This window comes from Archocentrus centrarchus, chromosome 14 (genome assembly GCF_007364275.1).
Source record: "Archocentrus centrarchus isolate MPI-CPG fArcCen1 chromosome 14, fArcCen1, whole genome shotgun sequence".
NCBI classification, from domain to species: Eukaryota; Metazoa; Chordata; class Actinopteri; order Cichliformes; family Cichlidae; genus Archocentrus; species Archocentrus centrarchus.
The window spans coordinates 20713417-20784590 of record NC_044359.1 but is presented as its reverse complement, the minus strand read 5'-3'; the positions used below and the strand labels follow the sequence as shown (position 1 = coordinate 20784590).

The window sequence follows — 71174 nt, the reverse complement described above, 5'->3', positions numbered from 1 at the left end:
ACGATATTATAATGAGCTTCCTTATGGAGGTAACATTGGCCAAGGGTACTTTCCTTACTGATTAACCAAATTGTTGAACAAAATATGAAAAAGGGAACAACACAATAAAACAGGCGCACGGCACATTTGGAGACACTCAAAACTGAACACTTAGCTTTCCGGTGTTATGTTCCCCTTAATTAATAGATTAAGAAATTAACCAAGTTAGTTGAAATTCGTTTCTTTTTTGGTAGTCCATTAGTCAATTCGTTTTTATAGTCCTAAAGTCAAATTCTAATCTGTACAGTCTTGCAGCTCTAGTAGATATTACTGTAGGCCTTAATGGTAGCCTGTGTTCGGCACACCCTGCCCTTTGTTTTTATAAAGTTTGCTGACGTTTTCCTTTTCTATATTTCGTTCTAATATTTTTAGCTTGTTTTTTAAATCCTTTAAAGCAAAAAAACCCCATATATAATTATATATAATATAAAAAATATATAATATATAATTAATTGTGCAATCCTAAAGTGAATCGCCAACATTTACCCTGAATGTTTGTGTAGATTCTCAGCCATCCATGTCACAGTAGTCTCTGGAGCTTGAAAAAAGGCGACTGGGCTTCTTGTTGTTTCTTGAAGACGTTTCACCTCTGATCCAAAAGTCTTCTTCAGTTCTCAAACCAAATGGTGGAGAGATCCAGGTATTTAAACCCCCATGGGTGTAGTCCCCTGGAGATGGTTATGACCCTCTGTTGTTCATGTGCATAATCACATGTGCCAAGGTGTGAGAGGAGGAGTGGGTCGTTATAATCAGTGGTTTCAGATGAAAACAAATTAGGACTTCGCTCCATTGTTTCACGTGACCTATTGATGTTACTGGAACAAAGGTGTGAATGGGGGTTGAGATGTCTGGGAAGGGAGCTCAGGACAGCACTGTAAGCTGGGGGAAAGTTGGTGATGTAATCCACCTCCTCTGTTCAATGATGGTTTTTCACAGTGGACATAGATAGCTTCTTTTACTCCAATTTCAAACCATCTGTCTTCCCTGTCCAAAATGTGACCATAGGGCACTCCTTCGAGGATGCCATTCTCCTTCAGATGCAGATGTACAGCTGAGAAAACTCCACAGATTTTACGAACAAGGTCCATAATCTTGTAATGAATCCAGATGAAACCATGGTGTCTTTTTATGTGGTTTCACTTTTCACTTGCACACCCACAACTGAGGCAGTGGAGACCGTCAGAAACGACTACAGGAAGACAACTCCTTACAAAACAGAACCAGCTTTACCCCAGATCAGATTTGTGCACTTTTAGACCTTTGCTTTACCACAACATATTTCAAATACAATGATGGATTCTACAGACAGATACATGGATGTGCCATGGGTGCCCCAGTGTCACCCACTGTAGCCAACCTTTACATGGAGGAAGTGGAAAGTAAAGCTCTTGGTTCTTTTGAAGGGATGGCACCTAGCCACTGGTACAGATATGTGGATGACACCTGGGTCAAAATCAAAACCCAAGAAGTAGAAGCCTTCACTCGCCACATCAACTCAGTGGATAAATACATAAGTTTTACCAGGGGGGACACCAGGGATAACAAGTTACCATTTCTAGACTGTGGTGCTTATTGAGGAAGATGGAAGCCTCAACTGAGGCGTCCATCTTCCTCAATAAGCAACTTTGGAGTTTACAGGAATCCCACACACACAGACCAGTATCTCCTCTTTGACTCCCACCACCCTCTGAAACACAAACTTGGGGTGATCAGGACCCTGCAACACCGGGCAGAAAGCCCTCCCTCTAAGTCTAAGGCTTTCATCAAATAAACCAGGTTGCACAGGAAAGAAGATCAGGCACAAACTAAGGAGAATAAGAATGACAAGAGGAACAACATTGTCATCCCTTATGTGGCTGGCTTGTCAGAAACTCAGAAGAATTTTCTCCAAGCATGACATCCCAGTGTACTTCAAAACAAGTCGCACCCTAAGGCAATAGCTGGTTCATCCCATGAAAGAGGAGTAAAAGAAGCTATCTATGTCCACTGCGAACAACCATCATTGAACAGAGGAGGTGGATTACATCACCAACTTTCCCCCAGCTTACAGTGCTGTCCTGAGCTCCCTTCCCAGACATCTCAACCCCAATTCACACCTTTGTTTCAGTGACCTCAATAGGTCACATGAAACAATGGAGCAAAGTCCTAAATTGTTTTCATCTGAAACCACTGATTGTAATGACCCACTCCTCTTCTCACACATTGGCACATGAGATTATGCACATGAACAACAGAGGGTCATAACCACCTCCAGGGGACTACACCCATGGCGGTTTAAATACTCGGGTCTCTCCACCAGAGGTGAAACGTCTTCAAGAAACAAAAAGAAGTCCAGTTGACTTTTCCCAGAGATTATACCCTGAATTTTTTTCAGTTTGGTTCACTGTGTTACAAATTAAATGAAATGTAAATATGGTACAATGAAGACACGTCATTCAGCAATGCCTGTAAACACGTTTTCCCCTCTGCAGAGAATGATCGATAAATAATATAATGGCATGTGCACTATATATTTATGCATAAACTCGTGATCTAGACCAATTTATTTACAAAATTTCAGATTCAGAAATGTAACTACATCTTAAAATATGAAAGGATTGTTCACTGTTAACTCTTAACCCAAAAAAAACTTTTTACAGCCCTTACTTCTCTGTCTCCTAAGGAAACTTGTGTCCCCCTCTAAATAAAGAAGTACCGGTACTAATTCAGAAGTTAGAATTAGTAAGTAGAAATTTTGAGATACACAACCCAAAATTAATTACCTGACTTATGGGTTGCAGAAAAGCTTTTTTTCAGTGGCAGTAAAAAAAAAGCTTCCATAGTCTCCCAGTCTTATGTCTTTTGTACCTTAGAATAAGAGCTGGGGTGCTGGTGGTGGTGCTATAGCATTAGGGATTTACTGGAGATGCTGTCCTTTAATTAGCCAGAAGGTGGAGACAAAACACGACCTTAATACTATGGCTGTTCTGCACACTGTGGGCAGCATTTGTACTTGCAGAAATGCACCTTGGTAGTGTTTCATTTCACTCTGTGCATCTTTTCTCTTGGTTTTTCTTGTGGCCTTATGCATGGTAGTAACTGTTGTTGTTCTGCAGCGATTTGAAACCTAAAACTTTAGCACTTTATCTTTTATCAATTAGCTTATTTGGGAATGAAATAGATTAAGGAAGACATTTCTTTTGAGAAGGTAATTTTGTAGTCATGAGAAATTCTCAGGTTGTGGTTGGTATGACTAATGAGTGCAAACAACAGAGCGGCCTCGTTTCAGCCAGAGAGAGGCCCCGGCACTGCAATCTGCTGCTGTGGCAACTTGTGCTTTTAGGTAAAACATGCCTCCAGTGAAACATTGGGAAACACTAGCGTCTCTCAAGAAATCTGTGAATGTTTGATTTTGTAAGATATTTTTGCTGTCTCTTCACTAATAGCATAGCTCAGAATTTTTGTCGTACCAGGTTTCTCCAGGTTATCAGGGGCTTTAATGATAACTCTGAACTGAGATGCAGACCCAGAAACATTTTGGAAAGCTGCTGTCAAAGCAGATGCAACAATTATAAATGTTTAGGCATAAATATAAGCTCCTCTGCAAGCTTTAACTGTAGCCTTTTCCTCTAAAAACCTGGCATTATTTTTTTTTCTCTTAGCAACGAGAAAACTAAGATGTTATTTACATTAAATCAAAGATTTTTATGCATTAAAATAGTTTAGTGACATTTGTGATACATGTGTATAAAACTGTATTTTGTTTAGCTAATATACATCACTCAGAAATTACAGTAGTCTTGGTAGCATTGCAAATCTCTTTAGTTAGATGTTCTGGGAGGCCAATATAGGAATAAAGATGAACTGGGACTCTCCAGTAATGTTAAGAAAATACTGGGTTTTTTTTAATGCAGCTGTAAATAGAAACAGGATCCTCATGCTTGATGTTCTTTGTCATAGAGTTGACAGCATGTTCTTATAACTGGGTTCCAAATCAGTGCCTTAGCCTCTGCTGGGTAATGAGTCACCCCTAGTCTCTAATCTTTATGGAAGGGGAAAACAGAAGAGAGGGTACCTGTTCCCCCGCCTCTGTCTTTCTCTTTTCTAATGCTAATGAGGGTGCGGTCCTCAATCCCGGGCACCATCTGTCCTTCCTCAGGGTCTGGGCCCCAGCACTCCAGACGTGTCCAATTGTTAGTGTGTGTCCAAGCAGAAAGTGGTGACTGCACATGGTACTCGTGGCCCAATAGGCTCCTACATCAAGAGCACGAGCCTTGATGCTTTGTGTTCAGGAGCATCCACTGTTTGTTCTGCGTGTTCAGATTTTATGTGTGATGTCATTGTAAGTAACCGTTAAGCAAGGGATCACTGACAGGTCAGCATGCTATTTAAAGTGTCACTGTCATAAGATATATTAGAAGTATTGTGACTTATCTTTTGACTTAACTAATTCCTATAAATCTGATGCATAAGGCAATCAAGTTTGGTCAAGATCACAATGTGTCAGAAAGATGAGTACAGTTTAGACACTGATGATTCAAACTTTACAAACTGCAATCTGCACAGAATTGTCAGTTATCATTTTTGCTACATTTAATTTAAATTGTGCATTACAAAAATAAAATTGTAGGACCACATGAACAATAAATAAAGACAAAGTACAGTACTGTGCATGAGTATAGAGCCACCCCTGATGTCTTTATATTTTGCGTGGAAAATGGGAAATAGGGGCAGCAATTTATTGAAGCACGTGCAAACAAACATGGAAATACAGTGCATAAGGCAAAAACAGTTTGTACAATTCTAACGAGCTTTAAAGTCAATATTTGTTTTGACCATCTTTATTCTTCAACACAGCCTGAACTCTTTGAGGCAGCTTTCTTGTCATTTCTTTATCCAGGTATGCTTTTACTGCATTGGCAGTGTGTTTGGGATCATTGTCATGCTGAAAAATGAAGCCGTTCCCAATCAGATTTCCAGATAGTATTGCATGGTGGATCAAAATCTGATTTTTAAAGATATACTGCACACCTTGCCCAGATATTGCAAGTTTTCAGCTAATAGCTCTTTGGGAATCATCTTGTTGGTGCAAAAATACTATTTTATGCATGGCAAACTGTGTTATCGTTGGGACAAGTCATAGAGTCAGCATATTTTTGTTGATTTTTGCTTATTTATTTATGCTTATTTATATATTTTATTCTTCAGAGGGACTATTGCTCAAGACCACTTGAAAAATTACAAGGAAAATCTGGCTGCTTGGGAGCAAAATATAAAGAAATGAGGGTGGCTCAAGACTTTTGCACAGTACTGTCTACCAAAATAGGTTCACAGATCTTAGAATATATTCTTCATGCATCCAACCAAAGGAAGTGGATGCAGTGACCTCCTTGAGCTAATTAGTAAAGCTTTGGTGACATGCATCATCCCCACTCAGCTCAGATGAAATTGGGTGTGTGAGATGTGACAGATGGATGAATGAACTGAGGGACCAAACTGCCCTTTCTTAAGTCCATTATTGTAGTGGGAATAATAGAATGACATATCAAAATGTCATTTGAAATTTCAGGAACAATAACTGAATAAGATAACCTTTGCTATAAATAAAACTAATTATTTTCTAGAGTCTGAAAGATTAGAGAACAGATAAATTGCAGATTATTCAAAGTCAAATTAGGTAAAGTGGGTTCAAAATATGCTCCCTAAAACAGCATGCTGTTGAACTTTGAACTAAACGTCTTTGGCTTAAACTTCACAATATCACACAAGGATATTTTGGGGGTAAATGCCCTTCATTTATAAATGTATCTAAATAAAACCCTCACCTTGTATTTCTATTTAGTGTTATGCAACTGTAATGAAGTGTGCATATTAACCCATCTAAGAATCCTCGTGAACTGACAAGCTAGCCTGTCAGTAAACTGACACAACACTGACAAGCAGATTATGACTTTCCACTGGGCCTGCCCTCCTCATTTTCAAAGCTACGTGCTGCTGGCTGCATTGAGATTAGTTATTGAACTGACCAAGCAAAGGGAAACAGGGCCGCTTCAGAGCGACTGCACAAAATAAGCCAGCTGTCAGTGGGTGGAGCTTTTTTTTTTTTTTTTCTTTTTCCAGACCAGTGTTGTCATGGATAGTACTTTTGTGCTGCGTTGCCCTTTGAAAGCTGATAGGTGCTAGTATGCGAAGCTGCCATGCACTGATTAATATTGACACAAGACTTGATGGGGGATAGGCAAATGAGCAGCGTTAAAGTGTGCAGCGGGGTTTATGCAACGCAGAAATGTCAGTAAAGGTGATGTGAACATGGACACCCTGTTTGCACACTCATAGTTTGTGAATAACCATGAGGGGAGACAGCCTGCAAACTCTGTATTTGTCCAAGAAAGTCAAAAAAACAAGACAAGAGGACACTTAATTGTCTGAGACATTTTGATAGACACTGCCAATTGTGGCATTACAGCTGGCCATGGCCAGCTTAGGATACTGGTATTAACAACTGAAAAGTAGCTTGTTTCTAGAAACACATGCACACATGGTCACACTCTAATTCCCAGAGGTCTTTTATTTGCCTCTTCACCCCTGTTTTACATTCAAAGGTGAGTCCCTCCCTGAGCCTCTTCTTGGCAGCATCAGAGCTGATGTCCTTGCTCAGTGTTTTGCTTACGTGTGATTTCACACTGCTATACAGAATATAAATCTGTGCTGTTATGGTGCAAAAACAGTGAAATAATATACACCCGGAGTTGTTTAGTTGTATGATTTTTAAGCCATCATTTACAGCCTTGTATATATTAACACTTACAGCTGGGATTAACGGATTGCCCGCACTGTGTTTCAGTCCAGAGGCTGTAATATCCTGATTGGTAAAAGCTGCATTGTGATACCTAAGCAGAATGAGACTATCCTCTGAGTGCAGACAAGATAGTTAACAGTGTTGTCTCTTTATCATCTTGTTCTGTCAGAACAAATTTCTCAGATTGATTTCATAGGGAGCGAGCTGCGGTTAGTTTACGTTAAACACATCATACAAGTGTTAGCCTCCTCAGAGAGAGCAGGCTACCATACACAAAATGTCAATAAGACCAGCCTCCATTCGCACCAGCACACACACCACCCACATTGTGGATAACTGTGTGGCAGAAACTATCATTCATGGTCCAAAATACGGAGTAGTAGAATACATGATCCCTTTCAACCTTAGCATTATCTTTGAATAAGCAGGTTGGGAAAAAAAATGTAATAGAGTCTGCATTTAAAATCATTGCAAAACAGCTATGTTAAGTGCACAACATTAAACCTTTCTGTAATCTGTAATTACTGTGCTCTGCTCTCAGCGCTAACATTACTGTTGAGCATTTTTCACTCTGAAAAATGAGCAGACTTAATGAGCGCTTTTCGTAACCTATCGATAGGTTAGCCATAATCAGCAAGACAGAGGCCCACTGACCTCAATTATGTTCCTTTGGGGGTAATCTCTGCTGTGCCAGCAAACACAGAAACTTATTCTGATTGTGGTTGTTGGATAGATGAGCGTGAGCCATTGTCTTATACATGATACAGAGCACAGTGGAGGGCTCAGAGGAATTAATATGGTATGGTAAAATTAAGAGTATTTAATACACTTTGCACATCAGAACACTCAGAGGAACAGTTTTTCATGCTGTATGCTATCATCAAAACTGATACTAAACATCTATTTTTGTACAGTGTTTTTGAATAAAGTTAAATAAGTTAATAAATCTACACTACTGCAGTTGTTTTTTTATTCTTCAAGAATTTGGGCTAAATGTCTTTTTTTGTTTTTATTTGTGCTAATATCTTTGTCATAACTTGAACAGAATATAGATTACACCGTGCTGCTTAGTGAATTTAGCATACCCCAAAAACAGGAGCATATTGGACTTTTTTGTATGAAAACAGCAAAACACAAGCTTACTAAGCTTACTTCTTAAACTACCTTAACGTGATTAGCATTAAGAAAAATGACATTTCACGGTTGCTCAAAGATTTCATTGATGCCCACAGAAGGAAGCAAACTTGTCTTTAGTGGGATTTACATTCTTTACATACACCTCTCCTCATATATAATTTCCTGTGAGGCTTGAAAGTCTCTCTGAAGATTCCCTCGACTTATGCTCCCAAGGCGCAGTGAGCTCTACCATAATGTGATAATCTAAACCATAATTTGATATGTTTTATACACTAGTGATTTACCACTGCTGTGATTATTTGATTCAAAACCAAAGAACTCATCATCTCAAATGTCTTCCTTCCATTTTGCACAGTGAAAGGACCGATGAAGAAGAATCCTCAGGAAATGCTGTACACAGGCCGTGATGACAGTTCACATTTATAATGCAGACTGTTATGCTAGCAGAATGTGTGACGTTTTTGTTGACGGCTGGTCTTGCAGAGTTGGTAACGAGAGCGATGCACCGTGAGATCAAAAAGGTGGAGCAGGATTGGTAAGCTTTTTTTTTTGCATTTCCTTTTCCTCAGAAGGCAAAAACGCTAAAACAACCAATAAGAAGTGCACACTTCTTGCAGTTCTTTATAGCAATATGCATAAGATACTAAAAAAACAAGGGCACTCCATTAATCCCACTGCCTGTGTGATGTTTAATGTATACAGCATGCTGCTGTTAACACACGCAATCAAACAGCCTTGTTATCCACAGCGACGCCTCAAGTATGGCTTAAAAGCCAAATGTAATTGATAAGATTATTTCCCATTTTCCTATTAGCTAAGTCTCTTGTTATGACAACAAATGTAATATAGGCTTGTTAGTAATGTGCTGCAGTGATCTAGATGCCACCATATACTGTATATAAAAGATGGACCTATCTTTTGTGGCATCATCCATTAATTTTGGACTCTCCATTCTGAAGCGACAGTGTTAGCGATTTGGTCGCTGCCATGTTGGTGAGAGGTGGCCATATTTGGACAGGAGAGTAGAGTGCTAATTTATTGGCTTAGGCCCTGTCCACACACACAGGGAATTTTGGAAAACCCAACTTTTCCTTTGTGTTTTGGCCTTTCGTTCACACGTATGACATTTTAGGTGACTGAAAAACTTTTGAAAAACTGTTCCATGTTGTATCAGGCTATAATTAAAAAAAAAAAATGTTTTTTAGCTGGGCGTTTTAACATGGGAGTCTATTAGACTGCAGTTTTTGGCACTTCTGCAATATCCTCATTTTTCAGCCCCTGGGGCTGCAGTTTGGATGTTGAATAATGAAGAAAAAAAAAAAATTTAACGTGATACGGGGGGGGGGGGGGGGGCACTGAAGTGAAATAACAAGCCTGCAACATGCTTTAAATTACTGTTAATATTAAACAGCAGAATAAATTACATAATTACTGGATTGTTTTTGTCAGATCCCACTTGATTATCATACTGATTTGTGTGTTTATATTTCAGGCAAGGTTATACATAGATGTATGTGGAAAGCCATTTATCTTTCTCTGCCTACAACACTAGTAAATTTCAGACAGGGCTTATTACAAAATGTCACCACAGAGATGTGCTCTGCTTCCAAGGATATTTATAGGATTCATTATATAAACCTGATCACTGACAGCAGCCTATGGATACTAGTAAATCATGCTCCTCTGAGATTCGGCTGCATCTTGTCCTATCAGCTCCTGATCCTGCCAAGCATTAGGAAATGATCTGTCTTGTGTATTACTGAGTTAAGTTTAAGTAAACAGGAGCACATATTTAGAAGCATATTCTGTGACTCAGTGCAACAGTGAGAATGGGGAATATATTAGCAATGGCAACACGCAAATACAGCACAAGTCTTGATAAAAGCAGAGAAACGTCACGTCATTAGAAATTGTTGTTCTGTTACCATTATCTGATGTGCTGAGCCTAATTAAAGTGTTTCATGCATGTTCAACCATTGTGACCTACAGTGAGGGAGCAAGTATGGGCACAGAACTTATAAAGGGCATGTGGTGGTGAAAGGAGCACACTGGCTTTATTAGAAGGTCTGTGCCCTTTCTAATCATTGTTGCCATCCCAGCCTGTTTTTTTTTGTTGTTACAAAAGGCCTGTTTTTCTCACAGACCACACAAAACACGTGCATCCAGGTGAAAGGTATAATCCTTTATTCATTTCACCTGCTAATTTAACTCAAAACAAAAGAAAAGGAGGGAAGCATTGTTTAAACAAAGGCATATGCGCACATATTTCTTTGTTAGGTGGTAGGTCAACAATCTGGGCAGGGCCTCATAAATGTTGTAAACTTGCAGCCCTTTTTTTTTTTTTTAAATTATTGTGGAGGAGAACTCTGGGTGATTTCATAAGCACAGCTGGCGGAAAGTCCCAGGGAAAAAAATGGGATATTTGAAAACATGAACTGATCATTCCTGACTCCGGCTGTGGCCTGATGGTTGCTCAGTAGTCACCCTCACCTCACAGGAATGAGTTCATGTCAGAGCTTGCATCCATTTGTGTTTAAATAGGTTTCGCTTTAATTGGTGACTTGAAGTAGTTGTAGATTTGGGAGTGTTTTGTCTGTCAGCGTACTGGAACTTTGATGGACAGCTGACCCCATTGTGATGCTGACTATTCATAATTACACTCAGATGTACAGAAGTTTGGATAATTAATGAACTTGTGGATGCTGTTTGCTGTCTTAAAGTCATGGGATAATTAGGTTGGAAATGTGTAAAACTAAAGACTTCAATACAGTAGAGATTAGCAGCCAGTATTATCCAAACATTTTTTTCATTTATTTTAAAGACTGTCGTTTTACTTGTGTTGTCAGATTCAGTGTCATTTTAACACTTTCTGTAAGTGTGCCCATCTGCCTCTTAGTGTATAGTAATGCTTTGTGTCATCAGGAGTCAGACTCTTCAGCTTTAAAATGTTTGTGTGGCACTGCTGAGCTAAATTAGCATTTTGGTTTCTTGTCTATGTTGGCAGGGTTTAATGAGATCTTCCATCTTAAACACTTGCCTGCAAAGAAGAGAAAAGGGTATAGTGTCAAATAACTAAACAGATAAATAATATGCACTAGTTCATTCTTGAATGTAAAATCCCCAAGACATCAAGTGCCTCACGATTGTTACCAAACACTAAAAAATAATATTATTTAAAAAAAAAAAAAAAAAAAAAAATCAAACCAATCGATAATTCAAAGCTGTTTTTTTTTCCTTTTTTTTTTTGTACTAATGCTCCCTGAAAATATATTTGCTGTTTATTTAAAAAAAGAGCTACCTTCAGAAGTGAATGAAAGCACTACATGGAGTATTATCTTCCTGCAATCATCAGGTTCTCCATTTGAGTGAACACACTGTGACCGAACAGCCATATTACTCTCTGACAGGGAATCGACATTACAGGGGTTGTCAGGACAACCAGCCATGATTCAGAGCCACAGATAGGCCTCCACCTTGAGCTAGAAGCACTAGCCATGAGACTGAGCAGATGCTGTGTCAGTCAGCCAATCACAGGTGAGCTAGAGGAAAAAGATGACATCATAGGCAAATTAGGGCAACCGCAGCAACAGTTTTGGTTGCCGTCTCCGCCTGCTTATGAACACAAGAGACTCTGGTTTCACTCTGGAATAAAAGATACCTGTAGGTGTTTTAATACGTATATCTCAAAATTCAACGAGTGTGAAAAAAGAAAAAAATATATGTGTGTGTGTGTGTGTGTGTGTGTGTGTGTGTGTGTGTGTGTGTGTGTGTGTGTGTGTGTGTGTGTGTGTGTGTGTGTGTGTGTGTGTGTTATGTGAGATGGAGACTGCAAATTTGTCACTGAAGCATTTTCTCAATGACATTAAAACTGAAGTAAATTAACAACACTAACTGCAATAGCACGTTTATGTATAAACATTCATATGAAAAATTAAATGTTTATTTCTTCCAATACATTTTTTGGCCTGACAAGCATATCGAGTAGTCACTGGAGTAGTTTCACCCCATGTAGCAACAGCAACTAACTTGTTAAAAAAGTAAAACAAAAAGAAAAAAGTTCAGACTGAAAGTAATAGTAGTAATAATGATTATTATTATTATTATTATTATGATAAAGGTTTGTGTAGTTTGCATGCATTTGTTTTCATTGTGTGGTTAACTGTGTAACATTACCTCTAGTTTTGTAGCAAATAAATTCTTTCTCACAGTGATGCTATTCTAGCAGACGTGTTAAAATGCTGTTCTTGTTAAATCTGCTGTTTTAGGAAGTTTCACCAGCATCAGTGAGGTTAGCACTGAGTCCAGTGCCTTTCATGTTTGCTTTTGAGCCTAACAGGCAGCATAATGCCATCCTCCCGTCCTCCTCTCTCTGCAGCTTTGATCTGTTAATCAGAAAACCAACTCTGTCTGCCCGTTGTCTTTCCCCTCCCCTAGACCAGCTGCCTGCATTAATATTCAACTTATCAGCCAATCAGAAAAGCAGGGTGGATGACATCATGGGCTAGGGAACAGTGAGCAGCCAGTGAAGCATCCAGCCTGCCGAACAAGCTTGCTTTTAGGGTCAGGAACTGGTCTGACAAGAGAATGGCAATCCTGCCTTTAAACTGTCATTAGGACTGTACGGTTGGCGATGAATCTACCACAACTCCAGGCCCAAAGGTGTAACCTGAGCAAGAGAATGTGAAGACATATTTCAGGTAATTCCCTCTATGTGTATGCAATAAGGGATGTGGAAGGGGGAGGCAGAGGAAGGAGGAAAGGAGGAGGAGGGGGCTGTGTATGTAGGGGTGCTTTGTAGCCTTTTTTCTTCCTCCACTCTGCATTCTGCTAAGGAGGCAGCTGTTTCATCAGCAGCCTCTCCGTGAGGGCGAGAAGGAAATAGATGCCTGCATCAGATGAGATGGACATGTTTTATTTCATCATACACCATCCTGTGCATCACATTGTTTCTGAGTACACTCCCTTTTGCCTCACAAATAGCATCTTTATTAAAGGTGGGGTGCAAAAATCAATGGTGGCATTTGTGCAGGCCTTGTGGGTATATGTGTGTGTGTGTGTGTGTTTGTGCGCGCGCATGCGTGTGTGTGTGTGTCAGTCCTGGAGAAATGCAGCAGCTGCAGCGGCAACACTGAAACAAAAAAGAAGCAATGCTATTTTGGGTCTGTAAACCCGGGGCTTATGGAAGGATCTGAGCTGTATATGCTCCAGAGGGTGGGTAGGTGGATGGGGGGGGTGGGGGTGATGGATGGTTAATATGCTGATGGATGCTCTTTTGTTATCTCTGCACCGCCTCACGTATGGCCTCTCTAGAATGGGCTTCAAGAAGAAATTGGTTGTATTTTCATTTCTGCCTTTAAGTGATCTCTCACCCACACAGCAGAGAAGTGCCTCTGTGTCCTCGCTTTAACATGGATTTGAGTAGCAGCTTCATGGCGGCTGTGGTGACAGAGAGATATACAACATCTGGTCACCTGACTTCATTGGGGATCGGAGTGGGGGTGGGGGCCGGTACTGTGAAAGCTGAGCTATTCTACCTCGGATTCTTCCACAGCCCTTGGTGGTAGAGGAAGATGGAAGAATTGGCCACAGTACAAGCCGGATGTGTGCTCTTCATCACCTGTGCCGATTTTAATTATTGTGTCTGAGCCAACGTAGAGGGAATGAGAGATTCCTCTCCCAGGAAGCGCAGTCATCCCTTGAGAAGCAGGGCCTGATGGGAGACCTGTTGTCTGGCTTTAGTGTGAAAAGGGAAGATGGTAGGGTGTCATATCAGTGATTTAGGGAAGGTGAGATGATCATAAAGTGGACTGGGGGAGGGGTTTACGGAAGGTGTTGCTCGCTGTGAACATTGGCCTTTTATACTGACTTATATTCTTACAGGGCCTTCCATTTAACACTAATCCAACTGTCCAAACTTTCACAACTGGGACTACTTTTCAAACAGTTGCATTACATCCATTACTAAATTTTGCATTAAAATATATATAAAGTGGCTAATGCATAAACTCTCCCTCACCACCACCAAAGCAGCCCCCCCCCTCCCAATATTAACATCATAACTTAAACTAATTTAGGCCTAGAACTCACTGGTTGGTGTATAAAATATTTTTTTCCCCCAGTATAGCACATTACCCAGCAAGAAAAGCTGGATATACAGTGGTACAGTAATCTAATGCAGTGTCACAATCGGGTTTGCTATACCATTAGAGTAGAAGTGTTTAATATTTATGCATCCTTCTGTTGAACTGATCTGTGAAACTGTCGTTGGAAAATTTGTCTCCATTGATCTCTTGGCTATGCTTTCACACATGCCGCGCGCATTATATATTCATCACACCGTTATCGACACAGGTCTATTACACACAAATGGGCAATTAATAGCTCTGCATTGTTTGTCTGTGTATTAGTCTACATAGGGCTGCTTACCATCAGCGGAGAGCATTCTCACCTATTTTCTGTGAGTTGGTTACACATTTTTGTAGAGATGTCTCAAAATGTTATAAGTTGACTTTTCTGACAAACACAATGTACGCTCTGCATTAGTAAAAATAAAAGTAAAATTACACACTCAAGCATATCGTTTATTATGTAAACAGGCATTGTGCTGGCAAAATGGAATCTTATTGTGGCTTGGCTTTAAAGCAAATGTTTTCACAACTTGTGACCAACTGAGATAACCTAACTACCATTAATTTATTACTCATATGATTTTACTGAAGATATAATTATGATAGGATTATGTTCCAAACTAAAGAAAGAGAAGCATAGAGAAAAACGCCCAGTAAATTTGAGTATTTTCCTATTACTTATGATGATAATAGAATTGTGATGTTAATAGAATTCCCAGGCCTGAGTAACCAAAATAATGCAGCATTTTTATTTAATCTGATCTTATCAATAACACAATAGAAGCAGCACTTCGTTAGTGTGCTGAAATAATGTAAAAACATTTATTTTAAAAAGAATGTGGCAGCCTGTTTCCATGTATATTATGTGGGCTTCCCCATGTTTTCCATTGCTCAGTGTAACCCAACACACCCAGCTTCTCTTACCTCACCTCAGCTAACAAAAGCAGGAGACACAGAACCTCATCTTGGCCTGTAGCCTGCTAACTGGCCTGCCTGAAATATGATAGGACACACACACACACACACACACACACACACACACAAAACACATACAACTAAGCCTCCATCTGTTGAGGGCTTAGTCTGAATGAGTTATTCTGCTATTGTTAAGTGAAGTTATCGTTTGGGACTCATGCTGACAGTCTACTGGCCTTGTGTGTATACATGCGCGCGTGTGCTTGAGGGTATAGATGTTCAGAGTGGAGCACTAGTCTTATGGTAGGTGTGTCAGAGCTACAGTCTGTGTTGTGGATTAGCATGTTGGATTGGAAGCCATCTGGCCATTTTGTCTCAGAAAGGGGAGGGGAGTAAGCAAGAGAGATGGATGGAGAGAGACAGAGGAAACACTCACACACTGACACATTGACACAGCTCCCTGCGTAATCTCCCTACTTGATGTCTGTTGCTACTTAGAATAGGTTTGCTTGTATGTTTGTCTTTGTGTTTATCTGCTGCATTCATTAAAAAAAGTAGATATTCCCCGCAGCTTACACTATTTCGAATACAAACTGCAAATGTGGCCTCGAGACAGATATTTCAGACATATTTAAGTGTTAAAGCCTTAACAGTGAGATGGATATTCCAGATGGATACCAACTGTGGAGAATATAAGGATCAAATTTTGCAGGGGAGTAAGAGGGTTGGGGGTGGGTTAGAAGATTAAAAAGTTTCACTAGGTCATGGATTTGCAGAGAGTTGGAGAAGGGAGTGAACTTGAATAAGTCTGAAAATGAACAGACTGAAGAATGTAAAATATTGAAGGCCATCAAGGAATAGGCCACAGGAATAGTTTCAAGAGAATGAAAGGACTCTAGATGATCTGCAGATGCTCCCCATAAGATGACTGTTTAATCTTCTCTTCTATTAGAAAAATTCCCTGATTATTTGAAATTCACTTTTCAGGCCTTTTGTTATTATCCTGTTTGTATGTGCTATGTTTCCTTATGAGAGAACTTTATATCTGCTCCATCTGTCAAGATTGTAAACCAAAGATTCTCAGTGTATTTGGAAAAGCTGGAGAACCAAACTGGCTCCTCCACATCGAAAGGAGCCAGTTGAGGTGGCTCAGGCATCTGATTAGGATGCCTCCTGGCCGCCTCCTGGGTGAGGTGTTCCGGGCATGTCCCACCGGGAGGAGGCCCCGTGGTAGACCCAGGACACGCTGGAGAGATTGTGTATCTCGGCTGGCCTGGGAACGCCTTGGGGTCCCTCCGGATGGGCTGGAGGAGGTGGCTGGGGAGAGGGAAGCTTGGGCTTCTCTGCTTAGGCTTCTGCCCCCGCGACCCGGCCCCGGATAAGCGGAAGAAAATGGATGGATGGATGGAGAACCAAAGAAAATCCAGGGCACAGTTTTAATGCAAAAAGGGCAAAAACGTTTTAGTTTAGTTTATATGATCTGAGTTTTGCATCTTCAGGTAAGGCCTTCCATGCTGTTGCTTTGCCTCCAGATGAACTACTAGTGATTCAGTTTCTTTTTTCAGCTGCATGGGGGTGCAGTAAGTGTGTGGCAACATGCTATGTCTCAGCTGATTCACTTGTTGACACAAATTTTAGTCCCATGCTAGTGTTTGCCTATGCAAAAACCGGAGCGTAGCTCTGTGCACTTTGCAGGGGAAAAGGTTATTAATATAGTGCATAGTTGGCTGTGATGAGAGAACAGTAAGGCTATATGATGAGCAAACATGCCACAAAGCCAGGCTTTTTAACATTTCGCACAGTTTTGAGGCAAAATATTTAGTGCCCTTGCATATTTTGCTGGTAGAAGAAGAAAAAAAAAAGTAATTAGGGCGACAAGCTGTTTCCACTCTTTCCTTTATCCATTACAATAGGTGCATCTTAACCCTTTCAATGCTACTCAGAGCAGGTGCACCAGCTGGCTTAAGAGGGAATTCACCCCTTTCTGCCGCCAGCTGGCCCTCAGAAAAGCCCATCCACCCCACAATAATAGATAAAACCCTCTGGTACTTTAAAGCTGACAATAATAATAAAACAAGCACTTACCTGCATTTAGACCTGCTGTTGGTTCCATAGAAAGTCAAGTCAAAGGTAGTAGCATTTGAAGAAGGCAACAAAAGTATAGTTTGGTTCTTCAAGTTAGAAGACAAATTACCTGCCAGTCATGATGGGCTTTACCTATAATATGCGAGTAGATGTGTGAATGCGGCCATGGTAAAGATATATTTTAAACTTAGAGATGTTTACAGTAAAGGAACTGAGAACATGTTAGCCTGAAGGACAGTCAGATAACCTGTTTGGGCCATTTGGTTCTCTACCTTAAAAATTACTTTTAAATATTAGGTTTCATGGGTCTTAACTGATAGTGTACACATATGTATTTGTGTGTTTTATATAACTGTGTCAATACTGTATGCAAGGTAGATGCAAGAACAAAAATTGTTCTATCAGCCCTTCTGGTCTCTAAGGCCTGCTATTAAATAAACCCCACAAAGAAATCATAAACTTTTGTATCCATCATGTGATTTAGCAAATGTTTTTCTCAAAATTATGCCAATTTTTAAAATGTTTTAGACATCTTGTGTAGAAGTTTAAGAACAGAACAAATCAAAAACATTTTCCGTGATCACCCTGATTCTAAAAATTAATTTTTCATATTGCTTCAACAGTAAGGCATTTCTTAGAGTGATCTAATGTACTTATATTAAAGATGAAAATATACCAGACTCTGCATTTGAAGCCTTGACTTTACATTTATGGACATCGCTATCTTGGTTTTCTGGAACCGGATGTAACCATAAGTTGATGAGAGGGTGGAGTGCTAAGTTATCAGCTAACACTTATGAGCTTGGTTAGCTAGCAGCATCCATAACCTTGATGCAACACACAAACTTTGTGGAAGGTCTGGACCTCACAGCAGGTCATATTATTTGTCAAATAATCCTATTAAAAATGCTCTACAAACATGGTCAAGAGATCCAGTTCAGTGACTCGAATTAGTGGAGGTGAGTAGACAGCTGCTGGCTACAGCTGCCTGCATCAGTGTCCCTTTAGAATCAGTGTAGCCATGCCCCAAATTTAAGCCTTAATTTTATTTATTTATTTTTCTGTCCATGAAGAGTGGGCATGGAATGTTAATTTCCCTGCAGTTTTGGCATTTTAACAAAGGAAACTGAAACGATTTGGTGTCTAATTGGAGCGTGCCTCAAGTGGTCGCTGGATGAACTGCACTTTTAGCTGTTTTCACATGTGCTTCATTTTTCAGCCCTGGAGTCTAATTAGCGCAGAGTATTCACTCTCAGTTATAGATTAAAATCCCTGGACTGGAACCTTTTAAAAGAGATGATCTCTGTCCAGTCCCAAGGAACTCTGGAGAATTTAGTTTATGGAGGGAACATGATCTCACCTGGATGCCATCCAACTGCCATCTGTACTCAGCAAGTTTGAGCTCAGTGGCTCCTGTAGCCAGGTGAACTTTCTATTTTTGTAGTACTAGCAGTAAGCTTGGGAATGATCTGAGGTTTTACGAGTAATGTTTCTCTTGCAGATGTACGCATTAACCCAGAACACAGGAGTTCCTCTATGTAAGAGGATGCCATTCTGTTTTGTTCTGTCAGTGTAAAGAAACTGACCCAAGTTTACAAGTTGGTCAGTGGATTTGAAGCAAACATTAAAAGGCCTAAGTTGCCTATTGGAGCAGGATTTGCTTCTGATGCCAATTCACCTGATTCAGTGATGATAAAGGGCTTAAATGTAGATTTCTGGTAATCAAAAATTGAATCCTCTGTTGCTGAGCTGTGGACATGCATCTTTCTATTTAAGTGATGCTCAAACATCCAGGTGAAGCGACACTGACCACAACACATTTTTGAGTGGAGGAGGGGCTTTAATTTGTCAGGATGGACTAACAATTATTTTTGAAAATGAAGAATGAGAAAACTCCTCCTGTCAAGGAAAAATATTGATCATTTTGCTCTGTTATGTCATAAACACCCATAAATAAAAGCACCAGTCATAGAAATGTACTTTGAATACTGTTAGGGCTTTCTGGCAGGAAGGAATAATCACATCTCAACAGCCAGAGCTGCTTAGCACATTTATACTATTGGCAGTCCAATCTGATAGATATTTACCCACCTGACGGGATAAACTACTTCAATTAAAAATCGCTTTTGTTTCACCGGCAGCTCGTACCGAGAGAGCCACTCAAACCATCAGAACACGCAGGGAACAGTCATTTTGTCAGCTCTGACTGTTTAGTAGTTTTACTTTATAAGTTTTATTTATTAAGTACTTTTGTCGCTGACATGTCCTAAACCAAAATATGCACAGGTGATATGCTAATATTTTGCAATATTTACACAAAAACATATGGCAAATGAGAAAAGCAACACTGCAGGTTTAAGACATGAGAATGTGTGTGTGTGTGTCTGTGCATACACGCACACGAGGGAGCAGCACTAGAGCAGGTTCGCTAGAACTAAATATTAAATGACAGAGTGAGCTCTCAAGCTTCCCCAGCAGGGGAATCTGGGAAAGGATGATGCTCAGTAAAATGAGAGTCATGGTGGAGTGCAGGCTGTGGGGGTAAAATGGGTCTGGAGTGTGGACTAACCATTTTTTCTGCTTTGCTTTAAATACGAGGAACGTTGTACCAAAATATGTGCACAGAGAGTTATTTAATAGAAAGTAAGCCAGCTAAAGGCATATTATTTGATAATACCTCCAAATCCTGTGAATGTGAGGGGATAAATTGACTGCTGAAGAGAAAATAAGGCAGGTTATATGATTGTGCTTTTCCAGTCTAATCAGTGTTGCGCTAATTGGAATGGGACAAGATCAATGTAAAACTTTACAGCCAAGCAAAGGGTTCACTGAAGTAATCTAATTTAGAAAGATGAGTGGGAATAATGTGTAATATTTCTGCATATTATCAGAGAAGCTGTCCAAATATAAGCACAGTTTTATACCTAAATGGTTTAGCTATTGGACTGGTTAATTTATTATTGTCACTTGCAAAAGGTCACACTTATATATGATAAACATGTAAGGAATAAAAATTATATTAAAAAAATATATATCAGATGAATCGGTATCAGATGCTGGCTGGTTGCTAATAATAGATCACTGATTAGAGATGTTTCTAAACTGTGCTGTGCATTTTAAAAAAAGAAGTACTACAAACACTGGATTGAAATCAATCACCAGATTCTGTCTCAGAAAAGCTACTTTGATAGAAACATACACTGTATGTGCATCAACAGTGTTTGAGACCTCAGATCTCTCCGTTAATGGACATCTGAAGTGCAATTTCAAAGTGTATTTGAAAGCTGTTTCATTCATTTACTTTTTTCCTTTGATATTGTGTAATCATGCTCTAGTTGGCATATTATGAACGGGTATAAGCCTTTTTACCCACACGATTAAAAGATGTTCATAGCTTTCCCCCAAGGCGTGTGTATCCCCTAAAAATAGATGGTTTTTTTGTTTGTTCCAATGAAACATGTGATTCTTTTGCTGTGAAACAATAAACAAATGGAAGAAATCTCACTCTTCATGCAGGGTGGCGCACTTTTGAATATGTTGTAAATCTGTTATTAAGCTCTTGATCAGGCATGGTGAATACATTATGGAGCTTCTATTAACTGTATTAACCTGTTTATTAAAAGTGTTGCAACATCTTTCTACATACTGTCAAACTCTCCCCCCTCCCCCTCCATTAAATATAAAATGGGGAAGTCAGCCAAATTTGTGTTTGAGATGAGGATAAATTTGCACACCTCTCACCTGCCACCTGTTACAATGAAAGTGTGTGAGGCAGCTGTGACTTGTCCCTTTCATGAACCAGACGTTGGAGCTGTATGCAAAGCAGAGTTACTGAGTGTTGCAGTAGAGGCTTTAAACCAAAGAAGTAGAGCTTCCTTTGACAGAAGTTGAACTGTCAGAATTTTTTTTTTGTTCTTGTAACTCAGGAATACAGTCACTGTCATCAGTTGTAGCTGACATAGGGTAGAAAAAAAGGAGCTGTAACATAGTTTGCCAGCTTTAGAGGTGCTTGTATGCACATTTTGTTACTTTACCAGGCTACAGTCTACAAAAGAAAGTACACCCTCTCTGAATTCAAAGGTTTTACATATCAGGACGTCATAACAAATCATCTGGCCCTCAGCAGTCTTAAAATTATTTAAATACAACAACACATGGCATATTACACTGTGTCATTTATTCAACAAAAATGAAGCCAAAATGTGGAACCAGAGTGTAGAAAACTAAGTACACCTTTCCTGCTTCCATAGGGATTCAGAGGGTAAGTAGAAGCCAGGTGCTGATAATTAAGTGCATTTAATTGATTGTCGACAAGTGTGAGCACCTTTATAAACACAGTAGTATTTGCTGGTGTTGAGCATTCAGGTAAGTGTTGCTACAATGCCAAGGAGGAAAGATATCAGCAATGATCTTGAAGAAGCAATTATTGCTGACCACCAATCTGGAATGGGTTTGAGAGCCAGACAATTTTAAGTCCATCATTGTACTGTGAGATAGAGAATTACAATTTTCCCAGGAGTAGACATTCCAGGAAATTCTTCTCAAGGTCAGACCATGCTCAGAAAAACACCATGAGCTACACCTCAGATCCTACAGGCCTCAGTTAGCATGTTAAATGTTAAAGTTCATGACAGTACAATTAGAAAAAGACAAGTTTGGCTTGTCTGGAAGGGTTGCAAGGGTAAAGCTTCTGCTCTCTAAAAAGAGCACGGCAGCACATTTTGCAACATGACTTCTGGAACCTTTGGACAGAGGAGACCAAACTGCAGATGTTGCTGATGGTGTGCTGTGGTTGGTTTTGTCAAACATGGTGATGTGCATTATATTCAAACACCTCATACCAACTGTCAAGCACGGTGGTGGAGGGGTGATGATTTGGGCTTGTTTTGCACCCACAGAACATGGGAACTTTGCAGTCACTGAAGCGACATAAATGCCTCTGTATGCCAAAGTATTCTAGAGTCAAATGTGAGGCCATCTTTCTGACAGCTTAGCTGAAGTTGGGTTATACAACAGAATGCAGCACCTTTAGTTTCTTTTCTTTTTTCAGCCAATGGGCCAGTCAAGGGCCAGAGTGAAACACCCACAAACAACAATGAAGAAAATTCCCATTATTCACAGAAAACAATTACTTATTGGTGCTAAAGGTGGTTCTACAAGCTATTTCATGGTCTTTCATGCAGTGCTTTTGCGGTTTGTCTTAGTTTTTGTTAAATAAATAGAAGATGTGGTATAATATGTCATGGGTTCTTGTTCATCTCATGCTGTATTTACCTAATTTTAAGACCTGGTAAGGACTAGATCATTTTTTTATATCCTGATATGTAATACCTTAGAATTGCCAGACCATATACTGTCTTTTTACCATTACTGTGTGCCTTTGCTTCCCGTGCTTGTGTTAAGCTAAACTGTCTGCTGACAGCATCGTCACCATGTCCCTGATCAGATGTAGGAGTGACACCGAGCCTCTCATCTGTCTGTAACAAACTGTCAAAAAGTGTTCATATTGTTGACAATCCAAAAACTCCAATAACAGGTTAATCTTCGTGTTTTTAACTATCACTGCTTAACTATCTATTTATTAACAAAACGGCCATTTATCTTTATGTTAATTTTGTTTGACCACGAGTTTTCTTTAACAGAGATGACCATCAGACATCTCCTCCTCTGGCCCCCATTTAAAATTAAAGGGTGTGACATATGGACTCAGCACCATGCCTGAGTGTTTTCTTCTGACCATGAGAGGCCAGTCATGTGAGAGACGAGCATTTGTGTAGTTACATGTTGGCAGCTGTGATTTGTGTCGATGTGTGGATGTGTAATATAACGTTTGTTGGACCCTGTGTTTATGAAACACAGAACAGCGGTGTGTACAAGTTCTGTACAGATAAAGCAAATAACAATGGTGACCTACAGCTCTGGAGTATGCCTCCTTTCTCCTTATCCTTTGACCGTCCTCAAGCTGTCTATCCCATCCAAGTAATCAGCATCGTTCATAGAAGTACAGCCAAAGCCAAGTCAAACAGAGAGCGTGTCCTAATCAGGGGCATGGAGAGCCGAGCTTATGGAGCCCTCCCCCCACTGCGGGGCCATTACTGGGCTGCCATGGGCTCAAGATTAGAGCCTCTTCCTGTGTTAGCCATTCAAATTCAGCATTAATGTTTGAAAGAGCAAGGAAAATGCCTACTCTTCATGGATATATTAATATTTTATGGAAGCCAAATGTAAAAACATCTCCAGTAATGTCTGTGGGGCTTTTTGTGGGGGGGGGGGGGGGTTTGTTTTTAGACCCTTGTACATTTCTGTACCGCTGTCAAAATGTCACATTTTTCTAAAGCAAGTCAAACAGGATGGCACTGGGGGTGGAACTTCTGTCATATTAACATGTTGTAGATCATTTTTACAGCTGCAGTTCTGCTCTTTTGCATTTCGGCTTGATTAAAAATGACATGATAAAAATCAGTCTCTTAATCCCCCCCCCCCCCGTTGCTGGTGTAGTTCATCCTCATACCAGTAATTTCAGTCTCAGCAAAAGCCAGTTGTACACTTGATTTACAAGAGACTAGCCACTGTGTGTTTCAGAAATAGTAGCTGCTTGTTTCAGGGACAGCGTACTCACTGACTGCCTGCCTGCCTGTCAGTCTGCACAGTAAATAGGTCAGTGTTTTATGTGAGCGAAGAATCGGTAACGTCTGGGCCTTCGTGAATCTGCCATCTTTAGCCGTTCGGCTGCTCAGCAAAACTGCTGGCAGGAAGGTGATAAGCTAAACAGCCACACAGCATTAAGGGCCACAGTTAGATTTGTAATATAAAATCATGCTGCTGCTGATGTTTGCTGTACTCACTCACTACTGCCCGTCATTAAAATAAACAGAAAGATGCCGAAGAGGGTTTTTTTTTGTTTTTTTTTAGCCATCATTCAGCCAGGTTGCTCTCTGAAGGCAGTTCTTTCCTAACATTATCATATTTATGAGCATGCACTCATTGCTCACTTCACTGTTTTATGTAAGTGTTGGGTGCTCCCAAGGACGACACGAGTATTGATGAAGCAAAGAAGTAAACTCTTGCCTCTTTAAGACATGTACTCCTTTCCATTCATTTGACCATACTGGAAAATGCCAGCTTTATGTATGATTGTGCACCCCCTGAAAATTTGGCACAGTAAACCCACTTTTAATTTTGTGATATCACTCTGCCCTAATCACAGAAGCTCCTTGAAATAGGTTTATGACTTCATGCTAGACAAAAGTCTGAACACATTTTTCCGCTCCAGCGCTGGTCCGTAAATGTCAGATCATCATCATTAGAGTGCAGAAGATCCGGTGCATGTGCATTTTAACTGTCAGAGAGAGACGCAGTGACCTCTCCAAAGATGGCAAACTCCATCCGTGTATGTTGTTTTCGTTCATTTGCTTTGCTCAAAAGTTTCACATCTGTTGTAGATTTTTTTTTTTTTCTGTTGTTTAACTGCAGCGTTATATTACTGCAGGCCAGACTAATGACACATAAGAGGTGACTGTAATCTGAAATTTGACAAAAAAATAAATAAATAAATAAAAGGAATAAGTTAGTGTGTTGCTTCTCAGCTGTTTCTTGAAATATGCGTGGATGCATTCTATGACTATATGTCTTTAAAGTAACTATTAAAATACTTTCACCAAGTTCTGCACACTTTAATGGCAAATATGTCACTGATTGGGGACTGTCTACTGTGTGCCCTTCCTCTCATCCTATAACAGCTGGGATAAGCTCCTGGTGCGCCCCGTGACATTGGATGGATGGATGTCCATGTCACCACATGTATTGTGTGCCCGGTACTTAATGTCACGCACGTGCCGTGACTCCTTACTCCTCATGAATGGGAATGTTTAATGACTGAACGCTATCAGAAGCCAGCAATGTTACAAAGCCATGTCTCAAAAGAGGTTATGACTGACCTGACTAAATCCCAGGAACACATTAATTTTAAATCTGAAAGGTTCAAACTCTCCTGTCATTATTTGATGATGTAGCTCCCGACTTCTTCCTTCTGCATTTTAAGACCCGATAGTGACGTGATGGATTAGATCCCCATTGCTGTTGGCAGGTCTCACTTGTGCAATCTGCACGTTTGTGGATCCACTTCTGTGCGTGACTGCAAAAGCAGTGTGACTTGTATTGAAACTAGCAAAACTGTTGAAAACATGTTAACGGATTAACGGAGGCTTTAGTCGCAGCTGCATTAGTCTTAACAGGACATTTGTGATTTTGCAGTGAACGGCGGAGAAGGTGGATAGACGGCGTTTAAGACTTGGATGACACTTTATGAACTTGAACCACTAATGCTGTTGCAATTTTCCCACTGAATAAAAAAAAAAATGCTATGAGCTGTCTGCATATGGTAGATGACAGACATTCAGTCTTTTTATGGATCCTTTAGCAACAATCAGTAACTGTCATGTTGAATGAGACATTGAGAAGCAAAGCAAGCATATGAGGAAACAAAATCAAAAGCTTAAACAGTGGTTTGGTGTTCAACAGCATTTCCACATTTACTGCAGGCCTCGTGTCACAGTATTAAACCATAAAGCTTAATAATCCCTGTGATCCTTTAGCTAAATTTGGCTGATTGTGTCAGACTGCATACAGAGGTTACTGAACATCCAGCCACGTCTTCCTTATTGCCTGGACAGCAGTGTTGTCCACACGCCCTGTTTCTTTAATATGTCAACACTGTGACTTTCCTCTGTAAACAGCAGAGTTTTGCCGGTTTTTGTTGTTAGTGGCACGCCTAATCTCCAACCTAAGCAAACCTGTTTTCTGTTGCCGTCTGGACTCTCGCACAGAAACTGCCGGCACACTACTCCCCCGCCACCAATCTATCTCATAAGATCTTGGAAATGCACCACTAAAATAATAATAAAGATGTAGTGGTGTTTTAAAATCATGTCTCGGTAGCTGGATGGTTATTCAAAAATAGTGCGTGCCCTCTGCTAAGCCAGATCAAAATCTAACTTCAGTAACAGTGCCGTCAAGAGTGAGTCACTTTTTTTTTTTCCCAGATCAGTCTTGGGAAAGGGTAATTTAAAAGTTTCTCATGTTTCTCAAATTTCCCAACTGATGTAACCTCTTTTAGAATAAGATGCTGCAGTCTTTATTTTTTTATGTTCCGCTGTTGGCACCCTTTTTCTTTCCAGTGCAAAACTCATACTCATGTCTTCTTTTTTTTTTTGCACCTCAACTCAGATAAGACTTGAAAATTCATCTACAGTGAGCTGGACTGCCGCTGAAGGCCAGCAGTGTGCATGGGGCTGATATCTACCAAATAATTTCCTGCAGTCATCATTGGATAGTTAATCTAATTGAAACTATCACAGTGCGAGCTATCACGTCACCAGCAGAGGAGAATACAAAACACCGTCTAATTAATTAGGAGACATCAAGATTATGTTGGTAGCCTTTTATCTTTGATCCATGTTTGATCTCCAAGCCTTTATTTAACATAATATTAATTTTCCACATATAGTTTGGTTATTATGAGTCAAGCATTCACCTAATTACAGATTAAAGCACATTGGTAATGTTATCGAAGGGAAGAAAAACTGTTGCATGTGCCTGCGAGATTAAATGAAATGATGTCCCTTTGGAAGCAAGATTCAAATCTCTTCACTTAATCCACTGAATGTTTACATTAAATCTACAGTTAACAAGAAAACAGTTAATGATGATATTGTTTTTGTGGCTGCTGTTGTTGTTGCTGTTTTATCAGACATCCCTCAGAGTTAGTCACTGCACAGTAAATTAAACAAACAATGAGCCTGTTTTGTGAATCCCTGATTTGTGATTCTGGTGTCCTGCCCAAACAGGTTTATGATGAAATGACACATTACTGACAAATCTGTTTCACAACAAGGCAAGAATTTGAGGCAGCAGACAGAGATAGCCAGAGGTATTGTGTAATAATGTTGTTAACTGTCAAAATCTGATAAAAACAGTGCCTTCTTATCATGTCACATCTTTCCACTAATCAAGTTCATTTATTCAAAACCAGTCCTTTTGAGCAGTTAACGAGGAGTTCGGTGTGACCTATCTGATTATGTCTTGTGGAGGAGATGGTTAAGTACACGTGTAATTTGTCAAAGGCAAGGCGCACTGAGTAAAAGCTTAAGAGTGTGTCTTTGTTTGCTTATGTAGGTCTCTACCAAGTGGGCAGCCCACATGGATGGCCCGCTTTCTGGGATGCCTGTGCATCACATCACATGATGGGCTTGGCCTCAGGGTGCGGCAGTGAAGGAGTCTAAGATGTGTGGATGGAATGGATAGATGGAAGATTAGCGCATGAGCGATGGAAACATTTATTCTTGCCAGATTCTCTTAGAATCAGGTCTTGGTTGCTGTGTCGTGTTTTAAATCTAATTCCTATATAAATCTGCTGTGCAGAATATCAACTGCATTTGCAGACAGTTTGATATATTCATGAGAAATTCGCAGAAAACTCTGTGAATACTGAACTTTAAAACCGTATCTAGTCTTTTGTAAGTTTTTAAAGTAGGTAAAACTGAGTTAAAATTAAAAATTACTGTATTTATTATTCCTATTACCTTCATTTAACCAGAATGTCCCATTAAGATCAAATCTCTTTTACAGAGTCCTGGCCAAGGTAGCAGCTTATAAACTTTGTGACTTCTGTATTGCTGAAGAAATTAATCAATCAAATTGAATAATTACATACTGCAGTTATGCACCAGTTGAAGGGCTGACAGTTTGATCCTCAATCGTTCCACATGCTGAAGTGTTGTTCAGCACAGGAGCCCTTGAACCCCAGAGGCTCCTGATGGCTGATGGACTTCTTGCATGGCAGCATAGCTGCCATTATAACCACAGTACCACAGAGGTAGGAAAATGTTAGTAAGTGCAGACCATTTACCATTTATATCAGTATAAAGCTACCACTGTTTAGGTTTAGACTGTTGGACTGTAGGAAACGTTGGAGCCAATTTCACAATTATTAACAGAGTTTTCTACTGTAAAACTGCCCCCTTAGCAATCTCAGCGGAGTCAACCTCCATAGCTTGCTACTGACCTTGATAAAGATCAATCAGGCATAGCATTTCAGTAGGCTATGAAGTCAAGCGCATGCACAATCCTGGCAGATCAGCTGATCTTAATGCCAGTCCATATTAGATGGTGGCTCAGCTGATGGCCTTCTACACATCCAGTTGTTTTAGCCTGCCCACAGGTGCTCTGCCTCACAAAGCCGCTTTGCAACCCACCTCCATCCCAGCTCCTTTTCATGTTGTGTCTGACTTATTGTATTTCTTATCACTGATGCCTGCTGTCTTTGGTTTGAAGGGTCTTCCTGCTGCCAGAAAAGAACCAGAATGCCAAAAATAAAACATAGCAGATGGAAATAACACACTTTTTAAAAAAAATTGTAGTGGTAATTTGAAAACATTTACAAATATCAACAGAAACAAATACGTATTCCTCAATTTGGTGCCCTTAATATTATTGTATAGTTCTAAATAAGTAAGTCAAAATTCAAACTTGTTAAGATCAGTACACGCAGAGGGATTGTGTAGCTTTTGCTGCTGTTTGAGTCCTTGCCGATCTATACATAGACTTTTTTCACACTGAGCCCTTGCACCGCTCTCTCTCTCTTTCCCAGGGCATTTTGAGTACTACTAAAGATGTCTGATAGTGTTGATATTGAAGAGAAACCACCAGCCCCCCCCTTGAGAATGAACAGTAGTTCCCGAGACTCTTCATCAGTGAATCACGCATCTAAACCACTTCCAATGGCTCCTGAAGAGAAAAACAAGAAGGTCCGCCTGCGCTCCATCTTCCCCGGGGGAGACAAGAGTGAGTATCTTTCTCCACATGTCACCTTCAGGCTCAGCCACACATTGATTAGCATAGTTCACTAGTTTCCAATGTATACAAAAAAAAAAAAAAAAGTTAAATTGCATCTCTTTTAGCAAACAAGAAGAAGGAGAAGGAACGTCCTGAGATATCCCTACCCTCAGACTTTGAACACACCATTCATGTTGGCTTCGATGCCGTAACAGGAGAATTCACAGTGAGTATCCCTTTCACCTGATGATCAGGCATATAAATGAGGACAGATGTGCTTCTAAAATTCACCTCTCATTTGAAAGCAAAATTGCAAGCACACATTTCTAAAATCACAATTCCCTAAAGTGGTAGAGTCAGATAATAATTTCATTTCCTACACACAGGGTTGATAATACAAGTGACTTGAATGAGAGTCACTCTAACCCGCTATCAAGTGAAACCTGGACTCGATTCCTTTAGTGTTTCCTGGTAAATTGCATTTTAGCTCCAGTCTCAGTTGGCAGTAGATGTTGTTACACAAGTCTAGATATGCAATACCATGAAACTGAATTTCACCTTTCCTCTAGTTTCACTGTTTAATGCGCTTTATTCTCAATTCAGTTTAATCAATCATCAATTCTTAGTTTTTTCTCTTCTTATTCCCCTTCTTTTTTATACTTTACTAACACCAAACTGCAGCAGTTCGGTACTGTATGCAGATATAGCGTGCTTGCAAGAAATACAATAGACTCTCTTTGGCATTATCTAGCATGTGGTTCAGTGCAGTAGTCCCAATCACAGTAAAAAGTATGCAGTCAACCACCTGTAACAGCAATAATTCAAAGCAGTTGTTTTCTGTATGACTTTATCAGTCTAACATCACTGTGGATGAATTTTGACCTACTCTTCTTTACAGTTTTGCTTTAGTTCATTGAGGTTGACAAACATTCATTTATGCACAGTTCTCTCAAGGTCCTGCCACAGCATTTCAATCAGGCTGAGGTCTGGCTTTTGACTGGGCCATTACAACACCCCAGTCCTTTTCTTTTTCAGCCATTCTGTTGTAGATTTGGTGCTGTGGCACAACCCAGTTTTGGCTCAGTTTTACCTGTCAGGCGGCCCACACTTGAATAAGTATACTTGATATAGAATACTGCATAGAGTTATGTGAAAACTTTCATTTTCACATGACTGTATATTGTTGCAGGAAAGTAACTTGTACTGTATTTGTTCATAATCTTGTATAGCACACTTTGTGTATGGTTACCATTCGTGATGAGATCCTTGTTAATGGGCAAAGTATTAAAAATGTGAAGTAAACAATAAAACCACTGAAACACATATTCATACAACACTCGCTCACAATAACATGAATACATATAATGAACCTAGACTGGTTTCCCAGTACTGGGAATAAATTAATAATACCAAGTCTAGTCTAGTCTATCCTATTCCAAAAATTAATTTGTAGGAAGCTCACAGCTTTATCGTCATGCCTCTATAAAACAAAAAAATGCTTTTACACTAAGGAATACATATTCAGATCTATTTGACTTCCAAATGTGCCGCACAGTATCAGTAACAAATAGTTCCTTGTTCATGTTCAAAGATATGTGCCTGTGATACACAGAGCCCTATTAAGAGCTTTGAAGCAGTCACTTTGCTTTTACTTGTTTCAGGGTTTTTCTTTCTTTCTAAGCCCCCAGTGGCAGCACTTGTGCCTTTTTTCCCCCCAACAGCAGAGTATTTACTTTTGAGTTTAGAAAGATATGAAAGAAAACCATTGTTGAAGGACAATCACATCCTGTTAAAATTAAAAAAGGAGAAGAAACGGATAAGAAATCAATAGTACTCTTATATTCACCCATTAAATATGAGGATAAAACTAGCAGCTTTCTTTTATCGTTTAGTTCTTGTAAATAATTGATGTTTGCCACCAAATCTATTTGTGCTGTTGACTGGCAATGAGAAAAATATTTCTTTATATGGAATATTAAGGGCAAAAGAGGATGTTTTTATTTGATTGACACGTGTCTCAAATTGTTGATCATTAAGCTGAAGTGATCAGCTGTCTGCCCAAATACATTCAGACTCTTAAAAACCTGCAATCTCTGTCTGTTTGTGAAGGGTATCCCAGAGCAGTGGGCACGGCTCTTACAGACCTCAAACATCACCAAGCTGGAGCAGAAGAAGAACCCGCAGGCCGTGTTGGACGTCTTGAAGTTCTACGACTCCAAAGAGACGGTCAACAACCAGAAGTACATGAGCTTCACTTCTGGAGGTAATCACACCAAAGTACCAATGGATTAAAATACCAGGCACCAATATAAAAGCCCAAAATATCTGATTTCAAATGTTTTCTTTCCATTTCAGACAAGTCAGCACATGGGTACATAGCAGCAAACACTCTGGTGAGTTCTTGTAAACTTTCTTTGGTCAGTGTTGGTCTTTTGCTATAGCTAAATAATATATTCATAAAACACTACAAAAATGTAATCTAACAGAATATATGCCAGTTGGAGGCTTTTCAGTCTATTTTGTTAGGAATTTTGTTGCTGTCTTCATATCCCTGGACTGTCTTGTTATGATGGTAAATCTAATCGCTGATCCTTACCCAGAGCCACTGTCGCTGCAACATTTTTATTGCTTTCAAAAATGTCTGATTAATGGATGGAGGCAAATAGATTTTTATGATTTATCCAACAGTGTAATAATATAACAGGTAAGTTGCAATATTATGTTTTCTTTTTTGTCTTTGTCCTGAAGCTCTCCACCTACACTACAGTAAATCTTCATCCCTTTACCCTCGATGTCTCTTTCTGGGAATTTCTAGAATAGACTGTGTTACTTTAAGGCACGTTCTTTTCACACAGACTTCTCGCTCTAATGGGCAGAGTGTGCGTGTTCCCCTCTGGAGGCTTACTGCCCTCTCTATGTGGCATAATTCCCTGAATTTTGCATACATGCCAAACAGTTTTGCAGCTCCTGCACAGAAACGATGGCTGCTGTGAGAGCTGCTGCTGTGCATTGTTTATTTTTCCAATCGACTTAACCAGATTTTGAAATAGCCATAGACAAGCTTCGCTGGAGACTCAACTGCATCTAGAAGGACTCCCGCTGTGCTGACCTCATTCCTGACTTTGGCCAGAGTAATCTATGCTTTGTACATGCTGGGTGAAGAAGTGGAATCCGAGTCTGTTTAGTAGGATTTGCTGCCCCGGGCAAACTACGCTGGGATCTCTTCATGCAACGCTATTGCTTGATAGAGCTCTGTGCCTGTGAAGGGCAAATGGGTGTGGCAGTCCATCTAAAAGATTGTAAGCGCAGTGAGGTTATTCCAAAGCATCTCAGTCTTGGACTGTCACAGTGTTCAACAGCATGCAGAGGTGACTCAGCTATTGGTGATAGTGCCAATTTTAAGATTGGTCTTTACCGTCTTAAGGAAACAGAATTGCAGGAATGTTGCCAATAACTGCTCTGTTGAAGAAGACTTTTCTTAGGAAAAAAAAACAGTTTCCTCATTAACTCCAGTACCTGATGTTCTTTCACATTATTTTAACATCACTCTATACTAATCTGCAATGCAGGAAAACATTTGAGAGCTAATGTTCTGTTTGCTGTAAGCCGCTCAATCTCAACTACAGTACACAGCCAGAAGTGTTCATATTTAAATGGGTGCACTGCACAGATGCCTGCTAATTAGCACAAAGTAATCTCTAATAAAATGACTAACATTGCTACAACAGCCTGTGTCTACATTCACCTGTCAGTCAAAGCAGCAACACCCCTAACTTTGGGCTTGAACAAAATCCAAATGGTCAAGTTATATAAAAACTGCTTCTTTTTTTTTTGCACCAGGCTGTGAACATATTTATTTCTGCTGTAAAGTTGAGCATTTTAATATGGAAGCCTGCAGGAATTTACTCGTAAACGGCCGTTAGAAGAACTGCAGCTTCTGCTATGCTGGTTTCATATTTGAGCCATAGATTAACAAATATAACAACATTTACCCATAGTGATTTGGTTACAAAGGGGAAAAACAGAAAAACAATTCACTGTCTATATTGTGAGATTTTCATTTGAGCTCTCTGAACTTCGGTTTGAGCCTGTGGTGTCTGCCTGACCTCGACTTTAGCTCAGCAATCATATGTAGCTGCATATATTGGCAGTACAGACACCGTGCTGCATCCTAATCCAAGATTTGGTCTGGCAAAAATTCACAAGGAATCTAAAGTGCCAGATATTACCCCCAGAGTCCTCCTTTTTTTGGCAGGAAAGATTACTTTTGTGTTTTTATTATAAGCAGAAATGAAGTTAGTGAAATGAAAAAGTCAAAATAATTTAGCACATTTTCAAGAGACAGTGCCTGCGGTCAGTTTTCTTGGCTCTTAATTGTTGCTTTAAGTGATTCTTTTTTAGTCTGGGTTTTTCTGTCTTGTAACTTTTTTGGAGGGTCCCCTGTTTAGCCATCAGTTCAGGCATAAAGTATCAGGTCATTTCATCTTAATTTTCTTTTTTTTAAGAAGAAAGGTTGTCAACCAATACCTTAACGGCTGTTCATGTAATAACTGCATTCATAACAGGAGTGTGTGTTTTACTACACTACTGGTGTGGTGATACTGTTACTGTTTATTGTCTCAGATACTTTAGAGTCCAGCATGGTTGGTCTATGGGTCTGTTCTTTTCCAAGAAGAAGAATATTTCATGCAGTTTGGTTGTGCTCACAAAAAAAAAAAAAAGCATTCTGTGGATGGTTAATTTAGAACAGAGTTTTCCAGAGTCTTTGATTTTTATCAACAGTGATTAGTGATTACGCTCGAGTATCTAAAACAATTATAAATGACATAAAAAAGCAAACTTCAGTTCTTTCCATTCTTACCAGCTAATGCAACATGACAAGGAAAAATACTGCTCCTTAAGTGCTCTCAGGTTTCAGAATAAATAAAGTGGAAAGGAGATATAATACTTATTTTAACACATCTGTCTGCCTGTGCGTGTGAGACTATACAGGCATTCAGGTGCAATCTCTGTTTGTTAGGCAAGGTTGGTTTCATCACAGAATTAGACATCAGGCACAGGCATGCATCCGCAGTGTCCAAATATAAGGTGAAATAACATTTTTACAAAAAAAAAAAAAAGACCCCAAAAACAAATCTAAAGACAAATGAAGAATATTGTTCAGGGCTTTTGCCATGGACACTCATTAGGTAACATTATCTCTATCATGTCCTTTCCTCCTGCTGGCTGTAGGATATAATGCATGGACATAATGTCCACCTCTCAGTAACGTACCCCTGCCCCCTGCACCCTCTCCTAAAGTTCACATAGTCTTACACATGTGTGGGTTTGTTTTGAGTAAATCCTCCCATTTTCAACCTTCACATTCAGAACCGACTGCTGTCATCTGGGCCTCCTGTCAGCCTTAGAACCTGCAGCGCATTATTTGACAAGGTAACTCCTCCATATTACTATCCACATGACTTATCTCTGCATTGGCCTTGAAGCTAAATTCACCTATTTGACCTCCTACTACTGATTATGCCATCTGGCTAATGCAAAATGCACACAAATATTTCATTATTAAGGCATCATCACTCTCTGCACTGAAATTTCATGGGGGATTGATTATTGATTGGATCTGTTTTTGATTTTATAGATATATTTGTTATCTACCACAAGAGCACCTGTTAATCTTTTTTTTTTTGGAATGGATCGTGTCTGAAATAGCAGAGCAGTGGCACATGCCACAGAGGGTTGTGATGACTGTCAAACTGCATGTATGAGCTCATATTCCTGAAAATTGAATCCAGTAATCTGTCTGTAACTTCATCACCATTGTAGACATTACCGCATGGCTTCCTTGCTGGCTAATTGCTTACAGTTAGCCAGACAGCCTTTCCTGTACTGCAGTCTTGGCCCAGCCCTCCTCGGAGCAGGTCAGAGGCCCAGTATGTCTGAATGAAGGACTGAGACTTTCCTTCAGCCAGACCCTTTCCCTTTAATCACTAGAACTAAGCTGCACTGCTTCATTTATGCATGACGGGACTGGAAATGGATGAAGTGTTTCCATTCCTTAAGAGGAAGATGATCCAAGGCAAGTAAAGTTTTGGATTGGGTGGGTGGGAATTAGACATAATAAGTATGTCTGGGGCTTATTATTCACAAAAAAGGTAACTTCCACATCAACAGGATGTCTGCAGTTCACCACCATGTTGCACACTGCAGTGCTGCAGTATGCTATCTCTTACAATCAAATATATAACAGTTTGTTTCTTAAAAATTCATTCTCATGGCACACCTTACTAGTCCCCACAGCTCAAAATGCTTCTGATTAAACTGCACTGAATGCCACCTCACTCTTCTCTCTTTAGCTCACACTTGACTTATTCTTTCTTTTGCTATAACATATTTTTTTTTCTGAAAATTTACCTGATTTGTTTGTGTTGTTTTCATGTAAATATCATTTGAAAACTGTTTTGGCTTCATGGTAATCGCAAGCTAACTTCAAACCCACTTTTGGGTTGCGTGTTTATTAGTATGATGTACTTTTGGTCTTTAGTGATCTGATTTTGTAATGTTTAATGTAATTTAATAGTCTATTCATGTTGCACAAAATCCTTTTGAACCTTAACTGGCCAGGAATCAAATCCTGCACGTGGCTGGTTTGGGGTTTGCAGGCTGTTCACAAATAGTGGTAACAACACAAAACTGAAAAAAAAATAATGTCATTTGTGTTTAATTTGTGGAAACATTTAAGAATCTGCACATGCTCTTTTCATTCCATGCTGCTACATGGCACATGCATCCCGTCTGACTTACAACTCTACCCTCCAGGGTGCGAAAACGTCAACGACAGAACCCCCAATTGCTCCGCCTGTGTCAGAGGAGGAGGATGAGGAGGAAGAGGAAGAAGAAGAAGAGGAAGAGGATGAAGACGATGACGACGAACTGCCCCCAGTCATTGCCCCTCGACCCGAGCACACCAAATCTGTTAGTTCATATTGTGCACTTTGCAAAAATCAGTGTGCTGTGATTGGAGAGGCCTCTGCATTTCTTTGATATCCTGCTTTTCTCGCAGATCTACACACGCTCCGTCATGGACCCACCAAAGCCTCCCACACCTGTGAAAGAGGTGCTGACTCCACCAGAGTCGCAGGTGCAGCCCGAGAATACACCCAATACAATGTATCGCCACACTGACCGGCAGAAGAAAAAGTCCAAAATGACAGATGAGGAGATTCTGGAGAGACTCAGTATGTGTTTTTGCAGCTACACATTCTTTCACACTGTAGAGATTTGTGTAATCAAACTCTAAATTATAAAAATAAATTAGGGCTAATAGGATGGGATAAATTTAGGGGCAACAACTAGAAGGTTTTGATTGTTTTTTTAGATATTTATTTGCCTAAAATTAGTCAAAATTAAATATGTCAAGTGTCACAATCTCCATTATCACCTACAAAAATATCAACTCCTCTGATGTTAAAATCTATTCATTATAACAACACTGAGGACATGACCTTTTGTGCTGGGTACTAGTTAATGCTCTGATGCGCGTCTGTGTCGATCTGTGTTTGTGTGTGTGGCCTGAACTTTTCCCTGTGTGGTGATTAAAAAGATAGGCTGAATGTTTGGTTTCCAGTGACTGTTTTCCATATATTACATCTAGTAGCCCACCTCTATATTTAGGACAATTATTCAAAAGAACAGGGAGTCGTGGCCTTCTCTAGACTGCTCACATCTCTGCAACGCAACTTTAGCGGAAATAACCAGAAAGCTCCATCTAGTAGATATGGGTGTACTATGGGTGAACTTTCCAGTGACTTTTTTTTCTGTGTGCATGTGTGTGTTTGTATGAAGCATGTCCTGACAGTATGCACTGACACACAATAAGGACAGTCATTATATATCTGCTTTCTCTCTGTCTCAGGGAGTATTGTGAGTGTGGGGGATCCCAAAAAGAAGTACACACGCTTTGAGAAAATAGGACAAGGGTAAGTCTTTCCATGATCATCAACCAGCCGTCACAGTTACTGAAATAGAGCAATTTCAGGAACAGTCGGCCTCTGCAGGAGATGGGGAGCTGTAGTGGCAGAGGCAGAGGAGGACTTGGCGGAATTACTGGGAGAAAAATAAGTAGAGAGGAAATGAAAACTGTATCCTGAAAAGGCCAAGAGCCAGATAAACTCTGCCATTTCTGTCTCTCCCCCTCTCCTCGTCTTTTGTTCTTCTAATGCTGTTGCTTTCTGTCACGATCCCTGTACATCCACACAGATAAAAGTGGTGTGGTTGTTATCAGCTCTGACATGCTCACCTTTTCCATATTGGATCAGGAAGCTTTTATTTAAACAGTAGATAATTCTCTATTTATTCTTTGTCAGGCTGACTTTAACCTTCAGAAAGCTGCTCCTCATGATTCATAGTTGTAGAGATGCAGCTGACAACAAGAGACAGAGGGGGAAAATACAAAGCCTAAATTCACAGTGGAAGGTTTTCTGTATTGCAAGTTACACTTCCTAATAAGGACAGATTGGCTGCATACCATTCCTTTGAGCGGCTATTGGAAGTGTGTGTGTGCTTGTTATTGCTCTGGTTTAAATTAGGAAATCTAGCTCATTAAGAAGAACCAAAAAAAAAAAAAAAAAAATCTCTGGCATGAAGTGTGGAGTTTTTTTCCGCTGTGGTAGCACTACGCTAATTCATAACATCATTAGGATATAACTTTATTTTAGACCTGTCTTCATATCAAAAGAATAAATTTTTGGTCATACTAGCACACTAACTTGTCACCTCAATAAAACTATTACTTTTTATCCCAGCAGACCTCATATTCCTTTTAAGTTCTGAAAGGCTACAGCGGGTGTTGTCTTAATCCCAGAACACACAAATGTCATGACTAGGACTTTCAAGTATCATCCATGCAGCTCTTGAAACAGTTCAGGAGATTATTTACTTATTTATTTATTGCCTTTTCCTGACTGCACAAAGTAGTAATTATATGATTACAGCACTGGCAAATTGAAGCATGTTTTCATCTTATGAGATTTGGTCAAAAAATTCTGAATTCTGACTAAAAATACAAAACAAAACCTTACCTGATTAAAGTTTGGATGAACTCACGTTCGGGGTCCTCTACTCTGGCATATCCAGTTTCCAGTACAGCTGCTACATTTAGATTAGGGCTGCAATGATTCCTCGAGTAACTCGAATAATTCGATTATAAAAAAATCCTCGAAACAAATTTGTTGCTTGACGCTTTGTTTAAACTCTAAAGCGCTCAGGTGTTTCCCTGTAAGTGGAGTGTTTCACCCTCTTCTTGTGGTTTTACTGGCGGTTGACAAAGCAGCTTATAGAGCTACATTACCGCCACCTACTGGACTGGAGTGTGGATTAGGTGTTAGAAAAAAAACCCCCTCAGATTCTAAAAAGTTCTCCCTTTAACACTAAGTGGATCATCGCTAACATGTTTTCCCACGCCTCCACCGCTTTCTGCCGTGTTTGTGTGTTGTGTTCGCTGTGCTGGGAATTTTAGCAATAATTTTTTTTTCTTTATTTCAGCTCCCAGAACGGATGGCTATAACCACAGTTTGCTAGCGAACATTAGCACTAGCGATTGTTCTTTACCGGAAGGACCCCCGTGTCAAAATATTTTGTATACTTTAATCCCTGATTAGTGATTAAAAATAGACCTACAGTAAAAACATATTTAGGAGAATGCTTGCATAAAGTATTACAACATTACGCTCACGCAGACCCCAGTTTTTGAACAAAAACACTGATAACACAACAGCAGTAGGCAGCTGTTTTACGTGCAGTCTGTCTGCGCAAACGCAAAGGGGCGGAGCCGCGATGGAGACAGTGAGCTCAGGTGGAGCGGAAGTAAACGTTTTTCTAGTGTCCAAAAGAGCCTTTTTTTTCTTTTTTCCTGTAACCACGATTAAACCTTTACTGGGACACAGCTGGAGGTCCTTCATCAACTACCTGATCAGCAAGTGAAGAAAAGAGAACTTTGTAGCTGCTCCATCCACCCTGTTTGTTTCACACAGCGAAAAACGGCAGTACGGAAGTTAAAATATGTAGATGAACTGTTAATACGAAAAAGTATTTCTTATCCGATTACTCAAGTAATTAATGGAATAATCGATAACTAAAATAATTGATAGTTGCAGCCCTAGTTTAAATTGCTCCCTGGACGCTGTGTTGTGACCACTCTGTGATTTCAACATGGACCTCAACAGAGAGGAAACATCAGCTTCTCTTTCAAATGGACCCAAACTTAAAGTGAATTTGTCATGCTCTGAGACTGTGGTGCAGTCTCACCACAGTCTCAGAACCACTCTGCAGATAGGGCTCTCTGCAACTGTGTCCACTTGACATCAAGTTGAATGATAGCTTTTTGTCACACCTCGTGTTTTGATTCTCGATATCGGCGAATAATATAGAAAATCTTCAGAGTTGGACTGTTGATGTAATTTTGAGTTTGTGTTTTACAGAGCATCTGGCACCGTGTACACTGCCATCGATATAGCAACTGGCCAAGAGGTACGACAGATTGTCTTTTACAACATTAACATTCTATATATTCTTTCTTTTTCTTTCCTACGCCATTAGGGGAACATATTCTAACCCCAAAATATCTTGTCTTTTTTTTTAGGTGGCCATTAAACAGATGAACTTGCAGCAGCAGCCCAAGAAAGAGTTGATCATCAATGAGATCTTGGTGATGAGGGAAAACAAAAACTCCAACATAGTGAACTACCTTGACAGGTATACTTTCATATGCAGTCACAGAAATTCATAGAAAATGTATTATGTGGGTTTTATGCTTCTGCATTAAATCTGCATGTAGGTGCATCATAACCACAAACTTACACCATAACCTAATGTGTACCTCCCTAGAAATCCCCTAATTACTATACATCAAGTCTTTACATGGGAAATACTTATAAAATTATAACTTATTGTTGGAGAACTGGTAATGAGTATGTAAATCCATAGAAACTAATAATAAGACAGCCTTCCACTATTGCCCAGTGATAGTGCAGTTTTGATGTATTTTGATAATTACTCAGATTTACCTTGAAAATGATGGAAGTGTAAGAAGAATAACCATGACACCAGAGGTCAACAGTTTCTGTGGGTGTTGGTGGGATATTAATTGTTTCAGCAGTTTCTTAATTTCTTCATACTACACAGTTAAAGCTGGGCTGTAGCCTGATGAGACGATGGATCATAGTGGAGATGTTTCTTGTTACTTCCTCTATAATTTCCTGCTTGCTACATTATCTTGCTTGCTGCGATGAACCGCCAATACACTGTAATCTAGCCTGGATTCCCTGTTCGTACTTAGCAATAAGGGGAAAGTAAAAGAAGGGGTACCCTCTGAATTGATTCTTACATGTTGTGGGAACTGCAAGGTCCTTACTTTATATTACCCACTTAACACACAATATTAACAGGTTTTTGGCATAGTTATTATAGTATTTGACGCAGCATGTAAAACATTTTGTAAACTTTTGTATTCCATAGACTTTCTAACACAAGTAAACTCATTCAGCGATATGAGTGTATGAATGTAAATTTGCCAATAGCAGCTGATTTGCAGTCAGAACAAGGTTAATGCAGAGTCTTCTCAAGCCCTCTCTGAACTGCAGTGGACTGTAGAGTGATTTTTGACCTAGTGTGTATGATTGTTGCCATAATGACATTGAGAAATCCTCCCAGCCTCCTTTTCAGATCCCTTTCTTCTTCATTTGCTCCTTCTCCTTTCTGTTTTTTTTTTAATGGTGGTCTCTATTCTTCTTAAGATGCATTACTGCCACCTACTGTTGTAAAACAATTCAACAAGAGCACTCAGCTCAATCAGCTTTCTGGCAGCTGTTCCACTCAGTTTTTTTTTTTTCCTGTTGCTCTTTGCGCCTTTGTCCACAGCTAGTGTTAACATGCTTGAGCACCTGCTTCTTGCCGTAGATGGCTCTATCATCTCATTTTCTGTCCAACTGTCAAGACTTGATTTGTCTAAGAAATATCAAATATGTGTCTCTGTTTTTGTTTGTTTTTTTTGTTTTTTTTGTTTGTTTTTTATTAGTTACCTGGTAGGAGATGAGCTTTGGGTGGTGATGGAGTATTTGGCTGGGGGCTCGTTGACAGATGTAGTGACTGAGACCTGCATGGACGAAGGCCAGATTGCAGCAGTCTGCAGAGAGGTAAGGAGCCAAGTTCAGATCAGCAGTACCACCACATCTGTGGCTATGATGAGATGACTCTAATATTATGGTGGACTCACACAGACACGTTTTACACATTTTACCCAGCCTAGAGAAAAGGACTGTCTACATTTTTCCTTAGCACAGGCTTCCTTCTCTGGGTGTAGTAGTTAATTGTGTGCCTTTTATTTTTCTCTCGTCATAGTGTCTTCAAGCTTTGGACTTTCTACACTCCAACCAAGTTATCCATAGAGATATAAAAAGTGACAACATCCTCTTGGGTATGGACGGATCCGTCAAGCTGAGTAAGGCTTCACTTTTTTGTTCATTAAAATGTACCTCTGGCTTTAGCATGGCGCATGATCAGGTTTAGAGATACACTGATCAAGCATAACATTATGACTGCTGACTGACTGAAGTGGATAACACGTATTGTGGCACCTGTTAGTTGGTGGGATATATTAGGAAGCAAGTGAAAATTTTGTCCTCAAAGTTAATGTGTTAGAAGTAGGAAAAATGGACAAGCATGAGGATTTGACCAAGCTTGACAAGGGCCAGAGTGTGATGGCTATATGACTGGGTCAGAGCCTCTCCAAAGCTGCAGCTCTTGTAGGGTGTTCCCCATCTGCAGTGGTCAGTGTCTGTCAAACCAGCGACAGGGTTCAGGCTAAGGCTCATTGATGCAGGTGGGAGCGAAGGCTGGCCCATGTGGCCCAATCCAAAAGAGAAGATACTGTAGCTCAAATTGCCAAAAAAGCTAATGTGTCAGAATACACATCGCAGTTTGTTGCGTATGGGGCTGCACAGCTGCAGAACAGTAAGGGTGCCCATTCTGTTCCCTGTTCACCACTGAAAGGGGGAACAATGGGCACGTGAGCATCAGAACTGGACCGTGGAGCAATGGAAGAAAGTGGCCTGATCTGATGAAACCTTGGGTCCTGCCATCTATGTGGATGTTACTTTGACACATACCGCCTAAGACCATTTACACCTTTTCATGGAAATGGTATTCCCTGATGGCTATGGCCTGTTTCAGCAGGGTAATGCACCCTGCCACAAAGCAAAACTGGTTCAGGAATGGTTTGAGGAGAACAAGTTTGATGTGTTAACTTGGCCTTCAAATTCCCCAGATCTCAATCCAATCAAGCATCTGTGGGATGTGCTAGACAAACAAGTCCAATCCAAGGAGGCCCCACCTCGCAACTTCCAGGGCTTAAAGCATCTGTTACTAACATCTTGGTGCCACAGCACAGCTTCAGGGGTCTAGTGGAGTCTCGATGGGTCAAAAGCAGCAAAAGGGGGACTAACACAATATTTAACAATAATGTTGTATATTGTGTTGTGTTAAATGACAGGCTACTGGAATTATATTAAAAAAAACATAACTCATTGTTAAAACACCCCCTGCATCTCTCTCCCCTCTCGCTTCTTCACACACTTCCCTGCAGCCGACTTCGGCTTCTGTGCCCAGATCACTCCCGAGCAAAACAAGCGCAGCACGATGGTGGGAACGCCCTACTGGATGGCTCCAGAGGTGGTGACTCGGAAAGCTTATGGACCCAAAGTGGACATCTGGTCTCTGGGAATCATGGCGATAGAGATGGTGGAGGGAGAACCACCTTATCTGAATGAAAATCCACTCAGGGTAAGAGACAAAGTGCAGCCACAACAAAGGGCCCAGTAGCCATCTACTGGTCTTAAAATATAATGGAGATAAAATATGGAGACTTCTTTTTCTATGGTACCTGTATGTTTAACCACAATCATCTTTCCAGGCGCTCTACCTGATAGCAACCAACGGGACTCCAGAGCTGCAGAACCCAGAGAGACTGTCATCTGTGTTCAGAGACTTCCTCAACCGCTGTCTGGAGATGGATGTGGATCGCAGAGGTTCTGCCAAAGAGTTGCTCCAGGTAAAAACTGAGACTTGAGAAATACACAGTATGCAAACAACACTGGCCATCTGTTGTACTTCGACAGATATGTACAACTGTGCATAAAACCTTTTGCTTCTTTTTAATGGTCATAATTTTATATTTATAATATTGCAGCCCATTTTGGAATCATAGGTACATTTTTAAAATTCTTTTTATTTGCAGCATTCTTTCCTCAAGTTGGCGAAGCCTCTATCCAGCCTGACGCCCCTGATTGTAGCTGCAAAGGAAGCCATAAAGAACAGCAGTCGCTAGGATGTGCTCTCTGCCCGCACCCGAGGCTGGAGCCCCGGCTGCGATGAGTGCATTCATCACATCGGGGGCTTGGGTGTACGGGTGGCGGGTGACATGACAGTGACAGCACAAGGAGGGGGTTTGTGTGACTTACAGTGACAGCACAAGGACAAAAGACCCCCAGGCCTCATATGTAGGACGGACATCTGGCCTTGCAGCCTCTCGGCCCATGCTGCTGAAAAGACTCCTCGTTTACTTCTCCAGCACTCTGTACATGTAGAGCAGTCTATCACAAGTGTGTGTGAGTGTGTGGGTGTGTGGGCCTGCGTGCGCATATACAAACTGTGCACATTTCTTTGTGTCGTATGTCCTGTTTGGGAGGCAGTCGCTCCCCAGACCAAAAAAAGAAAAAGGAAAAAAAAAAAAAAAAAAAAAACATGAACAAATTGAAAAAGTGCGCTCGTTTTCAAGAAGAAGCTACACAAGCGACAAGGAGGAGAAACAAAAAACAAAACTGCAGAGCCTGAAATTCCTTCCCTGGCAAGCTTTAGGCTTGGCTTTCTCTACTCTAGTCCTTCCCTTCACGGGGCACGATCAGGCCACACCTGCACCTGCAGTGACTGGCTGATGTGAGCGAGTGATTCTGGACCCAGCCTTTGCCTGCATGACTACAGCTCTGTGGAAAAATAACACTGCTACTCCTCTGCAGACTGTCACATCTCAAGGTGGAATATTTTTTGCATCTGTGTGTGTTTGTAAATGTGTGGTAGGGGTGCCACTACAGGGGAAAAACGTCAGGAATAATTTCACATGACCTGTGCCAGCTTTAAACAGCCTTTATTCATTCATTTCATATCAGAGACAGAGATGCAGTCCTCCTGTTCCATTTGAGTAGGTGATGGTTTCCTGCAGCTTTCTCTGTAATACAGGCTGAGTTTCCTGTTATAGACAGACACACGATTACTGATACCTAGAATTTATATCACACGCTGACAGCAGAGTCAGAGCTGTGTGCCTCTGTATCTATATATAAATACAGAATTTGAACTACAAACATTTGGCCGATTGAAACTGACAAACACAACATAAAGTGAGTGCCAGCCTGTTCTGAAAATACTTTAAATGCATGTGTGTCCATTGAGCCACTGACCACCAGCTGTCCTCCTCGCCCAGCTACCCCCTGCCTCTGTTCTCCCTGTGGTACTTATGATGTTGCTCATTCATTTTTTTTCCCCCTCATTTAATTGGATGTTAAGTGAATTTTTTTCATGATATTTCATACAGGTGGGGATGTTATTTTGCTGAATGAAGCAGGGAGTGCCATTTTATGATTGTACCTTGCCCTATAGCACTGAAAAATGTAGGAGTTTCTCATCGATCGCCACCATTCCGTCCATACCGGGGTTTGTTTTAACTCACTCCTGTACACAAGTTATATTTTGTGTCTGTTTTCTGCCTCCATCGGGCATTTCCCGTGTAGCATCCCCTTGTGTGTGAGTGAGTGTGTTCGTGTGTTAGGGGGCTACCTCAATGTGCACTAGAAGATGCCTCACTCGTGTTGTCCACCTTGACTTTGAGGTGCAGGGTAGCTGCTTAGTCATATTGTACAGCGCAGAAGATGAAGGAGTGGCGTTAGACAGGAAGAGGCAACAGAATCCGTGCATGTAAAACAAACTATACACTGTATCTCATCTTCAGATAGGTTAAGATTGTTAGGATATGTATGTATGTATGTAAATATGATGGGAACCCCCACCTTTTTTCAAAACTATGTAACTTAAAATGACAATATTCAGGTTGCTCTATGGTATGTATCAATAAATGTTTTGCACCCTGGAAACAGACAAAAAAAGAAAAGCAAACACACACGCTGTCTCTGCACTCCTGGATCCACCTCTCCTGTTTGGGCTTTATGGGACACTCCTTCATCTGGACTGAGAGCCGATGAATGCAGCACTCTGTGTGCGGGCCCACACAGTCTGTCCTGAGTACCACTGCTGAGTGTTTGCGTGTGTGAGAGTGAGTGTGTGCGCGCGCGGTAGGTGTGGGTGGCCTGTCAGGAAGCTTCGCCAGCCCTGGGACATTTGGCCTCTGCCCCATGTACAGGTCTGAACTATGAGCACAAAGGTGAATTTCGGGACGAGAGACACCGCTGACGTGCCCCCCTTTCTGTGGTTGCTCCTGTACATTCCTATCTTCTGAATGTGTAAACCTGTACACGTGGTGTGAAAATTCCTCTATTAATGTGTATCAAGAGAATGGAACAAAGACAAAAAATGTTACTTTTTAAATTATTATCTTTATTATTATATTATTATTACTACTTACTACTGTCTAGCTTTGTAAAACTGCTGATCCATCTGGCATACCTCAGCAGCCCCCCTGCCCCCCCCCTCCCCATCTTTGAAAAAGGACAAATGAGTGAAGGGGAAATGAGGTTTTGGATAAACTATTTTTAATTGTGGTTGAAGCAATAGACTTTTTGAACTTTGAATTGTGCATGGCTGTGTCTTGAGTGTAAAAAATGAAGAAAAAAAAAACAAAAAATATTGCAGTTTGGGAACTGGACTGAAATAAAAAAAGAGGAAGTAAACCAGAGCTGTGGCCGTGTTTGGTCTCAGGATGACTTTCTTTTAATTCTTTATTTCATTGAGGATTTTCTTAGGTGTAATGAGAATCAAACGTGATTGTAAACTTTCGGAGGAAAGAAACAAGAGGAATGGATACATGTATCATGATTTAGCATGTTTCTCTGCATTAAGATGACTGTACAGGCCGTAATTTTGGTAATTGTGAGGCCTGAATGACAAATTCTGCCATATTACACAACGCTGTAACAGAATAATCAGGTTACAAACACATCAGAAATGTTTTATAAGTTACAGAGTAAAAAAACAAAAAAGATTAAAAAGAACAGATTTGCAGTCTTTCCCATGGTCCCCCACTCACATTATTCACCATCATACAAATAACTGGATACAAATGGTTGGTTTGAGGCATCGGTTTTGATGCCTGCTCAAATAAGTTGCATAATATGTTCATGGTATAGTTGAGAAAGGAAACGGATCCGGTTATATGGCAGTCAGCTGAGTGGAAGTGACGATCCTTAGACTGATGGTGCCGGGCATCTCAGCCTTCTGCTCTCCTTGCTGCCTGAGCTGAAGCCTCTGAGGGCCAGAGGGGTCATTCGCTGACCCGGACAACACCAGTTGGCCCATAAATTCGTCCTTCACTGCATTGCTGTTCCACACCTGAGGAAGAACAGTCAATTTTAAATATGTTTGATCTTCCCTCGACACACTAATGTTATACTTTGACTTTTTAGATTGTTGCCGAAGTGAAAGGTTTCTCTTAATTCAGAATTTAAGATGTGCACATGCTGAATGAGTCCTGGTCCAATATGCAACTTAGACTAGTGGTATTAAAAAATGAATTAATGAATTGGCCATAAATTTCTCCTTGTTTATGCCCTCGAAGCCTTTTGCAAACACTTCAGTGAATAATGTATCTTTTGAGCTTAAAATAATGCTGACAGATGTCTGAAAAGGAGACATATCTGAGATCCATGGTTTAACCAAACAATTGCGAGCAATCCTGTTGCACCACCAGTCACCAAGAATAAATTAAGCAGGAGAAATGAGAGAGGGATTCAATATTACCTCCACAGTTATGGGCTTCCTGAGCTTTTTCCTGTAGAAAACAGCACTGGTTGCAAACTCTGGTTCCAAAGTATCGTTGTGGATGGTGGATTTTACTGATCGGCCCTCACACGATATGATCACATAGGGGTCTGCACCTGTGTGAAAGTAAAAACAGATTGGTGGATTAAAGACTTATCAGCCTGAATAGAAGTTTTGTACTATAAAGTCTAACTTGTGGAAAAAACTCTAACCTCCTGTACGGTCCTGGTTTTGCAGCCCCTCAGCTGCGTGGATGTAGACATGAGTCACAGCTTGTGGGTATCCAGTGATTGAACTCCAGCATCTTACCTTTGGCTTGTCTTCTGTCAGCTCCCTGTGAGAGTGGAAAAGAGCTGAAATGGCTGGGGTAGAAGTTGAGTTGCTATGTTTTGGCACTGTGACCTTGATCTTACTACAGTACAGGCAAACTGAAGGAGTGAGTGGGACAGTAACATTACACCTATGATTCATAGACAAGGCCACTTAGATGACCTGCATTACCAAAAAAAAGAAGAAAAAAAAAAGAAATCTGGCAAAATAAAATATTTGTTTATATTCGTTTTTGGTTTACCAATTGTGATATGGTTATCACGAAACAAGTCGTTTTCTAATTTCCAGACGAAAATCCATTGGCCACAAAGTACATGGACCTTTTACACCCTCACCTTAAAATTATTATTTATCAGTGGTAAATAAAAGAAAATCAAACCACACCCAGCTGGTTTTGTGTTGTTTCAGGTAACCTAAATTTAAATGGCTTTGTCTGGAATTTTCTTTTTTTTTTTTTTTTTTTTTTTTAAATGTCTGTTTTAACCTCCTAAGACCCGAGCTCCTGTTTGCAATTCATTTTTAATTTCTCCTAGATATTTGTGATTAGATGGGCCTGATATGTATATAAACTAAGCTTCCTCTTTGAACAGGAAGTTGTGTTTCGTTACATGGTTGCTACATACTTTTGTGGAAAAAAAAAATGTCCTCAGATGTGGACAATGGGATTATTTTATAGCATAACACAACAAAAACAACATGACTTAATAAAGTATAAAACGCTGTTGAGCAGAATGAAGTATAAGGTGCAGCAAAGCCAAAATGTAATCTTCCCATATGTGGACACAGGGCTTCAGGAGGTTAATACTGGAAAAAATAGACGGGTCACTTTACCCTGTGAACTGGTTCACCTTACCCTGTGCCTGGGGCAAACTGAGCCACTAGAAAACTTTTTTTTGTGATGTCATATTTCCAATATAAATTGATATTTTCATTGTACTCCTGTGTCATTTAATTTTGTCTGTAGAACCAAAAAAGTAAAAAGCGGCTCATCTTACCCCACTCTCCTCTACTGACGATTTACACAAACTCAGCTAGACACTGGTACTGACCTTACACCTGTGGCACTGTCTTACCTGCAGCCCGAGTGCAAATCAGTGAAAACTCGGAGCATGTAATCGCCCAGCGTAAAAGGCTTGAAGGTGGTAGGGATGATGACGTATTGGCCCTGAGACAGGGTGTGTCTCATAAACACTGTCCGAGCGTTGATGTAGGTGGAACTCACCACACAGTTTTGGGTCAGGATGTCATGTAAACGATACTTCCTGTTCAGTTCCACCTGGAAGAGAATTTGGCATTTCATAAACATAACTCAGTACATTTACCGAAGTCCTGAGCATCACAGTTTTTAGGTATGTTACTTAAGTCTCCACTGCATTTCAGAGGAAATTATATTCCAAGTTACACAGCCTGATTTAGACTTTTATGTCAGGTCTTTGTGGGGCCTATGAACATAACTGGAAACCCCTCTGAACCCTACGCAATAATCACAATCCTTCCAGGCTGAGTCGACTCAATGTCTAGTTACATTTTTCGACAGGTGCACATCGGGTTATGTCGTAGGTTACCACGTAGGGTTTAGAGGGGATTTCCAGTTACGTACGTTGGCTATACAAAGACCAGACGCAGAAGCATAATTCATGCTTTAGTTATATTGTCAGTCATCCAGGTCATGACAGTCTCAAGAACTTGAAAGAAGACAACTGGATGTTTCACCTCTCATCCAAGAGGCTTCTTCAGTTCTAAAACCAGGTATTTAAACACTAGTGGGGGTTGTCCCTTCTGGAGCTGGTGTCATAAGCCACCACCTCAAGGTGGTGAGGTGGTGGCTTATGACACTAAATGTCAGCCACCTACAATGCAATCTGGAGATCCCTTCCCTCAAGCCCTACTCACACCTTACTTCAGGTGAACTCAATAGGTCACATGATTGGGTGAGGCAAGGTCTTACAGTGGTTGCACCCAAAACCCCTGGTGGCAATGACCCACAACTTCTTTCACACTTTGGCTCATGTGATGATGCACATGAACAACAGTGGGTCAATGACCACACCCAAAGGCCTAAAAAAAATGTAAAGAAGTCCAGTTGGCTTTTTTTAAGCTCTTGAGAGCTTCACACTTGGAGTTTTCTGCCTCCTAGTGGAACAAAACAGGAATAATGACTGCATTTTAACAGTGTATTACTGTATTGAGTGATCCTCAAATTTCACAGATTCATTCATTAATTTAGCTGGAATGTGCTCAGGTACTCAAATATGTTTTGATGTCTTTTATTTTGAAATGGCATTAAATATAAATATATAATTTTTTTTAACCACATACACAGCCGGCAGGAATCTGAACACAGCATTTGTGTGATAATCGAAGTGTCAGATAGAGGAGGAGGATACAGAACTTGCACGATGACGATACATGACAAAGGTTAAATAAAGATTAACATTTCAGTCCCACAGCACGCCGTGTGGACGTGGCTGTTTTTATTTTTTTTAATTTTTAATCAAAGGCTCTTTATGGCACTGTATTTATTCCTGTCTGGAACTTTGGCAGCACTTCTATCAGTGAGATAAAAGTGTGTGGTGTGTGTTTGAACTTAGTCATTTCTCTGTCAAGTAAATCTCATTACAGGAAATGTGCTGTCAGTTTTGTCACGTTAGGATTCGTGGCCTCATTTGAATGTGACAGTCAAATGGAAGCATGTAGGACAAATTAGGTTCACAAGAGAAGAGCACTTAAAACCTTTGCTGAAAGATCCCCAGGTTGTGTAGTGATTGGTGCTTTTTGCTTCTTGCCTCTCTTTTAGAACTCTGCATTCCTTATTTTTCAGCTTTTTATCTCATTAGGTTTTATAGTTATAAGAAATAAGTTATAAATAATCCCTGCATGCAACTGAGCTAAACACGGGCATCTGAACCATGTGTTTGGCTCCACGCTGTTTTTAGTCTGAAGCAATCACTGAAGGTATGTGCCTTTTTTTTCCTTGCGTTTAATCGTTTATGGTTTAGGCTGTTGAAATGGTCTGTTTTGGTTCTGATAAAAATATCGTTATTTCAGTAAGTTGTTGGGGACAAAAAAAGTATTCACTGTTTGCTCAACAAATGAGGAGAGAAAGTCAATTCAAGCCAAATAATTTTACCAAAATTGACATCAAGATGTGGTGAAATCAACATTTCCCACACTTTCTCCCAGCACAAACACAACCTTTGCCACATATTTATTTTGTGGGCTCTGGTCTCCCTGCATATACAGTTGTCTGTCGTTTATTAATCATTCAGTCAGTAAATACTGTTGGAAATATTTTGGAAGGGTTACAATGTAGGATACCTTAAAGATACTGAAACCAATGGTTAGGTTTTCTCCTTGACCGTGTCTTCTGTGGATTTTCATGTCTTTCTGTTGCAAGGAAATCAGGACCTCATCAGCCTCTTTTGTCACATGAAATAAATACTGCAAAAGAAGTTGAACAGGGGTCAGCACATATGTATACATGTGCACGAACAGCAGTGATGTGAGGAGAGAGTGCATCCAGAGCCTGCCGTACCTGTGGGTTCTGCAGGAATGTCTGTTTGTGGTTAGCACAGCCGCCGCAGCGGTTTAAAAGCGGGTCTGCATTTTTGGTCCAGCTGCCAAAGTGCATAGCCTCGTGCCAAGACTTATGCACACTAATCAATGAAGTATTGATGATGCGGCAAACATCTGTGTCTGTGAAGAACTTGCACCAGTCTGTGAATGACATCCTGAAGATTTGATCAGAGTGTATAATTAAAATCCAAAAAGGCGAAATAAACTGTCCTGATAGAGTGCTCTAATTGTAGGAACTTCATCATTTACCAGAACTCTCCATCATCTGCCACTGTGATGCCAAGGTTGCCCCTCTCTGTGTCGCCAACTTTTGACCATTCTTCAGAACTGCCAAACAAGCAAAGAAAGACAGGATGCTTAATGCACTGAGAAATAGCCCCTAGATAAAAGGAAATTGTATCATCCTTGCAAAATTGACTGAGTCCTTAAAAGAGGCTGTGAAAATATTATGTATTTTTTAAAATATGTAAAACAGGTACAACAGATTCCACAGCATTAAAAAAATCTACTTCCTTGTTGCCTTTCATAATGCTCTGTATATTCCAGTCCTTATTTTCACAAAAAAGGAAAACTGATCAATCTAAAATGCTATACACAAGGAGCAGGGGTATTCAACTCCAGGCCTCGAGGGCTGGTGACCTGCAGGTTTTAGATGTGTCTCTGCTTCAGCACACCTGAGTCAAATATAGAAGTCATTAGCAGGACTCTGGAGAACTTGACTGCATACTGAGGAGGGAATTCAGCCATCTGATTCAGGGACACATCTAAAACCTGCAGGACACCGGCCCTCGAGGCCTGGAGTTGAATACCCTTGCTTTAGAGTGTTTGAAAAACAAACAGTGCAGAACAAAATTAACCATAACAAGCTTCCTGCTCACCTGTCACTCCAGGCTCCTTTCCACTCAATCGTGCCCCAAGGGTTTCTCATGCGGATCAGAGGAATGGTTTCATTTTTGAAGTAGGCCAGCAGCCCATGACCCAAACGAACCCTCTTCACTGCTGTCACCGAGTACGCATGGCCTTTCACGAGCCCGTTCGCCAACTTGAATTCAATTTCGTGAGGATCTGCCTATAATGTTTTGAAAACAATTACTATGGCCAGCATGCCTACAGTATAAACACAAAAAGGCATTTATTCAGAAACAGTACAGACCTTGATGGAGCAGCTTATGATTCCTCCACGGTCGTACACCTTCAGCAGGTCCTCGAAGAGCTTGTCTTGTTTTTTTTGGTCCTTATAATATTGGCCTTCTTCTAGACTGATGGCTTCAGACACAGCTCCGCTGAAATCCACCACAGCATCACCAGTGTTTCCCCCCTCCAGGGACTGATAGCAGCCAGAAAGCCTGGACATGGAGAGTGTAAGAAATGCAAATGTTTGGAAAAAGTTGGAGGTGTGTTTTACACCACTGAATCCAACACTTTGCATTGAGCTTGGAGGCTTGGATGCAGCTGCTCAGTCATGGAAACCCATTCCCTGAAGCTCTCCACACACTGTTCCAGAGCTAATCTGAAGGCCACATGAAGTGTGGAGGTTTGTAGTGATTGACTGCAAAAAGCTGGTGACCTCTGCACACTATGTGTCTCAGCATCCGCTGACACCGCTCTGCAATATTATGTGCCCTGTGACTTTGTAGCTGAGTTGCTGTCGTTCCCAATCGCTTCCACTTTATTATAATCCCACTAACAGTTGACGGAATATTTAGTTGTGAGGAAATTTCATAACTGGACTTGTTGCACAGGTGGCATCCTATCAGGGTACCACGCTGGAATTCACCGAGTTCCTGAGAGCGACCCATTCTTTCACAAATATTTGTAGAAGCAGTCTGCATGCCTAGATACTTGGTTTTATACACCTGTGGTCATGGAAGTGATTGGAACACCTGAATTCAATGATTTGGATGGGTGAGTGAATACTTTTGGCAATATAGTGTATGTAGAGTTAATCATTATACAAGAATATTTTTAATAGTGTCAACAATACTTACTTAAACTAAGCCAACTAAAAATTTTATCTCTATCAAGCTGTTCAAAGTTTACTGACTTGGCGTAGGCCTTCTCCAGCAGAGCACTCCAGAATTCGTTGGTGCTTTTCGAGTGACAGTAGATGAGCTCTCCATTGATTGTCGGTAGTCGGTCATCAATGACCACATCTACCCATTCACCAAAGATCCAGAACTGAAAGTGGAAGATTCCGGCGTAGTTCTCGGGGTGTTTATCATCCCACTCCTGCTCCTTCCAGTCAGGAATCACCTGATTTGTTGGTGAAATTAAAAAAAAAAAAAAAAAGACAGACATGGCATAACACCCACACTAAAATGTGCTAAACTATCCAACAACAGAAAGATCTGAACAAACTCATTAAAACAGAAATGCAGTCTAGTATACACTATAACCAGTCCACTAAAACCCTTTAAATTATGTCTTTGCACACAAGGTTTTGAGTGTATGCAGAAGTCAGAGAAAAGAACCGTTAAAGTGCATGTACGCCTATTTATTTACTTTATTTCATTTGATGGCCTATAAATGTAGGTGTAATATTACACATCTATTGTTCTTGTGTTTTCACAAAGAGTTGGTTGCAGAGTTTTAAGGGTGTTTTATAATTAAACTACTGCAGTAAATCAGCTGATGGTATTTGTTGCTGTCCAAAACACTTTTTTTTCTTTTTTGCTTAAATCTCATATTACTGTAACAAGGAACTGAACTGTTACATTAAGCTCTCTAGTTGTCATGCACAGAAGCTTATTTTCAATGCTCATTTCTCTAAACTCAAAGAGAAAAGGGGCAAGTTTTCTATAAAGGACATTTATTCTTTATTTCTAAGTTCCTCTTCAACCTGCCCCTCATTTCCTTGTTCTTTAATTTGAATCTTATTCATTAGGCCTGCAAATAATTTCACCTTTTTTTGTAACTTTACTTTTTAAAATGATCAGGCAGCTACAGCCAAGTTTCACAGACTATTTTCTAAATTGCTATATTTTAGTGCCACTCAGGTTTTACAGTACTTTTGCCCATTGCTGTTAATAGCAAAGATAGAACACGTGGAATGTGTTAATCTGCCTGAAAAATTGAATATTTTCATGAGAGAAGCCACTGCTTTGAACTAAATAAGATTTGAATTGTGCTCTCTGCTTGTCATATTTTTTTTTAACACTAACCCTGTAGGCCACTGCTTCTAAAGTTACAATTTTTATGCTTTATTAATGTGTAGTTACCAATGTTAAGTACACCAACTCCTCAACTCGCACATTAAGAATAAAGCAACAAAGTTAGCACACCTTCTTCCAGAGGGTTGGCTTCAAAGCCAGACAAGAGCAGGCAGCAACAAACCAGCAGTTTCCCACAACTCCCTGGTTCAAGTCATGGGAGCTGATGCCATCAACAAACAGATGAGGACTTTCACTTATCTCCTATAACAGAGACAATAACATGACAGAGCTGAAAGACTTGAATAAAATAAAAATTTGAGGTTTAGCTCGTCTTACATGCTGCTTTGTACAATAAATTGTGTCTGTGCAGAATAACTGATGGAAATTAGTCATGGCCACTTACCCTAGGTCGTTTCCACTCTACCCTGCCAGGTGGTGGTTTGGTATAATAGAGAGAAGTGTTGGTGGCTGGGAACTCTGAATCCTCAAACAGTGTCTTTTTACTGATACAGTCTCTCTTCAGGGCAGCATAGTGCTGGTTTTTGTACGGTTTTGCAGAGGAGACCATGGTCCAAATGCTGAAGCCTCACTGCTGCAGATCGATGATAAACACCAGACATTTTCAGACTTTATATAAAGGCGGGAAGTCCCGCTAAACTCAGACTGATCATTTTTGGACAAAGCCAGCTGAAATCTCAGCTCTGCTTCAATTCCAGATCACAGCAGAGACAAACCTTTGACCCAGAGTCCCTCCGGATGCTTTAGGTCTACTGATAAGCCCACAGTGTTTGTATGACAAGATGTAAATTGTTATTAACTGCACTCTAAAGCAGTTCATCTTTACTAAAACAGGGAGTGAAAACTTTACACTTTTTTAATGCAAAGAGCCCACAGACTAACATTTGATGTGAAAGTTTTTTTAATTGGCTAATGAGCTGCAGTTTTCTAATAGAAGCAAGCTTAATACACTGACTTAGATGAACAATAGCAACAAAGGTTAACACAGCGTGTGTGACCCAAAGATTTGATATGAGAATAACATTAATCATATTGAGACTTTGCTTTGAGACAGAAGGAATGATCACTATCACAGCTGTATTCTCCAGGGAATGACTCTTGAACTCTCCCCCCTCACACTGACGTCTCAGCGCTGTGTTTAGACAGAAAGAGCCGAAATAATTATTTTTGATACAACTTGAGATTTCATTTGTGCCAAGAACAACATGTCACAGTGTACCAAACATCCTTTACTGGAAGCAACAATCACTGAATTAGGAAAAACGTTGGAACGGTCTGAAGACGTGCATTTATTTGGAAGCCAAACAAGTGTAAAAATAAATAAATAAATCAGGAAAAATCATCACTGGGAGAGGCGTTTAGAGCGTGGACAGATCTAAAGGGAAAGAAAGAAAAGGTCTGGAAATATAAAGGCACTAACTCCAAAACTCAGTGAGAAGTTTCTGATTTTTAAAATCATTACATATATCTCATAGAAGAGAAAACACATATATATCCACTATACTCTACCTCTCAGACAGCAGGAGCGCACTTATTACTTCCTGGACTACAATAAGGAAGTTTCCAGGTGTTGTACCTGCCTGTGGCCGAGAGCCACACCCCAGTTGTTATTGTTCTTACACGCTGGATTTTATCAGCTTCCAGTATTACTGTTTGACCTGAAAACTTTATGATATCAGATTTGTTTGGGCTAGTAAATCATTCTGTGACTCCGGGTCAGGCAGCAGAAAGGGCTGTTGGTGAGTATGTGCCTTTGAGAGTGTTATCTGTTTGGGAGTTCTTGGCTAATGTGCCCAGGCAGGCTATTTTGGGTTGGTTATTTCATTTCCTCTTTTCTTTAAAGGGTCTGTAAGTGTTTACATGTCTATAACATTTGTGTCTAAACAACACTTTGCAATACTGGGTCTAATATTATCTGTTTAATCTATGTAATATAATAATGGCAGTTAACATTCCTCACATATCCGGCATACATGCTGGCACGGGGCAGTGATGTCAGAGATACTGTTCAAAGTGTTTTAGTCTTTTTAATGATCTCACAGCAGTTTTATATCAGGGGTTATTGCTGACCTGTGCCTGAGTAAAGCATTAAATGTTAAGTCAGTGCATGTCACATAGTTAAAAGGTCTATTGGCAAAACAAAGCTGAATCTCAGGCATTCAGTCAAATAAAATACACATGTAGTAAATCCCATTAATCCATAGTGAAGACTAAGTCTACAGGCTTACTTAAGTGTATAAAATCTTCAGAGAAACACTCACCCGGTGAGACGTCTTATCCTGTAATGGGCTCGAACGACCCCTGAGGCTCCTGTGAGGGGTGTTTACAAATCAGTCCCAGGCTTGATACACCAGTCAGTAGATGCGTTTCATAAAGGGCACAGTCTGATTTACCTTTTTTTTTCCCCCTCAGAACCAAATCTCGTCTCCTGAGTTTTAACTTGTGGCACTGCGAGCTTCCCCAAAGATCAACACACAACACACTGCCTGAAAACTGGTCTGACGAGCACCTCTGCAGCAGGAGGTGGTAGGCTGACATGGTGATTAGAAGAAGGGAGGGAAGGGAAGACTGAAACTGAATGCTTTCAAGTCCTACCAGCCAGCCACACTAAGGTGAAGCAAGTAAAAACCTGTCATGTTTCTTTTTTTTTTGTATTTCCCCTCCAAAAAAACATAAAACTTAAATGAACCCTCACTTCTTTGTCTCACTGTTTGCCCTTAATGTGGTGTTGGATAGATCTGGTAAAAAAAAAACAAAAAAAACAACTTTTGCTTTGTTTTTCCTTAACATTTACCATGTCTAATTAAACAAACATAACTAATAAGCCGTATGCTATCCCTGCACTTTAGGTGAACTGTGTTAATAAGACAAATTGGCAGGCGCTCAGTGTTCTGACCTTAAAGAACACAAAAAGCACTGACTGAGAAAAATCCTCAGTGACTAAATCCAGCTTGAAACCAAGGACAAACTGAGCCAACATTAATAAGGTAAATCCATGAAGGAGTTAAGCAGACAGACCGAAAAAGATACTGAACAGATTTTCAAAATAACAATAAATCATCGAGATTAGTTGCGATATGAGAAAATACCAATGGAGGGTTTTAGATGTGAGCAACAGATCATGAGAATAAGTGTTTCAGTGAGGGGGGCCGATATCTAGACACACACCACATGACGTGAACCTATTTGAAAAGGAGGAGGCACTTCCTGTAGTAAAAGCAGAGGTGCCAACTTACACTGTTGTAGCTTAAATAGTCAGCATTTTAATGAGCAAAGCGAAGTCTCATGGTTCCCGAAGTAAACGAGTCACGGGATCAGCGGCGTCAAAGGCCTCTTCCTCGTGGGAATGTGTAATTGTATTCCAGTGAGACCTAAACATTTGCTGCAAAAAAAAAACATGCATGCAAGTGTGGAGTAATTACAGAATTCCCACATGGTAAAAAGTGTAATTATGTATATTACACTCACAATATGACCATTTAAAGAAATAGTTATTTAAAGGTATTTGTTTTACCTATATCAGAGACAATAAAGTAAAAGAAATAAAGCTATTATGAAATAATCAACTCTGATAAAAATCTGTTAAAACTAAAATCATTTTTGTTTCCCTTTTTTGGTGGTGGTGGTGTGTGTGTGTGTGGTTGGGGGGGGGGGGGGGGGGGGTGTCCTCGGACTTAGTTACATCAGAAAAACAAGTTTTCAGAGGACTAACCGATGTAAAACCACCTTTAGCAGCAGTGGGTGTGGAGCTTGACTCTGCGACGTGTCCTTTGTGGTGTCACAAAGGGTGATGCTGTCTAAGTTACAGACAAACCTTTGCCTCCCCTTCATGACCCACTGGACAGCCACAGGAGCACATTCAGCAAACGACTCATTCTACTGCAACACACATGAACGCCACAGGAAATCATTCCTACCTGTTGAAACTCCTCCCCTATGACACTAGCACGATTTTCACTTTCAGTATGTTGTATGTATTGAAAGTGAAAATAGCATATTGCACATATTGTGTGCTGTGTTGATTAACTTTGGAGTATCAATTTATTGGCCGTACTTATATTTTAATTGAGCCAAGCACTTTCCCTCTGGGATCAGTGAAGTATTCAGATTTTGATTCTGAGCAACTTGAAGTAACTGTTTTCTGAGTCTATGTTTCTCATAGACTCCAATTTGTTCATGTAAATGGGGAGTCTTCTTCACACACTAAGGTTAATTATGGAGTTCCACAGGGTTCTGTGCTAGGACCAATTTTATTTACATTATACATGCTTCCCTTAGGCAGTATTATTAGAAAGCACTGCATCAATTTTCATTGTTATGCAGATGATACTCAGCTTTACCTATCAATGAAGCCAGATGACACACATCAATTAATTAAACTGCAGGAATGTCTTAAAGACATTAAGGCCTGGATGACCTCTAATTTCCTGCTTCTAAATTCAGATAAAACTGAAATTCTTGTTCTCGGCCCCACAAATATTAGAAACATGGTGTCTAACCAGATACTTTGGATGGCATTACTTTGGCCTCCAGTAACACTGTGAGAAATCTTGGAGTCATTTTTGACCAGGATATGTCCTTCAGTGCACATATTAAACAAATATGTAGGACCGCTTTTTTGCATTTGCGCAATATTTCTAAAATTAGAAACATCCTTTCTCAGAGTGATGCTGAAAAGCTCATTCATGCATTTATTACTTCTAGGCTGGATTATTGTAATTCATTATTATCAGGCTGTCCTAAAAGCTTCCTGAAAAGCCTTCAGCTGATCCAAAATGCTGCAGCTAGAGTACTGACAGGGACTAGAAAGAGAGAGCATATTTCTCCCATATTGGCTTCTCTTCATTGGCTCCCTGTTAAATCTAGAATAGAATTTAAAATTCTTCTCCTCACATACAAGGTCTTGAATAATCAGGCACCATCTTATCTCAAAGACCTCATAGTACCATATCACCCCAACAGAGCACTTCGCTCTCAGACTGCTGGCTTACTTGTGGTTCCTAGGATACTTAAGAGTAGAATGGGAGGCAGAGCCTTCAGCTTTCAGGCGCCTCTTCTATGGAACCAGCTTCCAGCTTGGATTCGGGAGACAGACACCCTCTCTATTTTTAAGATTAGGCTTAAAACTTTCCTTTATGATAAAGCTTATAGTTAGGGCTGGATCAGGTGACCCTGAACCATCCCTTAGTTATGCTGCAGTAGGCCTAGGCTGCTGGGGGGTTCACATAATGCACTGTTTCTCATTCACCTTATTTACTTTGTTTATACTCCACTCTGCATTTAATCATTAATTGATATTAATCTCTGGCTCTCTTCCACAGCATGTCTTTCTCTCCCCTCAGCCCAACCGGTCGCGGCAGATGACTGCCCCTCCCTGAGCCTGGTTCTGCTGGAGGTTTCTTCCTGTTAAAAGGGAGTTTTTCCTTTCCACTGTCGCCAAGTGCTGCTCATAAGGGGTCGTTTTGACTGTTGGGTTTTCTCTGTATTATTGTAGGGTCTTTACCCACAATACAAAGCGCCTTGAGGCGACAGTTTGTTGTGATTTGGCGTTATATAAATAAAATTGAATTGAAATTGAATTGTTTGACTTCATTGTGAAGGAATTTTGGTCCATTCTTCTTTACAAAGTTGCTTCAGTTCATTTGCTGGCATTTGTTTATGCACAGCGCTCTTAAGGTCCAGCCACAGCATTTCAGTCAGGTTGAGGTCTGGACTTTGACGGGGCCATTAGGACACTTTTTCAGCCATTTGCTGTGCTTGGGATCATTAACCTGTTGCATGAACCAATTTCAGCCAAACTTTAGTTGTTGGACAGGTGGCCTCATATTTGAATCTATATGGTTGACTCAGTGACCCCAAGGTGTACAGGTCACACCTTGACAGTTGGTATGAGGTGTTTGTTCTGATCTGCTGTGTTTGGGTTTCAGCAAACATGGTGATGTGCAAATATCTCCACTTTGGTATCCTCAGTCTAAAGAACATTATTCCATTATTTTTTTTTTCCAGAGAGATGAGGCTTTCTCCTGGCAACACTTCCATACAAGCCATACTTGCCCAGTCCTTTTCTCAGCCACCAAGTGGTAGGCAACAAAAAAGTGACAGAGTGGGGTGGATACTGAGGCGTAAACAAACGTCACCAACTTTCTGCAGAGTCAGTTGCTGCAGACCTCCAAGCTTCATGTGGCCTTCAGATTAGCTCAAGAACAGTGTGTAGAGAGCTTCATGAAATGGGTTTCCATGGCTGAGGAGCTGCATCCAAGCCAAGCGCAGTGCAATTGCAGTGGTGTAAAGCACGTCGCCACTGGACTCTACAGCAGTGGAGACATGTTCTCTGGAGTGACAAATCACACTTCTCTGTCTGGCAATCTGATGGATGAGTCTGGGTTTGGTGGTTGCCAGGAGAACGGCACTTGTCTGACTGCACTGTGCCAAGTGTAATGTTTGGTGGAGGGGGGATTATGTTGTGGGGCTGTTTTTCAGGAGCAGGGCCCGGCCCCTTAGTTCCAGCGAAAGGAACTCTTAATGCTTCAGCATACCAAGATATTTTGGACAATTTCATGCTCCCAACTTTGTGGGAACAGTTTGAGGATGGCCCCTTCCTGTTCCAACATGACTGCACACCAGCAAGGTCCATGGATGAGTGAGTTTGGTGTGAAAGAACTTGACTGGCCCTCACAGAGTCCTGAGCTCAACCTAATAGATCATCTTTGGGATGAATTAGAGCAGAGACTGCGAGCCAGGCCTTCTCGTCCAACATCAACGTCTGACCTCACAAATGTGCTTCTGGAAGAATTCTCATAAACACTCCTAAACCATGTGGAAAGCCCTTCCAGAAGAGTTGAAGCTGTTATAGCTGCAAAGGGTGGGCCGATATCATATTAAACCCCATGGATTAAGAATTTCATATATATGTGAAGGCAGACGAGCGAATACTTTTGGCAATATAATGTATATCTTACAGAGGAGGAGGAGAAGGAAGAGGATGAGGAGGGAGGAGAAGATTATTTTGAGTGTGCATATGACAAACGCAGTGGTTTACACCATGCTGTCATGTCTTATTTTGTCAGTCAAAACAGTGAGAGACACTAAAAAAAAAACAAAAACAAAAGAATTAAAATTTAAGGCACAAATAATAACTAAGGTATAAACAAAGAAATTAGTTAAAAAGACCTCTGGCAAAGCTGGCATAACCTTTTGGGGGCACCATACATATTTAGTCATTTAATACAAAGACGCTTGGGTCTATTTGCACACAGAGTCAGAGGCTAAATTATTGATGAAGATTGTTATTCAGAGTTCTCTCAGGATGACTGACCACCTGAAACTTCATCTCACAATCACAATAAAGCAAAAATGTGACACAAATGATTTTAGAATATTTGCTGAGTGAAATCATTCTCTCTCGAGAAAGCAGCATTTTACGTTCAGTCAACTCAAGGACAAAACTACACTTGCATGCTAAGTGTAATTAGTGTAGCAAGTGTTCTAGCAAAGATTTTATGAACCTTCTATCACTTTCACCACCCTGAGGATAAACTTCACATTTTCAAACCTACTGCTAAAGCTCCAGAAGATATTTCTATGTTGTAAATGAATATTGTCCAGTCCAAAGGGCCCTGCAGCTTCTTAAAATGATGTTTCTTGTATTTTTACAAGCATGCCAGCTAAAAGGTTTTTTTTCCTGGTACTCCAGCAAATAGATCTGTCCCATGCTGATATACTACATACCATAAATAGACATCCTTTTTGCAAACCTCCTCACCCCAGAGACAAAAATCCCATAACCCCATGTTTGTATGTTTTTTTCTGACAAAGTTCTCAGAGCAATTATTTGATCTCAGAAGTTACAAATATGAATTCTTAAATCGATTTTTCTACAAAGCTGCACTGACTAGAACTTTACTTGAGCTCAAATTTAACAGTTTTCTTCTATTCTCTCTTCAAATGCCACAATTCTTAAAATGATGTGTCTCATAAATGATAAATTGGCATGACAACCAGTCAGCTGATTGTTTAGCATTTTACTCTAAATAAAACAAACCACTGTTTCTATGTTTGAATGGCCATTTCTCTAATAAGGAAGCTGCTTAGGACAGAGTGTTTCTTGTTTAGTCTGAACTGAACAATGAACAGCCCGGACAGACCCTGTGACATTATGCAGCCTCACCTTTGTGGAAACCTTTAGTCATTACAAAAAATGTCCTTTTTTTTGTTGATGTCTTAAATATTTAAAATTCTTTTAAAAAGCTAAGGATCTTACTTGACCTGACCTGACCTGGAATGCTTGGCATGACATGCAACTTTCAGCGCTGCCGTTGAACATTTACAGTTGTTTTATGAGATGAGATAGTGAATGAGAAGTTTACATTTCTGTCTGTGGTTAGAATGGAATTCAAATGTTTATTTTAGTGGCATGCCTGTTGAACCTTTGATAAACTTCATTAGGCCGAAATACCAAATTAGAGCACAAAAGCAAATTACAGCCAGCAGATGGCAGGATATTCATGTGGCAACAAGAGCCAGCATCTTTGTAGGCTCTGCTACAATCAGTATTTGTAGGTCCATTCTTGAGTCTTACAGAAGAGAGCGCCACAGATACAGTATTGAGTCTTTGTATGCTGTAGCTGGGAGGCGGCCGCCACGCTCTCCACACAGCACAATAAAAATGTGCAGTCATGGTCCAGAGAGAAAGTGCTGCAATGGATTTACACTAAAATCTTTAATACTGAATACATTTTTATAGTGTGGATTAAAAATTAAACATACACCTATGTGAAGAAGCAATCATTGTACAACACTATCATATTTCACAGTTTAGATAGGTGTAGGGATTAGTGGGTGGTGTTGCAAGTATAATGGATGCACAAACAGAACTCGATGGTGACTAATTACGGGGTGATTACCTTTTTTTTTCCTGTATTTTGCAAAATGTTTTTACTAATGGGGGCATAGCTATGAAAAGCTGATGCAGTAATTTTTGTGTAAACCCAATCTATTCATTTACGGCCAGTTTTTCATCAGTTATTAAAACCTGACATACACTCACTGGTTACTTTGTTAGGTACACCATCTAAATCGGCCAATCGCATGGTAACAACTCAAAGCATTTAGCCATGTAGACATGGTCAAAATGACCTGCTGAAGTTCAAAGTGAGCATCGGAAAAAGGAAGAAATGTGGTTTAAGAGACTGAGTGTGGCATGGTTGTTGGTGCCTGACAGGCTGATCTGAGTATTGTGCTGATCTACAGCACACAGCCATCTCCATAGTTTACAGAGACTGGTCCAAAAAAAGAAAATATCCAGTGACGGGCAGTTCAAAATGGCCAGACTGCTTTGAGCTGATAGGAAGGCAACAGTAGCTCACTTGTTACAGCCAAGTTATGCAGAAGAGCATCTCTGAATGCACAACATATCAAAACTTGAAGACGACAGGCTACAGCAGCAGCAGACCACACTGACACTACTAAGAACAGGAAACTGAGGCTACAATTTACACAGGCTCACCACAACAGAGCAATAGAAGGTAGACTGGAAAACAGAAGATTGGAAGATCATTGCCTGGTCTCGTGAATCTCAGTTTCTGCTGTAACATTCAGATGGCAGGGTCAGAATTTGACGTAAACATGAAAGCATGGATCCATCCTTCCTTGCATGAACAGTTCAGGCTGCTGCTGCTGGTGGCGTAATGGTGTGGGGGATATTTTCTTGGCACACTTTAGGTCCCTTAGTACCCATTAAGTATTGTTTAATTGCCACAGCCTACCTGAGTATTGTTGACCACAGTGTACCCATCTTCTGATGGCTGCTACCAGCTGGATAACACACCATGTCACAAAGTTCAAATCATCTCAAACTGGTTTCTTGAACATGACAATGAGTTCAGTGTTCAGATCTCAATCCAACAGAGCAACTTTAGGATGTGGTGGATTAGGTGATACCACGCAATCCTGTCATGTCAATATGGACCAAAATCTCAGGAATGTTTCCAGCATCTTGTTGAATCTGTGTCACAAATTATAAAGGCAGTTGTGAAGGCAAAAGGGCGTCCAACCCAGTGCTAACATATACACCAACTTACCAGACTGATATACTACTGGCAAATGATCAGCTGCTGTTTGCTATATCTGGTCACAGCTAAGGGATTTCCTGTTCCTATGGTGATGAAGATGGTTATATAGAGGCCTCCACAGTGAGAACAAATACCATCAACCTTTTATCTGTTTTTACGCTACTCAGGGCTTTGGCACACACTTTCATACTGACTTCACTTTTCATATTTCTTATTCACTGGTTTTCTGATGTTACAGTAGTTTGAGACAGAGACCTTTTTTTTTTTTTTTTTTTTTAAAAGCAGTTGTCATTTTAATAAAGAAACTCAACAACCGGAAGGTGAAATACAGTTGTTTTAATTGCAAAAAGGATACCGGTTAATACATTGAATGAAGCACTGAAACAAGCCACTGTGACATTGCAAAATACCACTAAAAAGGACATTGTAAAATTTCAGAGAAACAAAATAAAGTCATTCATTCAATCAGAAAGGCATACATATGAAAGAGAGAACAGGAAGGGAGCGTATTTACACCATGACCGAGCGTCCTGTATCTCTACAAAACAAAGTGTGTTTGGAGGCCTCCTCATTTAAGACGTTTAAAAATGTTTTACAAATAGCTGTTAACAGAGTACAAGTCTGTGATGTCCCAGTTTAAATTTTTCTATCAAAAGACGGTAATTAAGAAAAGAAAAGGGAAAAAAAAGGCACCATCCATCTGACATGGCGGCATCTGGTTTACACGAGACAACCAACGTTTTTCTAGTAATGTTTTGTATGCTGCAGCGTCGTATTAAGCTGTAGAAAACTCAAGCTGACAAGAACAGTATTAGCATGTATAGTTTTACACAACTAAGTGTTTGAGAAGATTGACAACAAATGGGGTCTTTTGTACAAAAATGACGCCTGAAGTGAGGTGTCCCTGCTGTTGGATTAGCTGATAATGTTACAGTAGCTGTTGTGCTGGTTTAACAGCGCTCCCTGCAGGAGAAAAGTGTAGGTCACAGCACCAGGTAGTGTTTTTAATCGAGCGTTAAAGTGGCTGATATAAAGCCACTATTTGAAGCTCATCCAGAGGGCAGGCACCGGATCACTCCAAAAGACATGCAACTTTGAGACTGCTACTTCATCACTATGGAATAACTGTACGGAAATGTTTTCTTGTTCAGTTCTTGTTACGGGTATAAAAAGGCCATATACAGGAAAAAAAAAAAATTTGTTTTTAAACCATTCTTGATTCCAAATGCATAGATATCAATTTAAAGGATGCTACATGTGCAGCACGTCACCTGTATATTGAGAAATTAATTGTAGCCACACCTCGTACTGGTGGCAAGTAGACAGTAAAGTGTCTGTTGCTGTGGTGAATAAGTAGCTCCCTGCTTTGTGCTTCGGCATCGTCCAATTTAGAGATTTCTCAGGCTCGATTCCCTGCAAAAAAAATCTGAGAAAACCCTTTTCAGCAGATTTGCTCGACACACGATGCAACTCCAAGTGATAGAAAAAGGGAATATGGCGATAGAAGGGGAAAAAAAAAAAAAATTGCACACAGAAGCTTGAACAGAGAAGTGTTTAGAGCTCACATGAGCGAGTAAAACTAGGGGGGGGGGGGGGGGGGGGGGGCTCCTACACAAGTACCCTTGATATAAATTAATTTTTATAAAAATTTAAAACCCACACATAGATTTAGACAACAGTTAAGTTTTCATCCTACCCACCCCCCCCACACACACACACCCCAAGTAAATGGAGAACTATGCTGAGCCATGCAAACGGGAGATATCCCACTACTGTTAGCGCCCTGATAAAACTAATTGCCTCAGATGAGCATGATTTAAGCATGACATATTTTGATGCTTTTGAAAGTAACATGCATAAAACTCCCGGTGTGCTTCTTCCACAATATTTTATAACTGCTAAAAATGACATACTCCCTCCTTTTATAAGTCTTGGTCAAAAAGAAAAAAAGAAATAAAAAAGAAATAAAAAAGAAACTTTGGCTTTGAGACCTTTAGTTTTTTTTATTATTATTTATTTAGTATTTCAATCAAGCTATAAAATGTCAACACTACTTGCTGTGAAATCACTTTAATAAGTACACTGTAAAATGTGATAAACTGGTTCAAAAAAAGGATTCTTCAGACTGTCGATAAAAACTGTATACTAATTGTGCGTTGGCTTTTTTTCAGAAGGGCCTGTTGGATCTTCCTTTGGTTGTTTTTATGCACAGTTAGGTCCTTCAAAAAAATTGCTTTTTTTTTTTTTTAGGTGCCCAAAGTTTCATCATCATCATGTGCTGCCACTTTGTGAAAATCTTGAACACAGAGGGGTATGCACCATGTAAAGCCTACTGTCTGTGTAGAGGGTCAAAATAAAGGAGACACCAACTTGAAGAGTTGCGGGATGCTTTATCTGATTGGACAGGATGAACGGTATTTAAAAGGCATGAGGTTTTTGAGTGTTTTATAACCTCTTCTATACATACACCAAGCTGGGAAGATGAATAGTCATTGAGGAGGTGCCGTCAGGGCTGCATCCCACACATCCTCTCCAAGTGAGGTTATGGTTTTTCCCTTTTACTTTGACCGTACCCTGTATCACGTTCAGCAACTGTTAGACATTATAGTGACATTACGGAAGCACGGCAATGGACATTGGGCGAGATGTTACGGTGGATAGCTATACATAGTATTTACAGCAGGTTAGAAAGACTAAAACTGGCTTAACAGACTTCCTCTGACAAGAAACCTTTCACACCTTTAACTATCGGGTGGAAGGACAGGAGGACATGGAGGAACATCACAAATACGATAAGTGATACAAAAGTTGAGTCAGTTCTGATCAACACCCCTAAACAAAAAAAAAGAACAAAAAAGTGCCCATTTGCTGCTTGGAATTCTGTGACTGAAATATTTAAGTTTCGGGGTGGTGTTTTTGTTTTATTCTAAACACTGAAATCTGTATGACAGTGATCTGTGCAATGCAACCTTTTGAGAAACAGTGCCTATCCTCCACATAGAAACAAACCTGGAAACAGTGAGCCGATTGTGACAAGAAAACTGATTATTTAAAAAAAAAATTCTCAAGCAGCAAATGGTGTCATAGCCCTGTAGGCTAAGGCCTTAAAAAAGAGAGTGGTTCTACTAAACAGGTGGCACTGTGAGTGAAGCAGCAGAGGTATAAAACTTCTGTGTATCTGACCAAAAAAAAAAAAAAAAAAAGGGGGGAGGCTGGCAGCAGGAGCAGAGTCTACATTGATTCACCAAGAGAATCATCATCATCCAGAGATAGGGGCAGGTACAGATCCTGCGGAGATCCAGAGGAGCACAATTACTTTTGTAAACTCAAACTAAAAAGCAAAAAAAAAAAAGAGAAAGAAAGAGAAAGAAAAGAAAAGAAAATAGGGCAAAAAGATGAAAGGTCAGGAGAGGAAGAGAGGTTAGGGTACCTTCTGTTTGCTGTTGAGGCCTGGACTGGTAGGGGTGGAGGTGGGGGAATGCTTGGAAATCGGGGTGGACAGCTGGCTGCTGGAGCCTGTCCCGTTGGCTGGGAGAGCCAACAGAGCAGTGAAGAGAGGGGAGGGAGAAGGGGGGAGGAGGAGGAGGGGAAAAAGAAGTAAAAAGAGGTACACAGTAGTGTGGATTAGAAAGTTTGCAAGAGAGGCAGAGAAGTAAGTCCTGAACTGTGGCCTCATTTGGCTGCAGTGTACAGGGACCCTGTTGGTCCAGGTTTTAGGAGGCTGACAAGTTTTGTTTGTTAGGTGACATTTTATTCACTCGCTCTGCGTCCCCGCAATGTTGCTAGGATTCTCTCTGTGTGGAACATTGTGTTTATATCTAAGAGCAGTGTGATGTGATGTAGTCGTGAGTGTTAAGTGGTTTGAAAGCGTTTTTGTCTATAAGAGATGAAAAGGATCCTGAAGAGCGTGAGCCAGATGGCCGGTCTAAGTTTAAGCCAGCGACTGTTGGGAACACAAGGTGGATAAAGCGTCATTGTAAAGCCGCCGGCTTCATTTAAACAGACAGAAAAAGAAGCCGTTTCAGCACTTTAAGAGAAAACCCACAGCCAAAACAGAGAAATCACAAGTCCTATTATGCTAGACTCTTAAAATAAAAATATTTGAGACAACACACACACACAGCTGTGAAAGGGCCAAAGATAGACTAACAAAAGCTGCCCGCACCGCCACGATTTCGTCTCTAGATTTCTACATCTGGAATATTTATTCAGCTTTTGTAGAACACTTCTTGCATTGTGTGGTTGTTTTAATTACACATTACTGCATGTCATTGTGTACTTCCATGCCAGTACAATGGCAAACACACACTAATGCAAGAGGTTGAAGAAAGCACCATTAAGCTGCATAAATACTTGGAAAAACATCAGGCTTAGGAGCATCTATTTTTCATACATTCTTGGCATTTCACCAGCCAGTATGTCATTGCATTTGTGTTAAAAAAAAAAAAAAAAAAAGATGAAGGGCTGAGATGAAGCAATAGTCCTTAGGGTGCACTACAATACAGCAATCCTGTGTTTCAATGAATGAAAAGAGCAGAGTCTGTATTTCTGACAGTTTTAAAAATACTGTGCCTTTGGAATTTCTAAATACCGTAACGCACTGCTGAAGCCTGCTGCAAATGAGACATTTTAGGAGATAAATTCTGGAGAGTTGTACTATGATCATGAAGTTTTAAAGTATACAGACTCCCCAGCAAATCCCTGAGAATGATCAATTTCTCAAAACATCTACTTCTGTGTTTTTTTTTTTTGTTTTTTTTTAATTCAAGCCATGGCTGAAGCTTAAACATTACTGCTAAAGGGGTGGTTATATTTGGTTTTATATGGTTGTTTTAGGTTTAAGGCTTTTTAATTTAAGGAGCATATTAAGGTTAAGACTTGTTAAGATTTCAACTATACCCACATCAAAAGGTGTAGAGTGGAAAAAGCATAATAATTGCAAAACATGGAAAATTTGATTTTTAAGCTCATCAGCACTATTGATTGACATCAGTTCCCTGTTATCACTAGGCTGACCTCACGGGTACTATAAATGTGCTCAATGGTCTAACAGTTTACAATGCTGGTCCACCACCTGCTGCCTTTAAGTACAGATGTGAACCCCTTCGGTCAGGGCGTACACAGATTTGTACAAACTCCTGTATCGTGACCGAAAGGGGTTAACCACTAGAGATCGATAAATATCCAAGACCGCCGAAGGACTGAGGAAACCTGTAGAGCAGGAGACCTCCTCACACATTATGTGAAAAAAAACAGACTTTGCCCAACATGCTAGCACACCGCCAGCTCTGAGAGTGTCCTATTTCTTTACACTCAACCCAAATATAAAATAACTTGACTGCTCAGTCTTTCCACTGCTGAAAAACACATTCTACCATATCTAGTGCCTTCAACCCAGGGTTTAAAAGTCTTTTTTCCCCCATGCCCACACTAAATCTGAACTGTTGAGCCACTGAACGGTACAGCTGTGTAAACTCAGACAGCACTGTAACATATAGCATATATAGCTTTCCCCCCCTTTTTGTTCACATCAAATATTTAAGCGTGAACCAGCAGATGAGTCTCCATGCTCTATTGCCTCCTGGATATTATTAAATGTTAAAGTGCTTGATCATCAAACAAACAGCTGAAAGCTGTTTAAATTGTGTTTGTTTACTTTTCATGTTTTATTCAGGCCCTTTTTTTTGTTTTAAATAGAAACATTATAGAAAGATTATACTAAAGCTCAGAAGACCTATAATAAAGAAAAGCTGGATTTTTATTGTCCTTTGTTTCATGAAATTACACATAAAATGCAGGTTATAGCTAAAGAAAACAAAGGTGTGATAAAGAATTTCACTGCACCCCCCCGGACCATTCCCTTCAGATTAAAGTCAAAGGTCAAGATCAGTTACATGAATTTGCTACAATATCATTTCTTGTATTTTCATTCCCTTAAAGCAACAGAAATGACCTAGTTTTTATTTTCCACCAGCTTTGTAAGGTGCAGTCAGTTTTGTCTGTTTTTTTTTTTGAATAAACAGAAAGGGTTACAGTGTAGGTGAGATAATGTCGGGCTCACTCGATTCAGCAGGAGACTTGCTGCGCTTGATGGGACCAGGACTCTTGGCTGAACCTCGCTGAGCTTTCGGTCCCTTCATCACTCTGCATTCTGTAAGAAAATAATGATTTATGATTTTTTTTTTTCTGCTCCCAACTGAATGATTGAGGCGCACGCACTCACGAGCTGAAGGTTTACCAAAATACCTGAGGCATCATTTGAGTTCAAGTAGTTCATTTTTTGCTCCTGCAGCTTTTGCCCCTTTGTTGCCAACCTCACATTTTTAAAATCGCATGTAATCAATTATGATTCATTTCCCTTCCACAACAATTTGGTGTTATATTGAACACAGTATGCATGTAGGAATGTGCAGTCCATTCTGGGTCACCGTATTAATCAGGGTAGACAGACTCCAGACATTGCTACTCCTCCCTCTGCATCTCCCCCTCTGTTTGTACTGTCGGGCTCTCTTCCCTCCCCCCTCCCTCCTCTCTACCACTTTTGATGCTAATTATACTATCTGTCCTCCCTTCCTCTCCTGAGATCTCACCATGTCTGTCTTCTCTCTCTCTTAACCTTCACACACTGTTGGATACAGACACACATTCATGTGCTATTGTTTGCAAGGTGTGCCACCACGCCTCTGATAGTACTTCAGACTGGCAGCTTGTCAAGTCTCGAAACAGGCCAGAGTCTATTAGCGTCCTTTTTGACTTCTGTTAGTGTTGTGGCTGCTTAAGCAGACCTGCAGGTACACATCCACTCCTTTCAGTCTGCATAACCATCTGCACATTTAACAGAGTGTGAAAGAAAAAAAAAATAGTGAAGGGAAATTAATCCATTTTGGTCTCAGTAGTCGTGTGATTGAATACATTTCTCCCCAGTTTATTTCTTTCAAAGTTCATCTCCAGTCTGGAAAAACAAAGGAATATTTCACACACACACATTCATCATGTCTTTTTTTTTTTTGCCCATATAGAATCTTAAATTCATTAAATAATTCTGGATGATCTCTATGATGAGTTATAGATACAGGTA

The 71174-nt window shown here is 40.2% G+C and overlaps 3 protein-coding genes and 1 long non-coding RNA gene across 8 annotated transcripts in view; 2 read left to right on the top strand and 2 right to left on the bottom strand.

Annotated features, from left to right (window-relative positions):
• Positions 1–12461: 12461 nt before the first annotated feature.
• Positions 12462–43706, top strand: LOC115791586 (serine/threonine-protein kinase PAK 3). 2 transcript variants are annotated; one of them, XM_030745708.1, is made up of 16 exons: positions 12462–12651; positions 28730–28923; positions 29040–29140; positions 31024–31177; positions 31270–31307; positions 34285–34347; positions 35731–35886; positions 35975–36149; positions 36827–36890; positions 39390–39438; positions 39551–39663; positions 40985–41102; positions 41308–41407; positions 42551–42747; positions 42878–43015; positions 43202–43706. In XM_030745708.1, exons 2-16 carry the CDS (start codon positions 28752–28754, stop codon positions 43289–43291), a joined length of 1728 nt encoding a protein of 575 aa, XP_030601568.1. In that variant the 5' UTR covers positions 12462–12651; positions 28730–28751; the 3' UTR covers positions 43292–43706. The 2 variants fall into 2 exon arrangements, with proteins under 2 accessions (XP_030601568.1, XP_030601569.1); XM_030745709.1 differs by lacking the exon at positions 34285–34347.
• Positions 43707–46166: 2460 nt separating this feature from the next.
• On the bottom strand, positions 46167–56584 carry LOC115791585 (calpain-5-like). Of its 2 annotated transcripts, none has more exons than XM_030745705.1 (14): positions 56420–56584; positions 56288–56336; positions 54412–54600; positions 54138–54269; positions 52901–53109; positions 52010–52202; positions 51735–51925; positions 51106–51183; positions 50816–51011; positions 50599–50721; positions 48354–48556; positions 47163–47284; positions 46930–47066; positions 46167–46521 (listed from the first exon to the last, which is right to left on the bottom strand). In XM_030745705.1, the coding sequence occupies exons 3-14, from the start codon at positions 54574–54576 to the stop codon at positions 46342–46344; spliced, it is 1929 nt and encodes a 642-aa protein (XP_030601565.1). In that variant the 5' UTR covers positions 54577–54600; positions 56288–56336; positions 56420–56584; the 3' UTR covers positions 46167–46341. The 2 variants fall into 2 exon arrangements, with proteins under 2 accessions (XP_030601565.1, XP_030601566.1); XM_030745706.1 differs by having other exon boundaries at positions 56288–56340; positions 56422–56584.
• LOC115791587 (uncharacterized) lies at positions 55582–60185 on the top strand. Its single transcript, XR_004020963.1, has 3 exons — positions 55582–55765; positions 56439–56638; positions 60033–60185. It is a non-coding gene; the product is annotated as an uncharacterized LOC115791587 (long non-coding RNA).
• A 5540-nt stretch (positions 60186–65725) lies between these two features.
• The window catches only part of LOC115792090 (neuronal migration protein doublecortin), a 23538-nt gene continuing 18089 nt past the window's right edge, over positions 65726–71174 (bottom strand). The window contains exons 5-8 of one of the 3 annotated variants that reach the window (XM_030746477.1): positions 70158–70247; positions 67527–67624; positions 67319–67384; positions 65727–66799 (exon numbers count right to left, since the gene is read on the bottom strand). In XM_030746477.1, the coding sequence (XP_030602337.1) occupies positions 67328–67384; positions 67527–67624; positions 70158–70247 (245 nt within the window). In that variant the 3' untranslated portion in view covers positions 65727–66799; positions 67319–67327. Of the gene's footprint in view, positions 67385–67526; positions 67625–70157; positions 70248–71174 lie in introns of all 3 variants that reach the window. The other 2 variants (XM_030746476.1, XM_030746478.1) reach the window with 2 other exon arrangements.

Excerpts from the sequence above, each read along its gene's own strand:
- LOC115791586 (XM_030745708.1), top strand. The coding sequence starts at position 28,752 with ATGTCTGATAGTGTTGATATTGAAGAGAAACCACCAGCCCCCCCCTTG. Across the intron at positions 39,664-40,984 it reads ATAGTGAACTACCTTGACAG|TTACCTGGTAGGAGATGAGC; the intron begins GTATACTTTCAT and ends GTTTTTTATTAG. Across the intron at positions 41,103-41,307 it reads TTGCAGCAGTCTGCAGAGAG|TGTCTTCAAGCTTTGGACTT; the intron begins GTAAGGAGCCAA and ends CTCTCGTCATAG.
- LOC115791585 (XM_030745705.1), bottom strand. The coding sequence starts at position 54,576 with ATGGTCTCCTCTGCAAAACCGTACAAAAACCAGCACTATGCTGCCCTG. Across the intron at positions 51,012-51,105 it reads GCAGATGATGGAGAGTTCTG|GATGTCATTCACAGACTGGT; the intron begins GTAAATGATGAA and ends TCAAATCTTCAG. Across the intron at positions 47,285-48,353 it reads GATTTGCACTCGGGCTGCAG|GGAGCTGACAGAAGACAAGC; the intron begins GTAAGACAGTGC and ends CCACTCTCACAG.